This window comes from Ptychodera flava, chromosome 17 (genome assembly GCF_041260155.1).
Source record: "Ptychodera flava strain L36383 chromosome 17, AS_Pfla_20210202, whole genome shotgun sequence".
Taxonomy (NCBI): domain Eukaryota; kingdom Metazoa; phylum Hemichordata; class Enteropneusta; family Ptychoderidae; genus Ptychodera; species Ptychodera flava.
In genome coordinates this window covers 20,658,456-20,730,544 of record NC_091944.1, presented here as the reverse complement: position 1 = coordinate 20,730,544, position 72,089 = coordinate 20,658,456, and the positions used below count along the sequence as shown (strand labels likewise).

Here is a 72,089-nt window from a genome sequence, read left to right as displayed (position 1 = left end):
TTGGAAATGAAAGAAAAGAATTACAAATGGAAGAAAGACAAAGGGAGAAAGAAAGAGAGGAAAAAGAAAGGAAAGAGAATTAGCAGAACACCGACTGCAGTTAGAAATAAAACGTTTAGAGCTTGGACAGTCAGGAAATTCTTCCCTTCAGACAAGTTTGACATCACTAAGCATTTCAGGTTAGTTCCCCCTTTCCAAGAAAAGGATGTTGATAAATATTTCCTTCATTTTGAGAAAATTGCTCAGAGTCTGAATTGGCCTAAGGAGTCCTGGTCTATGCTTTTGCAGAGTGCTTTGGTGGGTAAAGCCAGAGAAATTTACATTCAGTTGTCAGTAGAGCAGGCTTCAGATTATGATTCTGTGAAGGAATTAATTCTCAAGGGCTATGAGTTGGTGCCTGAAGCTTACCGTCAGAAATTTAGGGATTGTGAGAAGGTGAAGGATCAAACTTATGTTGAATTTGCTCGAACAAAAGAACAACTGTTTGATCGCTGGTGTTCTTCTGAAAAGGTCAGTCAGAATTATGACAAATTACGACAACTTGTTTTGATTGAGGAATTTAAAAGGTGCATCCGGAGTGACATCAAGACGTTTATCAATGAACAAAAGGCAGATACATTAGAGGTTGCTGCACGTTTGGCCGATGATTATTCATTGACCCACAAATCTTCATTTCTCAGCAAACCATCCCAGTCCTTTTCCTACAGAAACAATGCAGGTAAATTTAACTCCTCCTTTTCATCCAAGAATTTTTCAAAGGAGAGTAGGAAATCAAATGACAACAGTTCACAGAGTTCAAGTAACACTCCCACATCATCAGATCCCAAGTCTCAATCTCCTTCTGACAAACAGTTCGGTACACTTTCTTGTAATTATTGCAAGAAAGACGGCCATTTAATGTCAGATTGTTTCAAATTGAAAAGAAAACGTGAAGGTCAAAGTGGTCAAAGTGGATCTAAGCCCACCGGCTTTATTTCTTCATCAACTCAATTAGAGTCTAATAATGTGTGCAACACATTTTCTGAGGTTAAATCCCTCTTATCCCCAATTAATGAGGTCAAGGTCAATTCTTCTCAAGATAGCATTATGGGTATTTTCGAACCATTTATTCATAATGGTTTTATATCACTTTCTAGTGATTTCTCTTCCGCTACCCCTGTCAAAATTTTAAGAGATACCGGGGCTTCCCAGTCTCTTTTGTTGGCAGATACCCTGCCGTTTTCTGAAAAGTCATTTTCAGGTTCTAAAGTTCTTATTAAGGGGGTAGATTGTAATGACTACATTCCTGTTCCTCTCCATAATGTCTATTTGTCTTCGGACTTTGTTTCTGGACCTGTGACTTTAGGTATTAGGCCTTTTTTGCCTTTTGAAGGGATTCACCTTCTTCTCGGAAACGACCTTGCTGGGGACAAGGTCATTACTAATCCACTTGTGACTGATAATCCTAGTTTAGATCAGGATCCAGAGCCAATTGAACAAGAGATTCCTGATTTATTTCCTTCATGTGCCATTACTCAAGCCATGTCAAAGAAAATTTCTGAGAATCAAAATACTCTCAAAAATAATGTCACAGATGTTGACTTAAATGACACCTTTCTCAGTCAGGTGTTTGACACGGATCATTCCGTTATCCCTCGTGGATTTGAAACTTCCAGTAAAACTTCTGCTGAACAAGGTCAGACATTTTCTAGATCAAATCTCATTGCAGAACAACACAAAGACCCAGATATTTTGTCTTTGTTTGACAGGGTAGATGATGAAGGTAAAACTTCAGATAGCTCTGTTTCCTATTATACAAAATCTGGTATTCTCATGCGTAAATGGAGACCTCCAGATGTTTTGGTTGATGACGATTGGGCTATAAAACATCAAATTGTGATTCCAAAGCCCTATCGTGCTGAAATATTGGGCCTGGCCCATGAAACGCCCTGGGCTGGTCATTTGGAGTAAGGAAAACTTATCACAAAATTCTCAGTCACTTTTATTGGCCTAATCTCAGGCAGGATGTAGCACATTTCTGTAAAACTTGTCACACATGTCAAATGGTAGGAAAGCCAAATCAGACCATTCCAAAGGCCCCTTTACAGCCAATTCCTGCATTTCAAGAACCATTTAGTAGGATACTAATAGACTGTGTGGGGCCCCTACCAAAAACAAGATCAGGAAATGAGTACATGCTGACAATAATGTGTACATCAACTCGGTCCCAGAAGCCATACCACTGAGAAATATAAAGACAAAGACTATAGTGAGAGCTTTAGTCAAATTTTCACTTTATTTGGCCTCCCTAAATGTGTCCAGTCCGATCAAGGCTCCAACTTTATGTCTGGAATTTTTCAACAAGTAATGGATCAGCTAGGCATTAAACAGTATAGGTCCTCCGCCTATCATCCAGAAAGTCAGGGTGCTCTTGAGCGATTTCATCAAACTTTGAAAAACATTATTAGGACCTACTGTTTTGACACTGAGAAGCAGTGGGATGAAGGAATTCATTTTTTGCTCTTTGCTGTTAGAGAGTCAATTCAGGAGTCTCTTGGTTTTAGCCCATTTGAGCTTGTATTTGGACATACAGTCCGTGGCCCACTTAAGCTCGTTAAAGAGAAATTCCTATCAGACAATGATGATTGTCTGAATATTTTGCAATATGTGTCAGATTTTCGTACAAAACTCTCTAAAGCATGTGAATTAGCCAGAGAAAATCTTGAGTCATCTCAGCAGTCAATGAAAACCAAATATGATAAAAGCACCTCAAAACGGAAGTTTGAACCAGGTCAAAAAGTTCTTTGTTCTACTTCCAATTCCTGGCAAACCACTCCATGCTCGTTACTTTGGGCCATACCTAATTGATAAGAAATTGAGTGATTTAAATTACATCATAATAACACCTGACAGGCGAAACAAAAACAGCTATGTCACATAAATATGCTTAAGCCATATTTTGATAGGGATAATCCTACTATAACTCAGCCTGTCAGTGCAGTCAGTTCAAACCATTATGAAGATAGTGATACTGAAACTGACTTGAGTGAAAATACTCTAAACTCAAAGCTGGGCTCGGTCAAGCTTCAGAACTCAGAAATCCTGGAGAAGCTGGAGTCTACAAAGTTGGCACACCTCCAGCCAGAACAACAACAACAGGTGAAAGAACTGCTCCACGAATATAAACACCTGTTTCAAGATGTTCCAACGAGGACGAACGTCATCTATCACAACGAAGATGTCTGCGACAGTAATCCAATGGAACAACATCCAGACAGACTGAATCCTGCGAAAGCGGAATATCTCCAGGAGGAAGCCAAGTATTTGCCGAACAATGACTTTATAGAACTCAATACAAATAACCGGACTTTGCCATGCATACTTTATGCCAAATTCAGTGCCATTTCAAGTTTTCCAATACCAAATTGCAAGAGGATAGTCATGGGACCGATCATCCTGTTTGCTATTTTTCACGCAAATTTAACAAATCCCAGAGAAACTACTCTACAATTGAAAAAGAGTGTTTATCTTTGATATTAGCTTTACAGCATTTTGAAGTTTATGTTACTTCTTAAAATCAGCCAATAGTGGTTTATATTGATCACAACCCTCTTGTTTTTCTGCAGAAATTTAAAGGCAAAAATCAGAGATTGCTAAGATGGAGTTTAATGTTACAGGAGTTTAATCTTGACATTAGACATATCAAAGGCAGAGACAATTTAATTGCAGACTGTCTCTCTCGTATTTAGAGTTATTGTTGTTCACTTTCAAGAAATTTTACTTCAGAGTACAACAAAATTTGAGTACTTAAATCCTTTTCAAGATTACATTTGTAAAAGAAAGATTTTTCTTTGAAAAATTTTCTTTTTTTTGAAGAGGGGGTGTGTTATGTAGGTCATTTCCCCCACACTCATCATGACCTGAGTTCAATTAGTCTAGAACATTCTCAGGTCACTGCCCTTGATGACCTCACAACCTTGAATTCAATTAGTCATGTTTGGAATGTTCTGGAAAGTTGATTAGTTGTGTAAGGGAGATAATTTTAGAACAGTAATTAGCATGTCAATAAAAGTTCTAGATTGTTCTTATATGCCTTTATAAAAGGGACGTGCACAGCTTCCAGTCAGACTTTTGGGATCGTGTCTCTTGTGTGTTACTAAACTCCAGCAGTAGTCATTCTCAAGACTTTTCAAGACCTTCACTGTCAACGCTGGATTTATACTGTGGACTTTGTGCAGCTTCAAGCCTGCAAGCCAAAGGACTGTTCATTCATCCGACTGACTGTTACAACTCTGAGACTGGAGCTTTGCCGTCCCAGCTGAGATAAGTAGTCTGTACACTTTTAAAGCTTGTACTCTGTCCCTGACTTAGCAATTAGTTTTGTTTTCGTAATAAATTTTGTTTAAACGTAAACTGCTGAGTTCACCCTTTTGTTCGTTTTCTCTGCACGTAACAGTATGCAGACGAGTGAATGCAGACGAGGATTTTGGAGCTCTTGTCAGCCTTTGAATTTGGATTGGGAATCTACGACTGAAGAAAAACCCCAACGCTGGAGTAATTATTCCACTACTGCCCGTCTAAGTGAAATATCATCGTGAAAGTCAGTTCAGCGACGCCAACGGACTGACTGGGTTCGACCACCCTACAGCACTTGCGCTAACAGGACACGTGAGTTACAATAGACAACCATTATCACCTGTTTTCCTGAGCGGAACCAACGAAAATTTCCCTAGTTTGTTAAATATTAATTTTATTGAACGAACTCTTGAAATATTTGTGAATACCTTTATTATTATTACTATGAATACACGGCTAGTTTTCAATCGGATTCGAACCCACAACATACGGCATCAGTCGCCTAGCTGAGAGGCCATAGACAGAACCGCTCGGCTAAATCTCCACTCCCAAAAAAGAGTGGTTCAATAGCGGCTAAGTTGTTACATTTTTCTGACTGAGACCACTCAACACGTTGTAGAGTTCGTGAAGCACTCACGCACGCATGCTCACTATCATACATCGCACATACACACTTTATCGAAGCGAAGAAACGAATTTCATCGCTTTAACTGGGCGAACAATAACCTCGGGGACAATTCTGTCCACCAGCAGTGTTACCAACCCAGGGTAGAAAATACGGTTAGTTTTCAATCGTTATTAAGAAAATGCTGTAATTTTAGCGACGTTTTGTATTGACTTTTGGGTAATCTTTATTTACTGGCGTGTTTCTATGTTGTTTAATTACTAATAGATCTACACGGTGAACCCTTTCGTTGACAATTTCTTTTGTTAGAATATCATAGTTGGAATTGTTTTTTTCTGAACTATTATAGTTGATCAAGTATCAAAAGGGAAGAATTGTAGAATTGATACACCATTGAAGTTTCCGTGAGCGTAATATTTGGTCGAATCTCTTATACAAAACAAGGGAAAATCGACGGCTGCTGGGTGTACTCATTTTATTTATATTTGTATATTTTTGCATTACTGTTATAACTTCGTATAGTCAAGTCTCTCGTGTTTCAATTAATGTAATTATAGATTATAATAAGGGTTATTTTGATATATTTAAACTTCCTCGTATATTGTAAAGTGAATTTGCTATCATATTATTACTATAACAATGGAGTCGGTTGAAGATAAAATTTTAGAATTACAGAATGAATTAGCTTCTCAGACTGAGAAACTTAAGGAATTATCCCATTTTGAAAAGTTGTACCTAAAGGAAAGGGAACGAGCTGATAGTGCCGAACATGAATTAGAATCGGCTAAATCTAAATTTGCCAAGTCTACTGCTGAAAACACATGTCTGGCCGCACTGTATATGTTACTAAAGAAACCAAGAAAATTTCAAAATTATCGGGTAGACCATCATCAGAAGGTGACCCTAATGTAGAGGAGTGGCTTGAAGATGTATATAATTATGTGAAATCACATTCCTTGACCAATTCTGAAGCCGTAGAATATATTATGGATCATCTTAAAGGTCCTGCTAAAGCTGAAATACGGTACAGGCCTGAATCACACCGCTCAGACTACAAGAAAATATTAGCAATTTTGCTTGAAGTATTTGGCGAACCTGATTTGTTAGCCCACCTGCAAGAGCTATATTTCTGCCGTAATCAAAGGAAATCTGAGACATTGCATGAATATTCATTGGCATTGATGTGTTTATTAGACAAGATAGAAAAGAAAGATAGCAGGGCGGTGCAAGATAGTAACAAGACTCTGAGGGATAAGTTTACTGAAGGCGTGTACGACGAACACCTGAAAAGAGAACTACGCCGTTTGAATATTGAGCAGCCCCATCTCCAATTCTGGGAGTTCCGGGATAGAGCCATCCAATGGACGGGAGGAGACTCCTCTAGCAAAGGTAAAGTGGAATCTAAAGTACTTGAAACTAGAAGTGGAGACTGAGATCACTTTCCCCCACACAAATTGCAATCTGAATTGAACACATTAATTGAAACTCATGGCATATGCCATGGATGAAAAGGATATACACAAAACAGCCTTCAGAGTAGGTGTTGGAGGATTATATGAATTCATCCGCATGCCGTTTGGACTGTGTAATGCCGTAGCAAGTTTTCAGAGATTAATGGAAGCGTGTTTAGGTGATCAAAGTTACGAGACCTTACTTCTATACCTGGATGACATTTTGGTTTTCTCCCACACTTTTGAAGAAATGGTTGGACGTCTAGATATGGTATTTACTAGATTGGAGCTCGAAGGCCTTCTAAGTGTTATCTGTTTCAGAAAGAAATTAGATACTTGGGTCATCTAGTCTCACAAGATGGAATATCACCCGATCCCGATAAGATAGCAGTCATACTGGATTGGCCAGTACCGAAGACCCAGACTGAGCTGCGGGCATTTTTGGGACTGGCAAGCTACTATCGAAGGTTTATACTAAACTTTGCTAAGATAACCTCACCCTTGCACCTACTACTGAATGGTCATAAGAAGTCTAAGAGACCTGGTAAGATCTCACAGATTGACCCACAAGTTCCTTTCACTGACCTCTGGAATGAAGCTTCTTTCAAGGCATTCCAAGCATTAAAGAGATGCCTCACTTCTCCCCCTGTCTTGAGTTACCCTGACTTTACTAAACCTTTTGTATTAGAGACAGACGCAAGTTTCAAAGGACTCGGAGCAGTACTCTCTCAAGATCAGGAAAAAGGTAGAGTTGTCATCGCTTTTGCATGTAGAGCTCTGAAGCCAACTGAACGCAACATGGAAAATTATAGCTCGATGAAACTGGAATTATTGGCCTTGAAATGGGCAGTTGCTGATAAATTTCGAGATTACCTCCTTGGTGCGAAATTTATGGTGTTTACAGACAATAATCCTCTGAGCTATGTGGAGACTTCCAAGTTAGGAGCTACAGACATCTGTCTCAATTGGATTTCGACATTAAGTATCGTTCTGGACGAAGCAACAAGAATGCAGATGCCTTAAGTCGTACTGCTTGACAGTGTGGAAATCAGGAGTGGTTAGCACAGGTGCTGCCAACTAAGCTGTTTGTGCAAAAAGGTGTTCGTGCGCAGTTTTTCAGCGGGCGGGCAAATTTTAAAACTAATCAGAGGGAGGGTAGAGAAAATCGATATTTACTGTGGGCGGGAAAGAAATTTCATTATTTTCAGTGGGCGGGGAGAAAATGTTTGACAGTGGGTACCCGAAAATACGTAGAGGGAGGGGAAAACCGTAGTTGATTGAAGTTGAGGAAGAGGGGAGCAATGTTCCAAGATATACTTCTAGCCGCTCGCACGGTTTTGTGTTGATTAGGGTTGTCTTGTGGTATCTAGTGGGCAACGGGGAATTTCAGTAGTGGGGAGAGGGCAGTGGGGAGCTTGAATTGTTGTGGGGTGTGGAGAACGGGCAGACCATAGATACTGGAGGGCAGCAGGCATCAAACGTAAGTGGGAGGGCACAAGTTCTGTGTAAGCCAGCTCTACTTTCCCCTCCGCATTTTAGGACAAGGTCAAAAATACGTAAAATTGGTATATTAGCCTTCAAAACATGTTTTTGTGATGATTTTGCGAAATTGATGAAATTTACCAGTTTGCGGCACCTGTTAGCAGTTGAAGATGCCGAAGTGCAGGCTGTGATGAATCTGACAACTCCTGGTACTTTAATACCACCTGACTTCAGGAACCAGATTGAAAGCTACCTTGTAGCTCTGCTGGTGGACAGATTTGTCCCCAAGATTATCATTTGCCTGGTTAAAGCCATGTATTCGTTGCTTCGCTTCGATAAAGTTTGTATGTGCGATGTGTGAAAGTGAGCATGCGTGAGTGCTTCACGAACTCTACAACGTGTGGAGCGGTCTCAGTCAGAAAAATGTAACAACTTAGCCGGCTATTGAACCACTCTTTTTGAGAATGGGGATTTAGCCGAGCGGTTCTCTCTGTTGCCTCTCCGCTAGGCGACTGATGCCGTATGTTGTGGGTTCGAACCCGATTGTAAACTAGCCATATTTTCTACTCTGGCTTTGTAGCTCTGCTGGTGGACAGAATTGTACCCGAGGTTACCGTTCGCCTGGTTAAAGCGATGTATTCGTTGCTTTGCTTCGATAAAGTTTGTATGTGCGATGTGTGAAAGTGAGCATGCGTGAGTGAGTGTGCATGAACTTTACAATATGTTAAGAAGTCACAGTCAGAAATATGTAACAACTTACCCGGCTATTGAACCACTCTGTTTTGAGAGTGGGGATTTAGCCGAGCGGTTCTCACTGTGACCTCTCCGCTCGGCGACTGATGCCGTTTGTTGTGTGTTCGAATCCGATTGTAAACTAGTAGTATTGTATCTGTTAGATTAGAGGAAGTACAGGTAACTGGAATTGATTTGTCATCTTCAACATTACCTTCAATCACTAACGACTAACTGATCAAGTTACAGAAGGAAGATCCAATTATAAGCCGTGTACGACTCCACCTTCATCATGGGAAACCACCTACTGGACGACTTTTTATGCGAGAAGTTAAACCTGTGAGGAAATTACTACGGGCTTGGAAACGTCTTCTGTTGAAGGATGGTATCCTGTATCGGAAAATTCAAGATGCTGGCGAAGAGATACTACAGCTAGTTCTTCCTGCAACCCTACAAAATCAGGTCATTGAATCTCTACACGACCAGATGGGACACCAAGGGATTGAAAAAACTCAAGCGCTGGTGAGAACACGTTGTTACTGGCCTGACCTGGCTAAAGATGTCACCAAGTACTGTAAAACATGCAATCGCTGTATGCTCGCCAAGGAACCTATGCCAAAAGTAAAACTCTGTATGGGTAACTTGCTTGCTTCAAACCCTTGGATATCCTGGCCATGGACTTCACAGTGTTAGATCCTTCGTCAGATGGAAAGGAGAATGTATTAATCCTGACTGATGTTTTCACCAAGTATACCCAAGCCATTGTCACACGTGATCAGCGAGCCCGAACAGTAGCTAAGGCTTTGGTAAATGAATGGTTTGTACGGTTTGGTATACCTAGGAGACTGCATAGCGATCAAGGTCGAAACTTCGAAAGTAACATCATCCGAGAACTGTGCCAAACATTTGATATCCAGAAGTCCAGAACCACACCATACCACCTATAAAGTAATGCGCAATGTGAACTGTTCAACCGTACACTACATGACCGTCTATGTACACTGTCCATTCAGAAAAAGAGAAGATGGCCTGAGCACCTACCAGAATTAGTGTATGCGTACAATACGACACCACATTTATCAACTGGCTACTCTCCTTACTACTTGATGTTTGGTAGGAGGCCTCGCTTACCTGTAGATCACATGTTGGGACTAGACTTACAAGATTACCAATCCTATGGTACAGATGATTGGATAGTTGGACAGCGAGCTAGACTGTCTGATGCGTTCGATAAGGCCAACACTAAACTACAAAGTGAAGCTCTGTCCAGAAGGGAGCGGAATGATAAAAAAGCTAAGGAGTCTGGAATCCCCTTAAGTGGAAAGGTCTTCCTTTGAAATCATCTACCAGGTAGACACAAAATAAAGGATACTTGGAACCCTGTCCCCTACAGAGTTATTGCGAGACCTGATCCATTAGGAAATGTTTATACTGTTCAGCCTATGGATGGAATAGGTCAACCACGTAATGTTCATCGCAGTGAAATCTTGGACAGTCGAGAAATGGCTGATGAAATAACTACAAAGGAATTACCTCTTGGAACTTCCCTTGAAGTTGAGAGAAGCTCAGCTGACAGTGACTCGGACAGTGACTATGATGAGGAAATGTATATTTTGCATGCTACTCCAAGGGAAACTGTAACTGACCGACCACATTCTGAACTGATTGAAAAACTGGCAGTGAAACCTTGTGCAGCTCCAGCTCCAGCTACTGCTTTGGACAATCAGCCAAACAGTGACAACGTTAATGCAGAGCCAACCCTGCGACAGGCTACTCAACCTGCAGCCACTACTGATGCTGATAAACCACCTCTGAGACGTACAACTCGTGTCACCGCTGGAAAACACAGTAATCCACACCATCTCCCACGTTCAACTCTTAATAATCAAGTTACAGTCCAATATACAGAAGTGACTAACCCTGCCATCGCAGATTTGGGAAGGGCAATTTCGGAATTAGGAACTTCTTTAGGTCAAGTAATACTTGATGGTTGGTTAAAAACTACTGCTTCTACTGATAAATAGTGTATAGTTAATTAGTTAAGTAAATAGATAACGTTTTGTTATTATTATAGTCAACCCTGATGGTTGACATTAAGTGGGGAGGTATGTGAGAAAAAAACTTTCATGCCCTATACTTACCTCTTGAGGGCGCTCTTTTGGTGAAACGTGTCGTGATTGCAAAATGCTATTACACATTAATTTAATGCTCAGAAATACCGTTATAATTCTAGGAGAAATACCTTAGATAACTTCTAGTTGTAACTTTCTGATATTGTTATTACTTTTGATATCATCACGTCTTTTCACGTGTTATGTCTCATTTGATGCTCCGCCCACAATGCAACAGCTTTCACTATAAATACCTTGCCACGTCAGCGTTACGGCAGTACACCTTTGCTGCCGTCGTGGAGTCGCATCACCTATCCCTGGTCTTTGCGGGCCTGGATTTGTTGAATTGGTATGACAGACTGGAATACGTCTATTACTCTACTGTTGTCGACACTGTCATGGTGTACAGCATGAATTATTAGTTCGGGAAAGACGCTAATTTGGTCATGAAATAATTCCACCTGTATATTTTCCACAGTCGGTAAATTTGTGAAAAACGAAGGTGATGTGTTACTTGGACTTGACATCATGGCGTCCATATTTTGACATCGTGGCGTCCGTATTTGTTCACACCCTCAAATTCTATTTGCAATATATTGTTCGTATACGTTTGAACTTTCAAGAAACTTTTCAAGAAACTGTATTTTCTTTTGTAAGCTTTCTGATAGTGGTAAATATTTGTTCTATGTACGAGAGATTTTTTTATTTCAATTGTATTTTCAGTTTTTTTTTGTTACGTCATGTTCACCGAATAAAGGTTGGCGTTCACCTTTAGTGATGTCTGCTGCACTATTATTTACCCTTTCACACAAATACTGAGGTTCATTTCTAAATTACATTCATATTCGACGAAAACACTGACTATATGGCGAAAAAGTCCAAAGATATATCGTCTCAGGAAACTCAAATCGTTTAATGTTAGTCAAAATATCTTATAAATGGTGTTCAGATCCCTCATTGAGAGTGGTAATTAGACTGTCTAAAACAGAAGTAAGCTTTCTCGTATTGTGAGGACGGCAGAAAAAATGGCTGTTGTCAAAATTCCCTTGTGTACCTTTACCACCTGGCAGTGAAAAGGAAAGCACACAACATTGTCCATGATTCTGATTACCCTCTTTATGGTTACTTCCAGGAGCTCCCGTCTGGGAGACATTATCGGGTCCCTCGTGCAAAGAAAATATCCTCAAAATGTCATTTCTTCCATCAGCAGCTTCAATTTTAAATTCAAATCGATGTAGTTGTTTTAAACTTCCAGCCGGTTTTTAGCTCACGTGTGTAAACACGTGGGCTAATGTCATAGCGATGTCTGTCTGTCTGTCCGTGTATGTGTGTGTGTGTGTGTGAGTGTCTGTCTGTTTACACGATAACTCAAAAACGCCTGAACGGATTCAGGTCAGATTTGGAAACAGGTACCATATGCTACTTGGAAGAACTGTTTACATTTTGGTTAGTGTGTCTTGCATATTAATGAAGTTATGCGATATTGTTTTTTTCCGCACAATGGTTTCCCTATGGAGACGGTAATGACAGTGCTGGCATATATCAAGAAATACTGCACAAAATTTCATGAAACTTTTCACAGATGACAATCTCAGAACATTATGATGATACTGTGAGTGTCATGTCAATTATCTTCTTATTTGCATATTTAATGAACTTTTGTTATTAGTGAGATAACTCTGTAATTCCCTCACAAAACTTGATGATACTTGACACAAATATTGATCTGATATATATCTAATTATACTTAGAAGCATTGGGCAGTGTCAAGTTAATAAATAGCTCATTTGCATATTTTATGAAGTTTTGTAATTAGTCATATAACTCCGAAATAACTGCACCAAATTTGATGAAATCTGCTGAAGATACTGATCCGACTGATATCTAACTGTGGTGTAAAGCATTTAGTAGTGTGAAATTAATTAAGGGTTCATTTGCATATTTAATGGACTTTGTAATTAGGTATATAACTCTGAAATTACGGCACCCAGGTCAGTTAAATTGGGTACAGATATCGTTTTGATAAATATCTAATTGTACTGGGAAGCATTTGGCAGTGTCAAGTTAACAAATAGGTCATTTGCATATTTTATGAAGTTTTGTAATTAGTGATATAACTCCAAAATTGCTGCACCAAATGTGATGAAATCTGCTGCAGATACTGATCCGACAGATATTTAATTGTGGTGTAGAGCATTTAGTTGTGTGAAGTTAATTAAGGGTTCATTTGCATATTTAATGAACTTTATAATTATGTATATGTAACTCTGAAATAACGGTACCAAATTCTGTGAAACGTGCTACAGATATTGAGTTGATAAATATTTTATTATGCTTTGAATCATTGAACAGTGTCAAGTTAATTTAGGGTTTATTTGCATATTTAATGAACTTTGTAATTAGTGACATTACTCTAAATTACAGCATTAAATTAAATAAAACGTGCTACAAATGTTAATGTGATGATATCTAATTGTCCCATGAAGCACTGAGCAGTGTCAAGTTAATTAACAGCCCATTTGCATATTTAATAAAGTTTTGGAATTAGTTCCAGAGACCAGCTCTGGAACTGTTAGTTTTTGCTCACTTTCCTTCTTTCTTTCTTCTTTCTTTCTTTCTTTCTTCTTTCTTTCTCTATTTCCGGTATTACTACCATAGAACATGCTATACACAAATTTTACTGAATTACCCAGAATGCATTGCGACACGCTTATGACGTCATCGCTCAGCTCAGACGGGTTTTACGGGCATTTCTAGTGTGTTTATTTATTTATTTTTTATTTGGCATTGCTCAACTATCATATTGCGTTCAGTTATAATAATTCTAGCTTTCTTTCGCTTTGTTTTTTGTTGCTTTTTGATTTTATTTTTCTCTAAATACTCGCCGTGCGTGGTGCTATACTGTTTCGCCCGAATGCTCATGGGTTGAATGACATTAACCATGGCGGCGTATTTCGCTTCGCCCGCACAGAGACAGAAAATTAGGGTTTCCGTACGTTTACAAGCGCGGCTGGGCACATCGTGTACCTAGGCGAGGTGGGTGTGCTCGAAAACGATGATCAATGCAAAATTTGGACTCAAAATCGGCTGTTTTGGCGGAGAAACTGCCCGCCGTATTTCTGAGGAGTCACCAGCGGTTTTTCCTATATCAGTCTGCGGGGCTGTGGTGGGAGGCCGTTTAACGCCGGTAACACACAGCCCTGCCATGCAGAGCCAGGCATTCATAGTGAACGTACTGTCTGTCACGCTCCGGCATGCGTTGGCTGCACGTAAAAGCAACTCAACTTTCCAAGATCAAACGGTCAGTATCTTGTGAAAACAGCGACATAGCAATGAAAATTGTTTTAGTCTGTGCTTTTAATCAAATGAAAATGCATGTGGCTCAATTTCAACGACCTAGGTCCGATGTTTCCTCTCGTCTGATCATCGTCGTAAATCATACGCCTCTTTACGGCAACAACTCAGCGCTACCCGTCAAGCGATTGATTTTTGCGTTGGTCAGCGGAGCGAAAATTATTGCTCTGGCTCGCGAGAATGTCGTCTGATAAACATTTCCGTGCGTTGTCGCCCCCGTATGTATCTGTTGCGTTTTTACCGTATATGTAGGCCTTTGTAATCTGTGTACTATAATTCCCCGGCCTGCCTTGCTTTTAGTTGTATTGGTGTTTACTGCTATCAGCCCTGAATATTAAAATCCAAAGCACTCTTTCATTCTGCACCTATCTTTGTCACACATTCTCTTGTTCTTCCGCTGCTCTGGTCTCTGGAACTTCGCTTTTGCTTGCAAATGCTTTCTAGTTAGTGATTAAACTCTAAGAGTACTGTGCGAAGTTGAAAACACCTGCTACATATAGTGATAACATATATCTTATTGTTCTGTGAAGCGTTCTACTATTAATGAACCTGTTGTAAAACACGTGAGCATATTCAGTTCATATCTGGTTAGTTGTTTCCTTTTGTAAGTGTTTCAATTCTTGTATCTATGTCGCTGTTTTGAGTGTATTTTAAACCCTTTTACTGTATGATAGCGTCCCGTTTTATAACAAGCTCTTCTCATTTGCACTATTTTAATCTGTATATGATGAGCCTGAAGGCAAATTTCTACATGTATTTGTTGACAATAAAAGTAATTGAATTGAATTAATTTGAATCTAGGGTTTAAGAAATCCAATGGAAAGTCAACTGCTATGCCACTTGTTTCCATAGAAACCACTGTGAACTTCTAAATAGTTGCCATGGAAACATTTTTTTCAACACTAGATGCGCTTACTGTTAAATATTTTTAGCTCTCCGTTAAATTTCATCCATTGGTAAAGATCATGATGAAATATTCAAATATGTGTAAGTTGATGTGGACATGCCAAATGGCTGAAATGGCATTCAGAAATCGCATGTACGATATCATTCTATACTGTGCTATAAGGCTGCATTAAAAAACACCTCTTGAGGGGAGGTGGAGAATTCAAAAAAAGTTCTCAGATTTTTTTCCAATGCCCCCTTAAAAAATCTAATTGCAGATGGGTCACAAATGTTTTGCTTAAGTATTTTGAAGGGTCACGAAATTTAATGAATTCTTTTAAGAAAGGCCGCGATTTTTGCGCACGTATTAATGTGGCCAATATAGTGCTTGACCAAAAATATTGAATCATAATACAAGGGAGTCTCTTGGGCTAACTATTAACATTTTTTCATATGCAACAAGCTATATATGTACATTTATATAGGTTTGATGATGCATTTTAATGTTTTTACTTTTAAGTTGCAGGTAAAAGTGCATGTATGTAAAAGGAATTTGATTTTTTTCTATTCTGATTCACTATACATGGTAGTCTATGGAAAAAAATATAAACAATATTTTTTCCAATACAAAGCTAGCAATATCTTTGCATTTACAAAAGTTTGTTTATTGATATAAATGTAATTGATTAGTATAGGATGAGTACATATGTGCTCAAGAAATTTGATTTTGGAATTACACTGTATATGTTATTTCACTACATATGGTAATCTATTAAAAAATGGGGATAGTTTTTTCCAACATCAAACTAGCAATATCTGTGCATTTACAGACTTTTGGTAATTGATATCGATGTATTTGACTAGAATAGGGTGGTTACAAGTACATATGTGTACAAGAAATTTGATTTTGGAATTTCACTGAAAATTTTGATGCACTATACATGGGAGTCTATTACAAAACTGTGAATAATTTTTCCAATATAAAACTTGCAATATTTGTGCATATATAGACCTTGGATAATTGGCATAATTGTACTTAGTAAATTGGGTAGTTACAAGTACATATGTGTACAAGAAAATTTGATTTTGGAATTTCATCGAAAATATTGATTCACTTTACATGGAAGACTATGACAAAACTGTTAATAGTTTTTTGTCAATATATAACTTGCAATATACTTGTGCATATATAGACCTTGGATTATTGAAATAATTATTCTTGATTCGAATATGATGGTTACAAGTGCATATGTGTACAAGAAATTTGATTTTGGAATTTTGCTAAAATTGTGATTCACTAAGCGCAAAGAGGATTTCTTACATACATATCAGCTTATTTCGAAATTGTAACCTATAGCAGGAATAACGAGGTATTTCATTATAGAGTTAAGGTGTAATTATCACATGAACTAAATCGCGTTTCGTTGTACATTTAACATTTTGCGAGTGTGTGCTTTAACGGGCTGTTCATTTCAAGGGTCGTAGCATAGGTGCACTTTATGTGCAGAGAAAAATATCGGATTTCCTTATATAATTAGTTTTCTTTATTTGGTCTCAAGAATTTTTCGTTGGCGTTTATGGTAGCTTGTCAACCACTTATAGATGATTGCACTACCTTAACGAATCGTTGACTATCGCACAGCATCACTCCGGGCTGATCTCGAGAAATTGCAACCATTGATATTTCGAAAATTACATATGATATACTTAAATTCTTAAGAACAAATTAAAAAATTGATGGGGAGAATAACAGCTGCGATTCGATAACGCTCCATCAATTATTTTCCATCTGTGCAAATACAACTTCCCACTGCCATCTTCCTGCTACGGAAGGTCTCGTGGTCATCCTTTATCAACATGTCTTTTTCGCAGACTTCAGGAAATACTCGAATCAAACTCTCTACTTTTTACTTTTAAAGTTGCCTCCGGAAAATGATTTGAATCAATGGACGCGTCTGGATATCGCTCATTCCCTGTCCGCTTATGCAGATAATAATCAGCCACGTGGCAAGAAATCACGAGTTTTTCGCAAGAATAGCTGTGTTTGATACGTACCAGGTGTTGTATGTCTCGGTACCAGGCTTTTGTCGGAGAAGCCCAAATTTAAAATTTGTTGAAGATGGTACGAGATATAAGTCTACGCACGTATGTCTATTTGTTTCATTATACGATTCAGTGTGGCCTCCAGGAGGCTATTTCTTTCCATTTTTGATACCTAGATATATAAATTGACACATGCTTGGTCCAGGTTGTCTTAAAGTTAGTAAAAGACATAAACGTATGCAAAACATATACACACTGTTTTGTTTTACAATACGAACCAATATGACTGAAGGAGGTAACATTTTCTAATTCTGGAGCTGTACCATCGCTGAACTCTTTGTTTGAACTGATTATTTTGAAATACAAGGAACATCACCCTGTTATACATGTACATTATTTTGTTTTTCAGTATGATCAATTTACCCTGAGCGACCATTTTTCTAGCAATATTCCCTCTCTTCGGTAAAGTTGATACGAGGACATTGACCATCTGTACTTTTTTATTTATTTCCAAAACATATTAATTTCAGATCGTAACTGCACTAGATGTTGTATTTTACATTGACTGAAGAACGCCTCCCCTTTCCCGTATGTATCTTGGGTTATGAATCAATATAGTTGGCCAATGACGGCTTACACATCATTTGTTGCCCATCAGCCAGAATGTGAACACATGGTGTACCCAAGTAGTGTTTCCTCCTATAAAGGATAAGCTCTGTCAACGAATAGTGTAATCTTAAATTTTAGGTTAGGCTAATAATTGTTCTCACTTTGCATACATTTTCATGAATTTGCATGATCTTCACAGGATTAACATGATGATGGTAGGAAGGCCTGTGACATAAAATACTGCCACATATAGTATCAGTTTCACAATATATTCATGCATTTAGACCCTAGAGATCTAGCATCTTATTGTAAATCATGGGAGTTTACTGTGGTAAATCTCTCTACCCGGGCCACTCAACTCGACTTGCGGTAGCATGTGTGGGTACACACTTGGGGGTAGGTTCGGGTTAGAGAGAGACAGAATAGGCCGGAGACAGCTTTGTATTGTGTCTTAGTGTGACCAAGTTTGAATCTTGACAGGTCCATATATACAGTGTAGTATGAATAATCATTAGAATCAATGAATGACACGACTAACTAATGACACGCCCAATGCATAATCTACATAATTAGTAAAGGAGTTGGTGGGCGGAGCTACACCATACACGTGATTCCCAACATCCTCCCGCCAGCAAGATAAAGAGTTTCAAAATCTTACACAACTGAATTCACAAATGCAAAAACAACACGAAATAAATCTCAAGAGTAAAGTGTCAATGATAAGCGTAAGACTTGAAAAGAATAATCTGAAAGATCAATGGCGGTTGGTGTCTAATCATGCTTGATAAGAAAATACGCCTGGTACGGATTAAATCACAATCTGCTTCTGTTTGTGGCGCGTGATACAAACTTCAAAGAAAACTCTAATGCAAATCCTTATATAAACCATACCTAATTAAATCCTTCTTACAGTACTGGTTCGTTATAAGCTTTAACAGAAAGAAACTACAAATAAGATGACGGAAATACTTTGTGTAAACGTGTCATCAATCTCTAATTCAAAAAATAACTGTAAGTTACAATCTAACGGATGTTCATAGCGAACGTCATGAAATCACAACTGAAATTAGTTCAAAGTTACAAATATCACAAACTAAAGGTAAAACTCTAAAACTACAAAGCAGTCACTGAAGATAGTGAATGCGTGTCTGAAACAAAACTTACTAATACAGAATTGATGACATTTCCTTCAGTCGTTGATTGGCTTTCATAGCCGCTTCACGAACTGGTCGTGAACTGTTCACGCTACTATTTGTAGTATGGGCACCTTTGTCAGTGTCGGCGCATGTTTCATTATTTTAAACTTCTGAATTAACTTCTAATGGATACAATTTAGTGATAGGTCTATTAGTTTTGCCGGTACGCGTTCTGATGCAAGCGGAACGCACCAACCATCATTTCCTATGTTAAGTTTTTCAACAATGGCAAGAGACCACCTTATCCGTGGGACAGATTTGTCTTCCACTAGAACAACATCACCCACCCTTATCTGATTCTGAGTGGTTCCCTTCAATGAAATTCGATCTCTTTCACGCAATGTGTTGAGGTAATCTTGAGACCACCTTTTCCAGAAATGAGTGTGAATTTTGCCTAAATACTCTGATCTCTTCTGGAGACGTTCTTGGCTACCAAATGTTGGGTCATTTAGCTCCTCTTCATCGATTGAGTAATATGGCAAAGTTTTGATAAGACGACCATGCAACAAGTGTGAAGGGGTCAAGGATGAAAGATCGTTGGAATCGGTGGAAAGATAAGTCAGTGGACGATCGTTCAACGTAGCTTCAATTTCAGCAAGAACTGTTTGTAACTCATCGACTGATACGAACGATCGACCGAGAACTTTTTTTGAGGGCAGTTTTAGTCAAGCCGATAAGTCGTTCCAAAAGCCACCAAACCACGGAGCACGTTTTGGAATGAAAGTCCATTCCATGCGACAGTTTGCAAAGTTGTTCCGTACTGGTACTGATGTCATCATGTTTTCTATTTCCGTCGCGGCTGATAAATATGTGGATCCGTTATCCGACATAATTTTTTCGCGGTAGGGATCGTCTGGCGGCGAACCTCCTGAAGGCTCGTAAAAATGTCTCGCTACTGAGGTTTGTGACCAATTCTAAATGTATGGCTCGAGTAACGGCACAAGTGAATAAACAAATGTACGCTTTTTGCTCAGACTTTGCTACTGAGACATACACTGCACCAGTAAAATCCACGCCAGTAACAGTAAAGGGTGGAGCATCGCTCAATCTACAACTCTGTAGGGGTGCGGGGATTGGTTTTCTGTAGGTTTTGCCACACACTACTCGACAAACAACGCATCTTCTCAATATTGATTTTACAAAGGGTCGAATTTGTGGAATCCAAAATCTCTGCTGAACGTGTGTGATTGTTGTCTGTGATCCGGAGTGTTTTATTTGCCAATGGGCGGCGATCACTATCAATTTTGTGAAGTGATTTTCTCGGGGAAGGAGAAGCGGAAATTTAGTTTCCCAACTTAACGGTGCATTGTGAAGCCTACCACCAACACGAACGAAGCCTTCTTTGTCAATAAACAAGCAAAGATGGTGGGCTAATGAGCCAGCTGATTTCTGTTTATCGTTAAGCGCCTTAATTTCTGTGGAATAAGCGCGCTTTTGAGTGTCACGGATCCATAAACTTTCAGCGGTGTTGATTTCTTGTGCGGTCAAGGGATCAAGTTTACGGTCCTTTTCCTCGCTCTTCAGATTGTTCACAAATCGTAGAACATAAGCACTTACACATAATAGTCTAGTCAAGGAGCTATAGTCGGTAGAATCTATGATTTCGGAGATACCGAAATGAGTAGTAACAGGTTGTTCACGCGTACTTTTGCAAGCTTCTGTTGCGTTAATTTCATCAGTGACGTGTAACACTTGACTATCAAATACTTCGCAAACTGGCCAATCTCCCAATTTTAGCCATTGTGGTCCATGCCACCATAGCGTGCTTTCAGCCAGTTGTGACGTCAGAATGCCGCGAGACAATAGATCGGCTGGATTATCAGCTGTAGGACAGTATTTGTACTCGCCAATGAGTTCATTGGACTTGATTTCAGTAATTCGATTGCTAACAAAACATGGCAACTTCTTATCATTTTGCAACCAGTATAGGACGGCCTGACTATCAGACCACAAATAACACCTTTCAATACTAATTTGTTCGTTGAGACCGGAGTGAATAAATTTCAGAAGACAAGATCCTAACAAAACTCCGATGAGTTCTGCGTGTGGGATTGTCAAAGGTTTGACTGGAGTCACTCTGCTTTTGGAAAGTACAAGGGCAGTTTCGCGCGTCTGCGGATTGCGTAAATAAACTGCTGCGCCGTAGGCCTTCTTGGTAGCGTCGGAAAACGCATGTAATTCGAATTTGCTGTCATTGATGTCAGAATTGAATGGGTAACGTTGGATTTGATCTTCGGAAACTGTTTGTAATTCATGGCATATCTTAATCCATTCGTTTCGGAGATCGCTCTGTAGCAGTTCGTCCCACTGAAGTTGTGCTTTCCACAATTTCTGGACGAAAATCTTAGTGTTGATATGTACGGGAGTAATGAAACCGAGAGGATCATACAAACTTGCAGTTGCTCTAACAATTTCTCGTTTCGTAACAAGTGGTTTGCTTTCTGATGCTTTGTCTAATTCTTTATCTGGGTAGCAAAGTGAATCTGAATCTGTGTCCCAGCGTAAACCAAGTACATTTGCTATGCTATCTGAACACGAAATATTCGCTTTTGCAACAATTCCTTTCAACTCAGAGCAGTTAGTAGCCCACTCGTGAAGATTAAAGCCGCTATATTTCTTGAGATTAATTGCCTCGGTATGATAATCTATGAGTTTCTGTTCAGAGTCGCATCCACTCAAAACATTATCAACATAGATATTTTTGCTTAGATCTACTGCAGTTTCAGATCCATCATTTCTAAGTGAAACTTGACGGTTGCGTTCAAAATGAACGGCGAACATGCAGCACCAAACAACACGACTTTAAAGCGGTAAATACGAAATGGACTGTTTGGATTGTCAGGCTCCGATAACCACATGAATTTTGTGAAATCACGATCGGACTCCTCTAGGCCTACTTGTAAGAATGCCTTCTCGATATATGCGGAAACGCCAAATTTGTGCATGCAGAAACGGAGCATAATCGAAGCAAGATCATTTAGTAGCGATGGCCCTGCGTCTAAGCAGTCGTTTAACTGGGGTTGTTTCCGACCTTGCAGCTACAATCGTAGACTATTCTGATAGGCGTTGTATCGGAATTTTTCTTTATGGGATGATGTGGTAAATAATGGCCTGAACTTAAATCATCATTAGTAACTATCTCTATGAAACTGCGTTCCAACTGATTTGTGATTACTTTTGTACACTTGTCTAATCTCTGGTGTTAATCTTTGTACCATAGTGCGGGTTCGTTTTTCGCAAACATTTCTATTTGTCGGCAATGCGGGGTGGTCTTGGCGCCAGGGAAGTTTAGCGACGTATCGGTTGTTTTCAGAGCGAAGTTTGTTTTTGGTGTAACTGTCATAAGTAACTTCCTGTTGACTAACATGGTCGTCAGTAATGCCAATACTCTCAACATTCCAGAAGTTTTGAAGCAAGCTATTTTCCCCGGAAGTATGTGTGGCAACATGCATTACAGTAGAGGTGGGGAGGGAACTGGAATTTGGATGTGACAAGGGCCCAGACAACAAATAACCCAATTTAGAAGACACAGCAGTGGGTCCCTGTCCACGGATAACGTGATCACCAACAAATGAATAATAGAAATCTGCTCCTACCAAAATTGAAACTTCGAAATCATACACATCAGATACAGGGTGTGCTAATTCCAACTCTCGCAAATAAGGTAATCTGGCAATACTAGCACTAGACTTCAAATGATTTCTAAGTGGTGTAGTTATCTGAGGTACAATTAAAGCACGTATATTAACATTACAACCATTAGGTATAATTACCGTAATTTCTGCAATCTTCATTGATCGTAAACCAGTGGATTTCGCTCCAAGTGTGGAGACGTTTATGAGTTCAGAGTCACAGTTATTAAAGTCTATACCGATTGCTCTGTCGGTACGTTCAGTGATGAAACTTCTCTGCGAGCCGTCGTCAAAGAGCAGCGTTGCCGATTCAGACATCGTTGATCCTCTAGCCTTGATGTCTGCGATGGCGGTCTTCAGTAGCACCGATGAATTTCTGCTGAAATCGGACGATACCAAGGTACGAACGTCATCCCTCGTTGCGGCTGGATGTTTCTCTCCGGTGCATATTGCTGTGTGGTGTTTGCGCTTGCAGACGTGGCACTTGAATTTGGATTTGCAGTCTGAAACACGATGAGCACCACTAAGGCAGTTGAAGCACAGTTTGTCTTGTTTGACGATTTCTAGTCGTTTTGTCTTGTCGGTGACAACCATGCAATCTGTAGATTTATGCCCTGTCTTCTTACAAAACGCACAGTGCTGTGGTTTTGATGCTTTCTGACGAGTCGTTGTCAGAAAGGCGGCGGTAGCAGGTGGTTGATCGGTAAGATCGAGTTCAAAGTCAATAGTAGTCTCACCTGCTCTGTCGGCTTCTATTTCTCGTTGAATTGATTCTCTTAGACTCGTTAATGTCCAAGCTTCATCTCCCTTGTCTCTGGAGATCTGTTTTCGAACGTTCGCAGGTAATTTCTCTAGGATTATCGGAATCAGCAGTCTCATCTCCGAAAGTGTCATCTGATTTGCCGAGTGCGTTCAGTCCGCAAAGTAGCCTTCCATATTGTCGTGAAATGTTACTAAACTGTTCAGAGTTCCGGTTTGTTTCTTCAGTTGCCATAACGCCTTCATGTAAGCATTGATTATAGACTGAGGTTTACCATACCTTTTCGTGAGTACGTCGACTGCTTGTAGGTAGTGGTCGTTGGTCAGTGGTAACATTTGGATGGCTCGTTCTGCTTCGTCACGGAGATGTGCCCGCAAATATTGGAATTTTTGGACACCACTTAAACTTGTATCGTTGTGGACGGCAGCATCAAATCCATCTTTGAAACTTTGCCAGGTGAGAATGTCACCACTGAAAGGAGTCAGCGTCAGCTTCGGCAAGTTGACTTTCCTTGTCGTTTGTTGACTGGAATCTGGGGGTTGACTTACGTGAGTGCTCTCTGGTGTGGGACTGCTGGTGTCGGCTGGGTTGAAGGATTTGCTAGGCATTGTAGAAATCCCTCGAATCTCACCACGTCCTCGTTGACTTAGCTACACCATACACGTGATTCCCAACAGCATGACTGGAATATAAACCATTACCTATGTCACCAATAAGACGAATGACCGTATATTCCTGAAGTAGAGTGCCTCTGTGTCATCTTTGGTTCTTGAAAGATTCCTATGAATTATTGATGCTTATGTAACGCCTTAAAATGATGACATTTTGACCTTTTACCGATATTTAGGATTTTATTACTTTAACCTTTTACCAACTTTCATAACTTGTATAACTACTCTTTCACGTTGTAAGTACACGAGTGACATTACGTGCAATGAACGTATGTCACATGAAGTCAAAACGTGATATAATTTTGGATGAAATGTATAAAAGCTGATGATTTTGATTGATAATTGTATCCTGAGTACGGACTTGGTGCCGCTCTGCCTTAGTAATAAAGATCTGAAGTGGTGAGTTAAACTGATTACTTGGTGTACGTTCCAGTTACTGAAAGTATTACGATTCCCCGTAGTACCTCTCGATTGCGTGACTTTGAGTGAGTGACGATCCATCGACGATCACAAGTTACGAAAAGTCAGTCGTAACAAATTGGTGGGAGAATCCGGCGTAATTCGAAAAACACTATATCATTTTGAGATCCGGACGAATAAATCAACGACAACGCATCAACATGGCAGAACAAGCCGAGGCACCGTTGGATCAGCAATACGACCAGATTGGCGGCCTTCAACGACGCATGGAGTCTGCATTCCAACGCATGGAAGACATGCATGACAGGGACCGCAGAGAACGGGCCGAAGAGATGGACAATCTAGGTAGGCGAATTTATACTGATAATGGAGGGGTCCATATATTGCCAACGAAGTTTACCGGGAGAGAAAGTGACTGTCCTCATAAATGGTTTAAGAAGTTCAAGATGTTCTCTAACTTGAAACGTTAGCGATTGGTAACCAGATTGATGTATTCGGTCTCCTTATGGCCGATGAGGCTGAGCGTTGGTTTACGTCTCAGCCTGACAACGTCATACAGAACTGGGACGTCCTGAGGGCTACTTTCGTAGAGCGATTTGCGAAGCAGGGACCGAGATGGAGGAACGACCGAGAAATCCGTAGTATTCAACAGGGGATCGGCGAGACGGTAGAAACCTACGCTGGACGCTTGAAAGATAAGTGTGACAGGTATGGTCGGACTGACGCTGAACTTTTAAGCTTTTTTCTGCAAGGGTTACGCCCTAAGCTAATGAAGTTCGTCGCGGGAAGAGATCCCGAAGATTTCAGGCAGCGTTTGTGTTCGCCAGAACTGGGGAGCTGATGGTCAATTTGCCGGATGAGGATCGACGATCAACAGCATCGCACGAATCAGAGTTAACCAAGGTCATGATGATGCTAGTCGAACAGAATCGAAGACTGATGGAAGAAAAGAACGGAAGTGGCAACGGGGCTTCAACCAGCGGCAACGCCCAGGGAAGATACGGTACGTGACCATTTTCAAATGGTTTTGATAATTTTAGTCAAGGACAGAGGGAAATAGATATGACACTAATTTTAAGGGTGGTCCACGAAGTTTTCGCCAGGGGAATGGGAGTGGAAATGGTAATTTTATATGCTATACGTGTGGGATTGCGGGTCATATAAGTTCAAATTGTCCCCGCCGAGTTGCTAAGGTTTGTTACAATTGTAATCGGCCTGGCCATATTGCACGCAATTGTTCGCTGGAGGCAGAAATTTTCAGTGAAAAAACGAATAAGGCCGGCAGGTTTTAGAAATGGATCTGGAAATTTTAATACCTGTGAACGGCGAGGGACGGGGAGTAATAATGTTGTAAAGAGTATATGTAATTTGAATATTAATGATCAATGTATGCAAGGAATTAATGTAATTAATGTAAATGTAATGAATCAATGTATATCGGCGATTGTAGATACTGGGGCCGCCATTACTGTTGCCCCTATGCGATTATTATCAGAAGTACCGAAGTTACGCCACATTAAAATTCTTAAGTCTAATTATAAAGCTGTAAAATTAGCCGATGGTCGACAAATACCTGTGAAGGGTGTTATAAATGTGCGTGTTATTATTGGCGGTAAGAAAGCATTGATGTCGATTCATTTAGTTGAAAATTTGAAACAGAAATTAATTATTGGTGTTGATTTTTTGGCGAGATACAGAGCAATTATAGACGTGGCACAAAGAAAGTTGAAACTTCGCTCCTCCCTCGTTGTCAAGGCTGCCCAGGGGTTTGTTATTTCACCTCGGTCTGAACGTAAAGTTCCTGGCCAGTTAAATTGTAGTATGCCCGACGGAATTGTGGGACATACTGAAACAACTAAAGCTTTAATACACCTGGGAGTTGCGACAGCGCGGGTTGTAACTGTCACCGAGAAAAACAAGATCCCAATAAGGTTGGTGAATTCGACCGACAGAGACGTATATGTCAGAAAGGGGACCAATTGGAGATTTTCTGCCCGCTTCCTGAGGGAGCTACTATTCACAATTTGGATGTTGAAAATGACACCCTGCCTAATGATTTAACAAATGACGCCCTCAAACGACATTTCTTGAGTAAATTTGACTTTAGTGGTTCAGCCCTGGATGAAGATCAAACAAAGAGTTTACACAATGTTTTATGGAAGAACCGTTTGGCGTTTGTTGATGATGATAAGAGATTAGGTTACTGTGATGTGATCAAACATCGTATTGAGTTAGTCCCAGGGGCCCAACTTGTAAAGATGCCACCGTTCCGAGTCGACCCGGAGAAACGGAAAGCCATTGAGAGGGAAGTTGATAATTTGTTAGCGCAAGGTATAATTTCACCGAGTACGTCCCAATTCTCCAGCCCTGTCGTACTTTTGAAGAAACCATCAATAACGAGTATCGTTTCTGTGTTGATTACAGAAAGGTTAATTCTTTGACTAAACCCGACGTTTTCCCCATACCAAATGTGATAGAATCACTGGAAATGATAGGTGATCAAAATCCCAAGTATTTCTCTACTTTGGATATGATGTCCGGTTTTTGGCAAATTGCAATTGACGAGAGGGATGCACATAAGACTACTTTTGTTTGTCATGATGGATTGTATGAATTTAATAGACTTCCCCAGGGTATGAAGAATTCAGCAAATTCTTTCCAGCATACTATGCAATTCATTTTTCAGAATATGTTATGGCGGTATGTGTTGGTGTATATCGATGATTTGATTATTTTTTCACAATCATTTGAGGAGCATTTGCAACATCTTGATGCAGTATTAACTCGCCTTTGTGAGGTGGGGTTGAAACTTCGTCCACAGAAATGCTTTTTCGGTAGAAAGCAAGTGAAATTCCTAGGGCACCGTCTTGATAAGGAGGGAATATCAGTAGACCCGAAAAAGGTAAGTGCTGTGCAAGATTTCCCTGTCCCTAAGAATGTTTCTGAAGTACGAGCATTTTTAGGTTGTGTTGGTTTCTATTGTCGGTTTATTAGGGATTTTGCTAAGATCGCAGGCCCTTTGTATAAATTATTGAGAAAAGATGTAAAGTTCTCTTGGCGCAAGGAATGCCGCGAGGCTTTTGATTGCCTTAAGCTAGCCTTAATCACCGCTCCCGTCCTTGGATATCCACGTTTCGGCGAACCTTTCAAATTGTATACGGATGCGTCAACATATAGTGTTGGTTTCGTGCTTGTGCAAGAACAAGACGGTGTGGAAAGGCCCATCGTATACGGGGGGCGTTCCCTCACAGCTGCCCAGCACTGAACGCGAAGCAATCGCAGTAATTAACGGTCTTTCTCAATGCGACCCCTATTTGCGTTCGACAAAGTTCCAGATTATAACGGACCACGCAAATCTCCCTTATTTGTTTAAAATAAAGAAACCGTCAGGTAGAATCGCGCATTGGATTCTTAAGATACAGGGTTACGATTATGAGATTGTCCACAAACCGGGAAAGTCTATTGCTCATGCTGATAGATTATCGCGACGGAAATATGCTGAAGTGTGCGATGATAGTTCTGATTTCAGTTGTAAAGATGGTTTAGATAATACACAGGCGGAAACGAGTGCTGATACGGATGCCGAAAGACAGGTAGCTACTTCACACGATAGTAATGATACGCTTGCAGGAGATCAAGATAAGTCGGTTGCCCCAGTTAATGAGATAGAGGTCGTTTCAGATAATGATGTCGTAACGGACATACGACAATTGTATGAAGGAGACCAGGCTTTGACGCATGAGCAACAAGCGCCCAACACAGATAACCTAGACCCCCAACAAAATAATGACACTAGTACCGATGAAAGTCAGGTAGGAGAACCAGATGCCGCGGAACAAAGAATAGTGAGTGTACAGAGAGAGGATCAAGAGTTAAAACCGTGGTTTGATTTCCTTGAAAATGGTGTATTGCCGACAGACGACAAATTAGCGAGACACATTGCTTGTGATAGTGATAATTATGTAATTATAAATGGTGTACTCTATCACTATTGGAATGCGACCGGAAAGGCAGCGAAAAAGGAGAAATGTATTAGGCAGTTAGTTGTTCCGAAAGCATTACAATTATATGTTCTCCGTAGGATGCATGATGACGCGACCGCTGGTCATCAGGGCGTTAGTCGTACATTGGAAACGATCAGGTTGCGATATTACTGGAAAAATATGATCAAAGACGTTACTGAATATGTTAACTCGTGTGTTCCTTGCCATTCGCGCAAGCGTGGTCTTAGGGGAAACGCCCCTCTGCTCCCAATCCCAGTAGTGTCAGTTATGCAACGTATAGGCGTTGATTTCTTAGGTCCCTTGAAACCGACCGCTCAAGGCAATAAATATGTTTTATTGTTCACTGAGTATTTGACTAAGTTTAGCTTGACCTTTGCAACGTACGATATGAAGGCTGAGACGGTTGCTAAGATATTGTTTGAACAAGTCCTGTGCATATTTGGTTTCCCTAGTATTATTCTCTCAGATCAAGGATCGGCTTTCGTGTCTCAAATAGTAAAAGAAGTTTGTCGATATTTCGATATTACGAAAAAGGTGACCTCGCCGTACAATCCTAAGTGTAACGGGGCAGTTGAAAGACTGAATTCTAGCCTTTTAAGCATGTTATCCATGTATGTATCTGAAAAAGAAGATGATTGGGATGTATATTTGGCTTCGGTCATGTTTGCTTATCGAGCCGCCCCGCACGAGACTACCGGCATTAGTCCTTTTAGAGCCATGTTCGGATACGAAGCACGACTTCCGGTAGACGTAGAAATTTTACCCCAGCCAGGTAAAACTCGAAATATTAGTTTGCATTTAAAGGATTTGGCAGAAAGGGTAGGGTCCATTATTTCATCAACTGTATTTAATGAGTTCCTTCACCCTTTGACGTAAAGAGGAAAGGTCCATGCCCTTTGAAATAGTATGAAGTCAATCGAAGGCTATAAACGAGACCCTGGATGACAAAGTTTGTATATTTACTCTGGAGGAATGACGTTCAGAATATAAGATAGGTTTAGGCGCAGATCGGTCACTCGCTTTTGACATCTACCTAGCTGTCATACAATCACCGCATCATGGTTTCTCACTGTGACACCGTGTTGGCACTATTAGTCATCGGCATGCTCATTTTACCTTCGGTAAGAGCTGACGAAGATCCGATACCAACGATGAGAGCTCGGCTCGAGTACGGTACGATATTTCAACCGGTCGGGGTGATCAAAGTGGCTGCGACAAAGTGGTCACTCACGTTCGCCGTCCCCTGGATTGACGCCGAATTACTAACAACGGCGCTGAAAGATTTTCTTCAACCGCCTGTTTGCACCGGCAACGAATCGGATTCCGTGTGTCAGATGTTCCGTACTATTATGGCATCGTTGGATTCACGCGTTACGAGCCGACTACACGATCTTCGCAGGTACCTAACCGACCTCCAAACGTTAGTGTCATACAATACCGGCCACATTCGGAACACCGATTCTGATTCCATGCCTTGTATGAAACGGGACGCTTTGCTGCCATTCGTAGGCAAAATATGGAAATCATTATTCGGCACAGCGACTACGAAAGATGTAATCATGTTGGCCACCCTTACCAAACCTTCAGATCTGTATTGATCTGCCCCAGCTCTGATTTCAGTCTGCCACAGCTCTGTTCAGCTCAACTGCAGATCTGTTTTGGTTGTCTTGAGCTGTAGTTTGTTGGCAGCAGACAAAACTGATAATTGAGCTGTCTACTAAGTCAATGCAGACAACTGTCAGCTCTGTGCAGACCAAATTCAGCTCTCCCTAATGTACTTCGTTTACATTTGTATAAATGGATCATTCTGAAGACTGCTTGCAGCTCAAAGAAGGATGTCATGTCAAATTGTAATGTATATCACTGTTGGCCAACAAACATTGTTGATGACCACAGTTAAATCAAAACTTACAATATAAATACGATGGTATCAACCGGGACTCGAACCCACAACGCACGGCACCCAATCACCTAGCGCAGAGGACAACAGACAAACCGCTCGACTAAATCCCCAATCTCAAAAAGATTGGTTCAATAGCCGAGCTAATGATGTTAGAATTCTGACTGCGCCCTCTCCACTCGCCATAAGCATTATCTTTGATTATCTTTGTGACGAATTTGATAAACACTCTACTTGATCATTTTTAATCTGCACCAAGTTTGTTCTAGTTTGGTAAACACTAATGGGATTATCGCAATGATAATGGTGAAATTTGCACCCTGAACATGTAGATATATGTGAAATATATATCTTGTTTGGTACTAACCAGATTTTTTACTGTCCTAAGTGTATAATGTACAGTATATTACAATGAAAGAAAGCTTAGAAACCCCAGTATGTTCGTACAAAATGATACATGATTTTTTTTAGTTTTAAATTTTTATTTTGGTTAAATTGTAATATTGCAAAATTCTCTTCAACAAGTCATAAAGAATATTTTCAGGCAGAATTTAACACAGTCGTCCAATGATGAAAACAACAGGATACCAAATATCATAATCACTCAATACATAAACAAAAATCTACATGGTAAGTTATATGTGGTATATACTGTAAATACATAATCCTTAAGAAAAAAGAAAAGTCAAAGGAAAAATGATTTGAGAAATACTATTTTTTGAAGAAAAAAATTAGATAGGTCAAATAGTGTGTGGAATGCGCAAATTTATCAAACCATGCAACATTACCTTATGAAATAGATGTACTGAAAAACATCAATTCATGAAGGTTATTTCTCTGGACATTGTTTTGAAATGATAAGTTTCAAAAAAGCCATGACGAATTTCTGGAAAAGAAACTACAATTTTTTTTGTTTGGTTTACAAGTCATACCACCGAATAGCTGCAAGGTAGCGCATGGGCCCTGTTCAAGGTTTTTCTGTGTTGCCGTGTAGCACTGTGCACTAAATAAGGCCATTGCCCTCAGTCATGTGGCGATCAGAAAGTGAGTCCTACGTTGAATCTACATACAAACACATTTAGAAGAGTAATTGGGTTAAAATCTGACTACTCACGATCGTTACTTGCATAATCATACATGTCGGAAGGCCATAGAGGTACACTGACTGATTTATAGTGTATAAAAGTTCGCGTAAAAGCAATATACTTCCCATTCTCGCAAAACTAACGTTTGAAAGGCTATGGCAGCAGCCAGGAGGTCACAGGTCAAACAGATCATCATGTATTCGAACTTTGACCTTACAACATCACATGTTGTAAAACAAGACTTTTGATTGGCCAATTTTGTCAAGGCTGCCATTTTGAATTCCAGTGTTGATTGAACAGTTGAATGTGTGGGTCTGCAGGTATCATTCACTCCATTAAGCCACGGTTTCGGGAGAAATCGTCAATTACCTCTCTCAGTGGACGATGAAGGGAATACAGACGAGGTTTAGGAGAACAACTGTAATGTTTGAAGAACGTTGCCTGTGTTAGACACTTTGAGTTTATGTAAGTTTAAACTTCGATCAGTGGATGTCCGTTATTTGAGTTAGGTGCGGCATTGTGTCTTTTCCTGAAAGCCTTTTCTAAACTACGTGTATTCCCTATTGGGGCTAAACTAGCTAAAAACGATAAACACGGCAAAAAAAACGATAATTATCACTTTCAAAATAGCGTTCTAAGTTTAGAAATTAGCTGTAAATTAGAAAGTTTAGAAAGTCGGGCCTTTGGTTGAAAAAATTTTTCCAAGGATATATCGGACAAAACGATAATTATCACTTTCTAAATAGCGTTCTAAGTTTAGAAATTAGCTGAAGTTTTAGAAAGTTTAGAAAGTCGGGCCTTAGGTTGAAATTTTTTTCCAAGGGTATATCGGATAAAAACGATAATTATCACTTTCTAAATAGCGTTCTAGTTTAGAAATTAGCAGTAGTTTAGAAAGTCGGACCTTAGGTTGAATTTTTCCCAAGGATATATCGGATAAAAACGATAATTAACACTTTCTAAATATCGTTCTAAGTTTAGAAATTAGCTGAAGTTTACCTGAAGTTTAGAAAGTCGGGCCTAAGGTTGAAATTTTTTCCAAGGATATATCGGATAAAAACGATCATAATTATCACTTTCTAAATAGCGTTCTAAGTTAGAAAATAGCTTGAAGTTTAGAAAGTTTAGAAAGACGGGACTTAGGTTGAAAATTTTTTCCAAGGATATATCGGATAAAAACGATAATTATCACTTTCTAAATAGCGTTCTAAGTTTAGAAATTAGCTGTAGTTTAGAAAGTCAGGCCTTAGGTTGAAATTTTTTCCCAAGGATATATCGGATAAAAACGATAATTATCACTTTCTAACTAGCGTTCTAAGTTTAGAAATTAGCTGTAGTTTAGAAAGTCGGGCTTGGAGTGAAAAAAGTTTCCCAAGGATATATCGGATAAAAACGATAATTATCACTTTCTAAATATCGTTCTAAGTTTAGAAAATAGCTGAAGTTTAGCTGAAGTTTAGAAAGTCGGGACTTAGGTTGAAAATTTTTTCCAAGGATATATCGGATAAAAACGATAATTATCACTTTCTAAATAGCGTTCTAAGTTTAGAAATTAGCTGTAGTTTAGAAAGTCGGCCTTAGGTTGAAAATTTTTTGCCAGGATATATCGGATAAAAACGATAATTATCACTTTCTAAATAGCGTTCTAAGTTTAGAAATTAGCTGTAGTTTAGAAAGTCGGGCCTTAGGTTGAATTTTTTCCCAAGGATATATCGGATAAAAACGATAATTATCATTTTCTAAATATCGTTCTAAGTTTAGAAATTAGCTGAAGTTTAGCTGAAGTTTAGAAAGTCGGGCCTTAGGTTGAAATTTTTTTTCCAAGGATATATCGGATAAAAACGATAATTATCACTTTCTAAATAGCGTTCTAAGTTTAGAAATTAGCTGTAGTTTAGAAAGCCGGGCTTGGAGTGGAAAAAGTTTTCCAAGGATGTATCGGATAAAAACGATAATTATAACTTTCTAAATAGCGTTCTAAGTTTAGAAAATAGCTGTAGTTTAGAAAGTCGGGCTTGGAGTGGAAAAAATTTTCCAAGGATATATCGGATAAAAACGATAATTATCACTTTCTAAATAGCGTTCTAAGTTTAGAAAATAGCTGTAGTTTAGAAAGTCGGGCTTGGAGTGGAAAAAGTTTTTTCCAAGGATATATCGGATAAAAACGATAATTATCACTTTCTAAATAGCGTTCTAAGTTTAGAAATTAGCTGTAGTTTAGAAAGTCGGCTTGGAGTGGAAAAAGTTTTCCAAGGATATATCGGATAAAAACGATAATTATCACTTTCTAAATAGCGTTCTAAGTTTAGAAAATAGCTGTAGTTTAGAAAGTCGGGCTTGGAGTGGAAAAAGTTTTTTCCAAGGATATATCGGATAAAAACGATAATTATCACTTTCTAAATAGCGTTCTTAGTTTAGAAATTAGCTGTAGTTTAGAAAGTTGGCTTGGAGTGGAAAAAGTTTTCCAAGGATATATCGGATAAAAACGATAATTATCACTTTCTAAATAGCGTTCTAAGTTTAGAAATTAGCTGTAGTTTAGAAAGTTGAGCTTTACGTTGAGAAACAACTCACCGGCCTATATATGTCGGATAAAAACGTTGGTACAGCATTTCTATTGTAATGTTTTCGCAGTGTTTCAAGGGAAAATGTGTGAGTTTGTAGGAGTAGTCTTGTAGAACCAGGAAAATACTATTAGTTTCCCCAAGAAGTAAGTTTTAAAATCCAAAGCTCAAATATGAATTTTTCAATAGACCCGAGAGAGCATACTTCCTATTAAATTGACCATTGCGTTTGGCAAGAAGTTGAATGTTACGAAGTAGAGAAATGTGACAGTGAGTCAGCATAAACACAATTTTTGAAGAGAATTGTAAATATTTGTTTTGTCCGTCAAAAACAAAGTCTGTCAAATAACCACCCGGCTAGACTACGTGTTATGAAAAATAAACCAGATATTTGACGTGGAGACGAATTTACATAAAAGTAACCTTACTGCTACAGTTCAAATGACAAAGGTGTGTTGAGATTATCTTGATCGCGTCCATTTGTGCAGATTAAGCAATGGTGCAAATTAATGCTAAGGGCCTTATAAATGTGTTGCCCCTGTGGTTGCCAAGGTGTGTTTGAGATTTGTCCACAACGATCGCGTCCATTTGTGCTGATTAATGCAAATTTATGCTAATGGTCTTATCAGATGTGTTGCCGGCCAGGCCGCCATCTTCCAGCTGCGTACTCACAGTAAAAGATTGAATCATTCAGAAAATGGGACCTGAAGTGACAACAATTGTTCCTTGATATATCGGATAAAAACGATAATTATCGCTTTCTAAATAGCGTTCTAAGTTTAGAAATTAGCTGTAGTTTAGAAAGTCGGAGTCAGTGGAAAAAAATTTCCTGGGATATATCGGATAAAAACGTTGGTATACCATTTCTGTTGTCATCTGTATATTCCCTAGTGTTTCAAGGGGAAAAGTGTGAGCTTGTAGGAGCAGTCTTGTAGAACCTGGAAAATACTATCAGTTTTCCCCAGAAGCAAGTTCTAAAAGCCAAAGCTGAAATGTGACTTGTCCAATAGACCGACGAGATAGTACCTCCAAATTAATGCATTGGCCCTATCAAAAGTGTTGCCGGCCAGGCTGCCATCTCCAGGCTGCGTGCTCACAGTGAAATGTGGAGTGCGTGAGATGAAGTCCCGCAAACTTTTCCAAGAACATGTCGGAAAAAAGGCTGATACAACGTTTCTGTTGTCATCTGTATATTCCCAAGTGTTTTTATTAAAGTAAAAAGTGTGAGTATGTAGGAGTTTTCTTGTAGAACCCGGAAAATACTATCAGTTTCCCCCAGAAGTGAGTTTTAAAATCCAAAGCTCAAATGAGCTTGTCCAATAAACCAAAAATGGAACAATACTACCACAGTTCTAATGACCAAGGTGTGTTCAATTACGATCGTGCGCGTCCATTTGTGCTTCAAGTTAATGCTAATGAGGCATTGATAAGGCTATTAGCATTAATTTGCACCACAATGGACACGATTGTCGTGGAACTATCTGACCCTCTTCTTGTCTGTGTCTGAACACACCTTGGTCATGCGAATTGTGGCAGTATGGTTATTTACATTCGTCTTCACGTCACACATCTGGTTTATTTGTCATTAACACTAGCGGTGGCTATTTGACAGTCTTTGTTTTTGACGATCAAAGAATAAACATTCACAAGTTTTCGTCATCGCTCACCCAGAGCCACATTTCTCTACTTCATGACATTCAATTCTTGCCCGTTGCAATGATCAATTCAATAAGAGGTGCTTTTCTCGCGGGTTTATGGAAAAAATCTAACTTGAGCTTTGGATTTGCCGCTTGGCAAAACTGATACAGTATTTTCCTGATTCTATCCGACATATCCTCGAACAAATTTTTTTCATTCAAGGCCCGACTTTCTAAACTTCAGCTAATTTCTAAACTTAGAACGCTATTTAGAAAGTGATAATTATCGTTTTTATCCGATATATCCTAGAACAAATTTTTTCAGCCAAGGTCCGACTTTCTAAACTTTAGCTAATTTCCAAACTTAGAACGCTATTTAGAAAGTGATAATTATCGTTTTTATCCGATATATCCTTGGAAGAAATTTTTCACCCAAGGCCCGACTTTCTAAACTTCAGCTAATTTCTAAACTTAGAACGCTATTTAGAAAGTGATAATTATCGTTTTTATCCGATATATCCTAGAACAAATTTTTCACCCAAGGCCCGATTTCTAAACTTCAGCTAATTTCTACACTTAGAACGCTATTTAGAAAGTGATAATTATCGTTTTTTTCCGATAAGCTTATATCCTTTGAAAAATGTTTTCACCCGAGGCCCGACTTTCTAAACTTCAGCTAATTTCTAAATTTAGAACGCTATTTAGAAAGCGATAATTATCGTTTCTGGCTAAACTTTCTAAGTTTAGATTTAGATTTAGACAATTCTAATTTAGCTTTCTAAACTTCAGCTAAACTTTCTAAAAACAATAAAAACACAATTCCGCACCTTAATGTTGCGAGCGCAGGCTTTATTTACAGTGTATGGCCGTGGACATTTGAATTTTTCAGCCTTTGAGTGAGGTTTGAATTGAGAGTTTGCTACTTCGACACTTTCCACATCGTAGGGGACTATTTCAAACCAACCACTGTTCTTTGAGAAGTTGAGAACATATGGCGACAAGAAGTGATCTATGTTCATTTCGATCGTTCTGGATTAGTACTTATGATAGCAACTCTACTGCATGCAGTGCATAGAATATAACATAGTATAAATCGGACATGATACAGTTTTATTCTCGTCTCAGTTGCCGACCATTCGATGTCTAATGATGGAAGAGATGTTTTCGGACTTGATACAACTACTCTCGCCAAGCAGTGCCGGTGGTGGCTTGGTTTGTACTGTGATTCATTTCTTTTGCATGTTTTATTGTTCATTATCGCTCTTATCATGAAGGACACATACCACAGACTCAGCCTTAATCCTGATTTTTACATGTAGCAATTGAACATTGTTTACCATGATGTTTATTTTGGCTGAAACTCAACATCTAATGATAAAACATAAATTAAAGTTCTCATGTTTTCCATGTACACTTCACTTTAAGGAAAGGCATTTTGAAATATATAAAGTGAATTTTATTTGTCAACAAAGTACATGTAACAAAAATTTCAAAGTTTTTGAATAAGTTTTTCATGGTTAAATTTCTTTATATATATGTGAATTTAACATAATATTTTTTAACTGATCAGTTTCTATTTGATACACATTTTAAATATTGTGATCTGTTGATCTTACCGTGGGTCTTTCAAAGGACAGATTTTACAATTTTTTTGTGTATTCCATTATCAGATTGTTCAGAAACCAAGTCATTCAAAAACAAAGCTTCAGAACAATAATTGCTATGGCCAATTTCATATCATTCAGCAATTCAAAAAAAAAGAAATCTTTTTGCATGTACATCTGCATGAATATGATAGATGCTTCCTTACTTCACAGGGGTGAGCAAATCCTTTCTGAGTCCAGTGGTCCCCGGACCAGTAGCAAAATGAATTCAGTGGTCCTGCAACCTGGTCTGGTGGTCCCGCTTTTTTCCCAATAAATTTTTTGTAAATTGTAATAAATAAAATCATGAGTATAGTAATCACTTTCAATGCATTAATTTTAATAAAAATAAAAAAATGATGATTCATCCACTGGTGTGTACAGAATTGAAAAAAAAAGATGGTCATTTGCTGTCCTCACGAGTATTGAAAAGTTCACCAGTTCAAGTAACTGGAGACAGTCAAGTCTGACATAGTCTAACCATTCAGGTAAGTTTGTTTAGGGCAATTTATTATTGATATTGTTTTTTTATGCCATTCATTTCAGGTAAGTTTGTTTGTTTAGGGCAATTGTTATTGTTATTTTTTTATGCCGTCAATGATGATGTCAGGAGCATCCTGATCATTTTCAACATTTTTTTGTGGTTTAGCATGTCCATGTACATGTCTGGAACCTGAGGTGGATGTCAGCCAATGTTTGATAGTTGTATCTGCATTAAAGTCCTCCAGGGTTGGCCCTTCACACACAACATGCAACTGGTCACTCAGAGACTCTTGTGTCAGCTGTGTTCTTAAGTGGTTCTTTATGTTGTTCATACTGCTGAATCCTCTTTCACAGCTTGCAGTAGATGGAGAAATGGCCAGAATTAACTCCACTAGTTTAAGCACATGGGACAGGGCTGGATTTTTCATTCTCAAAAGTCCACTGTATACATCAAGTAGATCATTTGATCTTAATGGCCTGATGAACATCTTCAACAAGATCCACTCTCTATTTACACACTCTCTGTCTGCATCAGTGAAGCATGACTTCATCTTTTCATGCACCAAGTCATGTACTTCTTGATTTCCAAAAGTGCCTAATTCTTCATTATAAATTGGCCACTTATGAAAATCCATGACCTGCAGTAGACTCAGTGGTTCTTCCTTCAGATTTTTGAAACGTTCTCCAATGTAAGTTATTGTATTGTCAATTATTTTCAATGTATCATTGTCTTTAGTGTAGTCAATTGGCCCAGGTTTCCTCCCACTGAGAGCAACATCACCAAATTTCATAGTGTTGGGGTTGTATAATTCACAGAACATGTTCATGTGTTTGCCTGGGGTTGTCTTCAATGCAGACAGTGCTACAGTTGTACACTCAATGTGATCAGGCAGCTCCATGATCAGTAAATTCTCCTGTTGAAATGCTCTAGACAGGGTTGCAAGCAGGGGCAAGTAATCAAGCATGAAATACAAATGCTTCAGAAACATTACTGATGTAATTTCTTTGTAGTAACCATGTGCTCTGGCATCACTACTATGTTGCAAATGCATAGCAACTGCAGGTAAGTTTTGTTTGATGGCCTTTATAGCCCTCTCTTTACTTGCAAGCCATCTGACCTGTTTTACATTTGAGAAATGAGCACCAAACTCTTCTAGTACTGCACATATTTCATACAGTTCCCTTCTTCTCTTGGGGGAATAATGGTAGAAACCAAAAATACCTTTGATTGTGTCCTCAAATTTCACCATATATTTGGCAGATTTATTAGCATCTAATGCTGCTAATTCAAGTTTATGTGCCACACAATGCAAAACCACTGCCTCTGGTACAATGTCAGTTATTTTTTTCGCTACTCCCGATTTTTGGCCCATCATCACTGAAGCCCCGTCAAAATTTACACCAACAAGTTTTGGGGTAGACTTCTCACTCTCAGCTTGGTGTTTGAGATCTTCAAAGTTTATATCAACAGTTTTCAGCCCAGTTTGCAAAGCATTAAATATGCCAGTAGAATCTGCAGTAGATAGTGGCACAATGTCAATTTGTCTTGTTTTCGGAGTGCATTCTGTTGGATCAACATAGCGGAGATACACAATTTCCTGCTCCAAAATTCCTGCATCAGTGCTTCCATCGCCCAAAATACTCACAAAATTTGCAGAGTTTATATCATCTTTGATGCGGTTTCTGATAACATGAGCTATCGATGACAGGAATCTGCGACATGCAAATCTATTCAGGTAGTTTTCACCAAGTTCGGCATTGTTTTTCAACTGAATACTGCATACAAATTCATAGTCTGTAAAGGGGCGTCCGCTCTTCAGTACGCCATACGCAGTGTTGAATAACATCGTTAGCGACTTGTGTTGTTTAGCTGTAACATTTGCCAACACTTGTTCAAGCGGTCCAGTTTTCTCCCTAGCTCTGGTAGGCCCCCGAGTCATGCAACTGATGTGTTCTTTGGTTTTTTCATGAGTTTTGAGGGGATCCACTTTAAAATGATTAGTTCCCTTGTACAGTTGAGAAGTTTTACATGCAACGTCTGGGTGATCACGACAGGGTTTGCAAAACATTGCCTCCGTTTCAGCATCGTACTCCAACCAGTGTTCTAGAAATTTCCTCTGTCGTTTAAGTCTGTCATACTTTTGATCTTTAGTTAGACTCCCAGAGCACAATGAATCATCAGACTTTTTACGTTTTGTAGATGGCTCGTTGTTATTACTTACATCGCCGCCACTTGCACTTGATGATGGTGTTGCACACTGGCCGTCTGTCACTGTCTCACGGACTGGTGATCGAGTGTTCTCCGCATGATCGCTGGACTGTTTTGACAGCTGTTTTCTTACAAACCCGTATCTCAAAAGATTAGCCATTCATTCAAAGAACCCGCTGGTTCGCTCAGCCAGGCAGAACAATGTTGACTCAGCTCAAAGCAGCAGACGATAACTGTGTCCCAACGTACGGTGGCCCTACACGCCACGGAACTCTATTACTTTTGAATATAAACTCTAATTTTTCTTGACAATATCTTTAATATTTGTAAGAGATTTTATTTCTCCACCGCAAACTTTTAATTTTGTACGGGCAACATTATCTTAACATTATCTTAACTTTAACTTCTCGAAAGTATTTTTAGTTTTAACCATAAACAAAATATGTTTCACAAAAGTATTTTTTATTTTGTAAAACAAAAGTAAAATTTTTCAAGATAACAAACTCCCCTACACGTCATGGAAATTTATTACTTTTGAACATAAACTCATATTTCTTAACAATATATTTAATATTTGTAAGAAACTTTTATATCTGAACGGGGAAACTTTATTTTTGGGGTAAACTGTTTTTATAAAAACTTTTAACAAAAACACTTTAACCTTTAGAAAATAACTTTAACTTTGAACAAAATATCTGTTTCTCAAAAGCGCTTTTTATTCGAAAGAAGTAAAAATTGTTCACAGCAAGAGTTGAAGATTTTTGCTAAGCGCGAACTGAGTTACTTAAATGACATAACCTTATGTCTTTAGAGCAGAGAACTTAAATTCTTAAAGAAAATTTTATTTTTCAAGAGTAAAATTAATTTCTTTATGGAAAAAAGATTTCTCAGAGCAGCAAATTGAAATACAGAGAATAAAACTTTTTCTCAATGGCGAGAAACTATTTTCTGAAGACAACAAAACTAATTCTTTCAAGATATATTTTCTACATATGAGTGTGGTTTAAGAATTTGGTAAAACTGAACTGAGAAAAACGAAAAAGGAAGGATGAAAAAGTCAAACTTACTTTTTTTCAGAGGGAAATTTATTTCTGAGAGGAGAAATATTCCATGTGAGGGCGCAATTACCTGTAATGCATCAAACTCTTTCTAGCGAGAGTAGGCTAAACATATTTTGGGGAAGAGTAAAACATATTTTCCGACGAGCAAAACTTTATTCTAATTAAAGTATCCCACCATACAACACCCAAGTTCGATGACCCAGAGTCTCCGAGACAACCATGACTGACTTCATCGGCGATACAGGCACGCTAGCCCGGCCCTAGCTGCAGTACAGTACCTCTAGGTTTTACCTGGGTATTTTGGTCGGACGGTTTGCCGTACTGTACTGCAGCTAGCCCGGCCCTACCCTGCCTGCGTACGATGCTGTGTGTTGGGGCCGTATAATGCCGGGAACATACAGCATCGTACGCAGTGCTATGGGCACGGGCACGCAAACGAGTCAGTTCAACAGTTGCCACTTGTCCGAGTCCCCGAAGAACGGTTTTGTGTTTGAGTGATTCGTCCTGACTGCAGACGTTGTGCGACGGGATGGACCGCATTGGGTTCCTTCATTAGCTCTGCATGGGCTGTGTGTTACCGGCGTTATACGGCCTCCCACCACATAACGCCGGTAACACACAGCCCTGCCATGCAGAGCTATTCCTTCATCAGTTGCTGTGTTGTTAATGTTATGTTGTGTGATAGTCATCTTTTCTATAAGCCAGATTCGTAATTGATAGTCTTCGACTGAAACTGAACCTGGCCGGCCAGATTTGACCACAGTCGAGCGTGGTTCAATACAGTAGTTGTGGGTCCACAGCTGTGGTGTTTTCGGACGGGATATGCCTTTTACGGGCTGGTTGACTTTCATGTTTTTGACCCCGCAAACCACACGTGAAAGTCAAAACCAGTCCACGACTGTGGTCAAATCTGGCGGGCTCGGTTCAGTTTCAGTTTCTATAAATTACGAATCTGGCTTCTCCTCTTAGAAAAGATGAATATCACACACATTGGCTGTGTGTTACCGGTGTTATGTGGTGGGAGACTGTATAACGCCGGTAACACACAGCCCTGCCATGCATAGCCCTGCATACAGGTCTGTGTGTTCCCGGCGTATGTTCCCGGCGTATAACGCCGGGAACACACAGACCTGTACGCAGGGCTATGCCATGCAGAGCTAATGAAGAACCCCAATGCGGTCCCGTCGCACACCGTCTGCCGTCAGGACGAATCACTCAAACATAAAACCATTCTTCGGGACTCAGACAAGTGGCAACTGACCCGCGTGCCCGAGGCGCTAGCCCTGTGTACGTGTACGATGTTGTGAGTTCCCGGCGTTATACGGCCCCAACACACAGCATCGTACGCATGCAGGGTAGGGCCGGGCTGGTGTGCCCGTATCGCTGATGAAGTCAGTCATGGTTGTCTCGGAGAGCAGATCGTCCATGTAGCCGGCACGAACACGAACTGATACCGGCTACCAACTCGGAGACTCTGGGTCATCAAACTTGGGTGTTGTATGGTGGGATACTTTAACTTCCGCCGCCATTAAAATAGTTTTGCTCGTCGGAAAAATGTTTTACTCTTCCCAAGAATATGTTTACTCTCGCTAGAAAGAGTTTGCCATGCATTATAGGTAATTGCGCCCTCACATGAAATATTTCTCCTCTCAGGAATAAATTTCGCTCTGAAGAAAAGTAAGTTTGACTTTTTCATCCCTTTTTCGTTCTTTCTCAGTTCAGTTTTACCAAATTCTTAAACCACACTCATATGTAGAAAATATCTTGAAGGAATTAGTTTTGTTGTCTTCAGAAAATAATTTCTCTCCGTTGAGAAAAAAGTTTATTGCACTATATTTCAATTTGGTGCTCTGAGAAAATCTTTTTTCCATAAAGAAATTAATTTTACTCTTGAAAATAAAACTTTTCTTAAAGAATTTAAGTTTTCTGCTCTAAAGACATAAGGTTATGTCATTTAAGTAACTCAGTCCGTGCTCAGCAAAAATCTTCAACTCTTGCTGTGAACAATTTTTACTTCTTTTCGAAATAACAACGATTTTGAGAAACAAATATTTTGTTCAAAGTTAAATTTATTTTTTAAAAGTTAAAGTGTTTTTGTTAAAAGTTTTTAAAAACAGTTTACCCCAAAAATAAAGTTTCCCCGTTCAGAAATAAAAGTTTGCTGTGGAGAAATAAAATTTCTTGCAAATATTAAATATATTGTCAAGAAATATGAGTTTATGTTCAAAAGTAATAAATTTCCATGACGTGTAGGGGAGTCTGTTATCTTGAAAAAATTTTACGTTTGTTTTACAAAATAAAAAATACTTTTGAGAAACATATTTTCTTTATTGTTAAAACTAAAATTACTTTCGAGAAGTTAAAGTTAAGATAATGTTCAGATAATGTTGCCCGTACAAAATTAAAAGTTTGCGGTGGAGAAATAAAATCTCTTACAAATATTAAAGATATTGTCAAGAAAAATTAGAGTTTATATTCAAAAGTAATAGAATTCCGTGACGTGTAGGGGCCACCGTACCAACGTGACCTCAAATTCCATTCAATTACACTGAATGCGTGATCAAATCAATTGACTGAATTGAGCAATACTGGCTACCCCTATAGGCCCAATTGCTTGAATGGTGACGTCAGCGGCAGTGATGACCCGATGACCTGAGAATAATGGCTGTGCATGCTTGACAACGCGAGCAGGTATCGGATTGCGGCACTTCGTTATCTTTTTGTTTTTGTTATTTTTTTGATTATCTACTGGTCCGTCGGACCAGACAAAGTATAAAACTAATAGTCCGCGGCAAAAAATCGATGGTCCCGGACCTCGGACCACTGGATTTGCTCACCCCTGCTTCACTATAATAATTTTTGTCAAAAATTGTCCAGCAGTATAGCACCTCATGTAATTTTTCAATAGAAATTTTAATTCAGAGACGATGATTAAGTATACTGATAATTATTAACTAAACTTTAGATTTTGCTCAGAACTATTGCAGTGGACTTTATTGTCCTTTAGGGAACATGTTTTGATGTTTTGATATTAAATATAGTTTGTGTTCAAATGTGTTTAATCCCGTTGTAGCTTGTTGCTGAAAATATGCTAATTTTCTATAGATGAAATTTATACTGATTTTTCTACTTTTCAGTGATTTTCATACATGATAGGATTCATTTAGTGAAAGGCATAGAATTCAGTTCTCACCTTTGTGAGATTTATAGTTACGATGCAACTGATTGGCATGCACCTACTTTGATATCGTTTAAAGGGGAAGGTTACCCAGTGATTATGTATTCAGCAATAAGAAATCTATAACAAACTGGTGTGAAATCTGTTTTTGTTATTAATTTTCACTTACTGATAGCACGATGGCATCCATTTGAAAACCTTTAGTTATAGGTGGAAGTGACGTAAGAGCCTACGACTGCACTGACACTTGTGGGGCTTCCTCGGCTGAAGACTACGGGGACCCCTATAAGTGCCAGTGCAGTCCTAGGCTCTTACGTCACTTCTACCTATACCTATAGTTTTCAAATGGGTGCCATCACGCCATGGTAAGTGAAAGTTGATAACAAGACAGGTGTCGCACCATTTTTTTCATAGATTTTTTATTGCTGAACATACAATCTCTGGGTAACCTTCCCCTTTAAGATAATAATAGTAAAGATGGTTACTGTGAGGATAATTAGTGTAACATGTTATATAGACTTCAAAGTTACAAAGTTGCTTAGTACAAAGAGTAATCGGATAAATTTTCAGCATAAGATAACCAGGTATGTTCGATAAAAAAGGTCCACAGATTGTGTCTATTGCAAAGCCATTGGATGTTCTGATCACACCATAATTACACCCCTGTCGAAATTTGGTACTTCAATTGTAATATTTTTGAGGACATGGTCATGTTAAGAAAGAAGAAATGGTAATATTGAGTACACTCTAATGGATTACCACATCTTTCTGTCATAAAGTCTAAGTTACAAACCACATTACATTTTTTGCAATATTTAAATTTTTCACCAGAGGAATTTCAACTACTGTCATTCATTCATGTCAACAAAATCAAGAGATACATTGCATTATTTATGACATTTTCAACATTTTACCCAACTGTACCGTTTTCCTATTTATTATGCCAACTTGTTCTTTCAATTTTGCCATTCATATTGTCCACAGTACAGCCTCATTAAATATTCATTGCTTTTAGGTACATTAAAGAAGGACTTCTCAGTTGAAAAATATATTTTTAAAATTATTTTATTCTTTAATCATAATGTAGTACTTGCATTTAATAATTTTGTACTGTAAAAGTTAATAGTAGTAACATATTTTTGTATTGCAATATTTGAAATGACAGTAATATTGTCCTTTCATGACTTTGCTACTATTGTTGTTCAGTTTGTCAACTGCACTTTCTTGCTCAGCTCCCTGAATTTTGTTGAAATATCCACTTGTCAGCCTATCAGCATGATCTGTATATTTACATATAGATCCAGACTTCATACAATGCATCGGTCAACTAGTACAATTTTGACTATAAAGGTAATAGATTTAACATGATAATAGTAGACATTTCAACTTGCTTTTGGCAATAACACAAGAAAATGTAGTTAATACAAAGAACAGAAATAGGGCAGAAACCAGTTGTTACAGCTACTTTTAAAGTACATATCAGTATTGTACTAGAAGTAATTGGCCTTTAATGCAATATTTTCATAAGTCAACTCGGCTCAGTTATCTCAGAAAGATACATTTTATGTAAACACTTTTTTAAAAAATATATGTTATTTTATTAATACAAACTTTGTTTAAAAATTATATAGCTCTCAACTTGTTTTATTTGTGTATAAAGGTGTTGCCTGCTGATTTTACCACACTTGTATTGCTTCTTTCTCCTCTGTAGAGGTCCAACTGTACCAGAGAGAATATGGACTTTGATCAAATCACTGGATAAAAAAGTAAAGGTACATTTTATCAAAGGCTGAATGCACTGGATTATTTTTTGTATGCTGAATCCTAAAAGTACAAATATGAAATCCATTGCATCAGCTTTATCAGTAAAGAAAATGGCCCAATAAAATTGCATTTCCCCATGCACCATTTTTGGAGCCTCTTTGTAGGGCATTATACATATGCCACCACACAAAGCCAACAAATTGTTGTTGGCTGCAGTGGGTGTACACTGATTTGCCGTAGAGCCATGTTTAATCCCATCTAGCTAACTACTTGTGACCTCATTGTCATGAGCTCGGCCTGTTAGCTTCCTTGACCTTTGATGTCTACCCCCTTCCCCCAAGCTGCAGGTTGTCTGTGAGAGGTCTGTCTCAGAGCTGCAAGATGTCTGCAAGGTCTGTCCCAGAGCTGTGGGTTGTCTGCAAGAGGTTTGTCCCAGAGCTGTGGTGGTCTGCAAGTGGTCTGTCTCAGAGCTGCAATAACTAATTATATATTCACAGAATCAGCTTACTGCAGCTCTGTCCAGAAAGCTGCAGTGAGTCTGTTTGTGCAGCTCTGCCAAGCTCTTAATCAGCTCTTTGCAGATCTGCAGGTTTCGTAAGGGCACGCACCTACAGGCACTCGAAAATACGATGCAGCGACAAGCTGAGGGAATCCAACACTTTGTAGATGATATGAGTTCCATCATGAAATTGCGGGACTTGCGTATCGATGAGTTATGGAACGCGTACAACGATTCCCAGCGTAACATCAACATGCTGCTCTTAGCGGTCGGCGAAATTGAGAAACGCATTGAGGAAACGGACATACAAGAAAGAAACTTCAAGCTACGCATCGACCATTTCCACCAATATCTCTTCTTGGTACTCTTTATTCAGGACCGATCAGAAAACGTAGAAACTCTGTGTAATCAGGCAAAAAACCGCTAATTGAGTTTGCAATCGTTACTCCGCGGATACATCACTGAGGAATTGATTCCGCCCAGTGACATTCGATCGGCCCTGAAGAAATTGACATTGGTATTGCAAGATAAGTACCCAGATTATCGTATAGCACATGTTCACCCCAGTTATTATTATCGACAACCTGGGGCGGTGTCGTTTAAATCAGGCGACACACTTTTAATTAAGATCTTTGTGCCTATTACTCGGTTACCGTCATTGTATGATGTATATCGTATTTTTCCGTTACCTGTGCCAACACCGCATATATAATAACGATTCATCGCATGCACGATTTTCCCATTCTATGACTGTTCTGAATAACGTTCCCGCTATGGTGGCTATTCAACGAAATGGTGATTTGTATTTTCATATGAATGAGATTGAATTTTCTACCTGTTCAGGATTATCCATTTTAACATGCCAAATACCGATCACGCTACTGCAACCAAATTACCCTTCTTGCGCTTATGCCTCATATCACAACCAACACGACCGTATTTTGACGACTTGTAATCCCCAATTGATATTGCGATCTAGCCATTTCCCTATTGCTCATAAAGTGGAGGGTTCAAAGGTTCTCATTCAGGGACTTACAGAGCGTTGGGTTTTATATTGTCCGCATTCTGAGGTTCGTAATATCACTGGCTGTTTGTTTTGTGTCATAAACATTCCTTGTGGCTGCTATTTGAGCTCCGACTATTTTTATGTTGATGCTTTGACTGTAGATTGTCAACCGCACGATATTGAGTATGTACATAAGTTAAATTTACCGTTTCTGCTTACGTTGTACAATGAAACGTTCCCCTTCCACCATTATAATTACTCTACGCACGTGCCATGGTCGGTCACATTACCTAATGTTGACTTTGTCGAAGGACGTTGGTCTAAGGCGTTGAACCGTGATAAAGATATAAGGTTCGACCTCGACACCATGTCTCAGACATTACGCGACCACGCACAGGTGTTTCTTGACCCATTAGATCAGTAAGCATACGAGGCGTCCCGGTTTGAAAATGCTCCATGGATAGTACTGAGTAGTGTTTGTGTTGTTCCGGTTGTTATGTTTTTTGTTTCTTTGGTGTTTTTGATGGCCATGTATAGTTTAATGCGTATACGCAGTTTAGGGTTGTCCGTCACTGCGCTCCAATTGGCTGGACGTGCCAGAGGAGATGACTCAAATGTTATTCCTTGGGTGCAGACGACTGTTGCTCCGAGCAGAGCTACAATGACGTTGATAGAGAAATTGTCCGCTTATAACGAGGAAATGTTTTGGACAAATATATTGTCATTTTTAGTGGTGATATTGTTGTTTGTTATGGTGTACAAGTTGTGTAAATGCTGTGTTCGACGATGTTGTTGTTCATATCTTCATTTGATTAAGGGACGGCCTCGTAAAGCTAAAGATTATGAGCGGTATACTGACGGTCAAGATAAGGAACGATGTGTCGTGTCGGTAGCCACACAAATTGAGAATGTTATAACACGAGATATAGGTGTCAATACTAACCAAACGATGGTTGCCCCACTTGCGATCAATGCCCAAATCCCGGCCCAACAAAACCGAACCCCGGCTCGAGTTGATGTGCATCGCCCTGCGCCCTCTCCTCCTCAACAAGGCGGAGCATCCTTACCAAATTTAAATATAAATCCCGAAGTTGATTTTGGTCATATTCTCCAACATACGGCCCAAGATTTCAACGACATTATTGAAATGGTTAATACGGATATGGCTCAACGACAAGCCCCCATTTCTAATCAACAGGTCGATTCCCCTCCCCAAAGACCCGAAAATGTCCGATCGCTAGATGCTGCGCGGACACGATCACCACCTTATTGGCAACTTTGATTTTGCTCGGTGTTTAATTCCCTTGATATTGAAATACAATGACGTTATTGATTCTGTCTTTATAAGTTTAATTTCAAGTATTGTATCGTTTTCATTTAATTCTACTACCGATTGTATTATTACTGGTTTCTCAATTTATGCTTCTGATCATTATTTTAATTTTCCGATCGTTGACTGTATACCCTTATTTTATTCATTTGATTTATTATTTTGTTATTATTGAGTATATTATTACTATTATTATTGCTGTATTATTATTATTATTAGCATTATTTTATTATATTATTACCACCACTTCATTGATTTTTCTGATTACAATTTTATGATCACTTTAATTTTCAATCTTTTATTCTAATTCTTGTATGTTTATTTTATCTTTAATCGCTCGTTTATTCAACAGTTTTATCGATTTATGTATCTGATATTTTATAAATTTTAGTGTTCCTTCCTTGTATTTTATCAATTTTATTTCGAATTCCTTGTACTTACTTTCTCATTTTATTATTTTCTAGACATGATTGATTGATTCTGCTCTTTGATTTGTCCAGCGAGGACGCTGGTTATTAAAAAGGTGGGAGAGTGTAACGCCTTAAAATGATGACATTTTGACCTTTTACCGATATTTAGGATTTTATTACTTTAACCTTTTACCGACTTTCATAACTTGTATAACTACTCTTTCACGTTGTAAGTACACGAGTGACATTACGTGCAATGAACGTATGTCACATGAAGTCAAAACGTGATATAATTTTGGATGAAATGTATAAAAGCTGATGATTTTGATAGTTGGAGGAGGATCTGAGAACTTTAGGGAGAGTCTTTGCTGATCGATAATTGTATCCTGAGTACGGACTTGGTGCCGCTCTGCCTTAGTAATAAAGATCGGAAGTTGTGAGTTAAACTGATTACTTGGTGTACGTTCCAGTTACTGAAAGTATTACGATTCCCCGTAGTACCTCTCGATTGCGTGACTTTGAGTGAGTGACGATCCATCGACGATCACAAGTTACGAAAAGTCAGTCGTAACACTTACAGAAGTTAGTGTTTTGATATTCCTTGATGAAAGCTAAAATGGTATGATATAGGTTATCATCTTTTAGCCTCTGACCGGGATTTCCCCGAAGGATATGACGATTCACTTGTCGGAATTTACACCATTCCAATTCGACACAGAAGTTAAAGAGGTCTTTGTTTTTAGAAATAAATTTTGCAATATTCTTATCACCAAACTTGATGCTGCCCGCATATATTAATGATGCATAGTGTTATGAAGTATGGCCAAAGTTAAGGTAGTCAGAAATGTCCATAGTTGTTCACAAAAAAACAGACCACTGATCCTGCCGTTTTAATAGAAAATCCCTGTATTGTGGCAGCTCATTTTGCAGTGAGGCCTTTTACAATTCACCAAACTGCCTGATAACTTCTTTAACTTTCATTTATAGTGTGGGTTGGCTATCGCCTGAGCCATCAGGCTGATTGTGTGATCTACCGCCAAGTGTGCTTCCTTTAGTTACAACCAGGGCGACTGTCGATATTGTCAATCTACTGGCAGTAAGGAGTGCAGGGATAGCTATTTAGCATGCTGTTTCAATAAATCTGTAAATTTCAGTTTCAGTGACAAATCATAAATTACATCATGAAGATACCTAATTTGCAAAAGTCTTTCACGTGACCCACTGATAAGGTTATGTTGCTCTTCAATTCAATTATTAATTTTTGCTAGTGTTGTTCTATTAGTTCAGGCGTAAGCTCAGCTTCTGACTGAATTTTATCACTTTGATTGTAAAGCTCATTAAGACGCATATTCAGCATCTCTTATTCATCAACAAAATCTCTATATTCGGGGTTAGATTATTCAACTCATCAGTCTTGTTTTTGAAAAATTCATTTTATCTGCATTTCCACTAGCTTCATGCAATAAGTGTGTCAGTTCATTTCGGAGTTGGCCATGTCAAAAGGTGTCAGCTCCTTAGCCGGCACTCTAAATCGTATCACATTTCCACAACACAATAAAGAACTCAAATATTCGGGTTCTATGACAAAACCCCATGACCTGTGAGTGCAAGCGCAGCCGAATACACCGCAGCACTCGTGCAAATACCGCTAGTACGGCGCGTTTGCACTCACTGGCCATGGGGTTCTGTTATTATTACATATGTTCTATCTTTTATTTGCATCATTTATCGAGAGAATCGACGATTGGTGGTGCGTACTACTTCTCTGTCAAAGCTTCAGGGCGACCCTGCAGAGTTATATAACATTGACATCACTGTAATGAGGCGTCCAATCAGCTTTCACTTTTCATTAGTCAACGCCGCCACACCCTCTATTTTTATTGGCTAAACTATTGTTTACTTGTTTATCAAGGATGACGTAAAAGGAACGTCGGAGGGCTCGAACTCTGCTTGCGATCGCGATGGCTCACACATACATGGCAACATGATAGATAGCCAACGAAGAGAACTTTGAGTATGGAACGCTTTTGATTTTTTCACATTTGAGTTTGAAATTCTTCTAAATGATCGATACAAACAACTGTTTGAAGATTTTTAAGGGAAATTTAAGAGTAAGGGACCAAGCACCATTAACGGCAGGGGGGGGGGGGGAAAGAGAAAATGGGGTCCACTAAAAAAATGAGTGTTCTTGGGGTGGGCCATGAAAATTCCAGGGAAGGTAAGGGGTTGGCCACCAAATGTTTACACCATAACAGACAGAGAATATTTTTCAGAATATCTCTCTTCGATAAATGATCACTGATGGCATTGGTGACACGGGGCCTTAGTGACCACTACCTATCTGACTTACATATTGATATATGGCGGGTGCCACATGTGGGGCAGAATACGCTTACTATTTTTGAAACACCTGACATCACTTCTTGGTCTTTTGGCCAGAGACTTTCTTTGTGTACCATCTATTTGCTGTCTGTTCTGTGCTGTTTTGTGCCTATGTTTACAACTATTGTCTCACAAATTTTGACCTAGTGTTATTGGATTATGGATTGGTATGATTGCGATTATTTTTTTCAGCATTTTTGTTCCTTGTTGAAGCTGGAGTTCCTTGTTTAACTTCTTGTAGCATGATGAAATACCAAGTCTTATACCTCACGATGCAGTTGTTATGTGTAAAATGAGCAATATTATTTTTGAAAATTGACTTCATTTGTCAATAATAATAATGGTTGGTAATGGTACAGAGGCTAGGTTGAAACTGGTTATTTCATCATGCTATAGGAAGAACTAGAATACGTAGTGGACAAATAGGAAAAAATATTGAAAAAAGGAGAAAAAATGGCATTAATGGGTCTTTTATAGTTAGCCCATGAAGGACTATTCCAATGGCAGACTGTCATTACGGTTGAGTAACATTGAATATCTTTGGTAGTCATAGAAAGGCAGACACTGGGTTGTGGAAAGTGCATTGAAGTCACAATGGTCATGTTATACATTTTTCCTAACATCTTTGTACTTGGTATCTGCTTTTATGCTGTGTACCTCTTCCAGACCATTCATGTTTATATTTGCTTTAGTGACAATTGTTGGTCTTTTTGTTCAAAGAGTGTTCTATTTTGATCTCCTGCCTTGGAGCATGCATCATTTGGAAAGGTATTGAGGGTCAGTAGCTGTACATAATTTGGCTATTTTTAAATAGTATTTTGTGTTCTGTGTGTTTCACTTGAAGTTCTTATTTTACTCAGAGTATGATGAAATGCACAATATTGAGCTTGTTAGACTAACTTGGAGATGTGCAGCGAAGACTGTTATCATTAAAATAATTCATGTCTAAATCAATGCTTCAACTATGACAACTATAACAGCACTGAATGAACTTTTAGATTGTTTATAAGGTATTTGGTAATTTCATCATTCTTTGAGATTTAAATAGCACAACACAATACTTAAAAGTAGCTGTAGTGTTACAAGTAGTAAAGCTTGAACATATGTTATTTTGTTTGTTTATTATTTATATATTTATTTGTTTATTATTTATTTCAAGAATGCAAGAATGTTGTTTTCACTAAAGCATATATTAAGTTATAAGGATTATATATATGTGTACAACTTTGTACCTATGTAATCCTTTTTTCGGGAGGGGGGCCACAAAAATTTTGTTGCCGGTGATGGGGGCCACTAAAATTTTTGCTGGTGTTAGGGGGGGGGGGGGCTGTAAAAAATATATGCACCACATATTTTCTCTTCCAGCCCCCCTGCCGTTAATTGTGCTCGTTCCCTTAGATACGGCACACGTAACTTGTCGAATGATCAAATTTCAGTGTTCACCGTGGCACACAAGAGCTCACTGTTATTAATAGCGTGTAGGACACACAAGCACAGAATGAACTGCATGCAAAAGTGACTTTCTATTGTAAACAGGGAATGTCCGGTGAAAAAACTACTACATGTACTGGCAAAAATGTCCTGAATATGTTAACTGTTTACTTGGCTCCGCTGCGCCCGCAGTAACGTGTGTTTTGATGTTGGCGGCCACCGTGTATCCATATCATATGGAGCTAGAAACGGACGTCGCCCATTGTAAATGTCTTTGCTTCGTTGATAAACAATCTGTTCTTCCCGATATTAACAATCATCCTTATACTACGATAAGTGCATGCAATTTTCTTGGTCGTAGTTGTTTTATCGGTAATGTCATCCATTTTACGATAACTAGCATCGAACCAAAGTGAAATGAAATCTTGTAGACGACTATTTTTGTATTTACAAACAAAATAGTTCCGGGTCAAAATTGGTAAATACTCATTAACATAAAGAAATGGCATAATGTTTTCGGTATTGCACTGCAGTGCAAATACCGGTAGTACGCGCGCACTTCGATGCAAGTAAACTGTGGTACATATGTAATAATGAACATTCGCTGGATCCTTAGCTGGTGCCAAATATTTTTCTGAATATGTTTTTTATTGAGTAGGATGCTAAATATCGCCTCCTTTCACTTCCGAGTCTAAAATCATCTTTATAATACAGCTTAACATCCTTGATATCACCATTCATATGCAACTAATTTTGCTGATGGATCAGTGACACTCATTTCCTTAATTTTCAACCCCTTGTTTTTTACACCTATGGCCACTTTACTGTTGATAAAACACTCTTGACGCAGTCAAAAAGTATGTTTGTACACAGGCATAACGACTCTATCTTGGGTAGTAGATGAAAGTTTGCGATTGGCACCCTGTGTTCAAGATTGAGATACATTGTAACATTACCATACGCTGGTCCATGTACAAGTCTTGTTTATTTAAATTTCTCAAGACACACTTTCTGCATTTAACAAACGAGTTTGTGTGATGCTATAGCAATAATGTCATGAAATACGATGGTTTCAACCGGAACTCGAACCCACAACGCACGGCACCCAATCACCTAGCGCAGAGGACAACAGACAAACCGCTCGACTAAATCCCCAATCTCAATAAAGATTGGTTCAATAACCGAGCTAAGGATGTTACAATTCTGACTGCGCCCTCTCCACTCGCCGTAGAGTTCGTGAAGCACTCACGCTAGCACACACGCTATCATACATCTCACACAAACTATATCGAAGCGAAGCAATGAATACAACGCTTTACACCGGGCGGAAGATAGCCTCAGGGACAATTCTGTCCACCAGCAGAGCTATCAAACCCGGGAAAGAGAAATACGATGGTTTCAACCGGGACTCGAACCCACAACGCACAGCACCCAATCACCTAGCGCAGAGGCCAACAGACAAACCGCTCGACTAAATCCCCAATCTCAAAAAAGATTGGTTCAATAGCCTTAGCTAATGATGTAACAATTCTGACTGCGCCCTCTCCACTCGCCGTAGAGTTCGTGAAGCACTCGTGTGTCTCAATAAACCTATTATCGAGTAGAGGCTTTAAGCGATTGAAGTGGTATCTTGTGTCTCAATTTATAACTAAGGGTGCCAATCATTGGCTCTCTTTACAACCCTTGGCAGAGTCTGTTTTTTCTTTATACAAGCAGAATTTCTTACCGCATCAATTAGGCTTAATCAACAATTAATTAGCCAAAGGTGTATGTTCTACTCGTTTAATTATCCAATTGCTGCCAGTGATCTTCGTGACAAAGCTATGAGCTGCCAATTTGGTAACAATGCAAGATGCTCAGAAGATGATTGTTCGAACAATACTATTTAAAAACAGACGGACCACTCAGCACCATTATTTATCCAGCTCAACATCCTAGACATTTTCAAGCTTCACAAATTGTCCCTTGGCACTTTTATTCATAGTCTTATTCATCAAAACTCACCACACACTATAGCAGACTATTTCAGTGATTATATTAAAGCATGAACATAATACTAGAATGAGCCTTCAGACGCACCTTCGACCATATCATGCTAAGTCAAATTCAGGTCAATTTGCCATTTCTTTTTCAGGTGCAAATGTATGGAATAATATTCCAGTTCATAGACAAATTGTCTCACTGTACATATTTAGGCAATATCTCAAACGCCATCTTTTGTATGGAATTTGATTGGTTCTGTGACAGCTATGTAGCTTTTGTTTGATAGGCACCTTATATGTTTTCCATAAGTTTTTGTTTTGGTTTGTTGTTTGTAAATTATTTTTTTTTATTTCTTACATATATTCATTCTGTGAGCCCTCGTTGTGTATTTTTTTTTCACCTCAATTTTCACATGTCGGGGATCAGGCTCGACTAGCTACCAGCTATATCTTGTTTCCCCTTTGCCCAGATCAGTTTTGACTTATTCAAACTTGTTGCTGTCTTTCATATTGTATGTAACTTTTCTGGGTAATAAATAATTCAAAAAAAATAATTCATAATTAATTTGTGATCGACTTGTCTGTGGGATAATTAATGACATTGTCAGAAAACCCTTGCTTCGTGAAAGTGAACTCATATAAGCAAAACCAGATGACCTTTGTCACATCAACAAGATCAGCGAACAATGTTCAAACACTCTTCGAGCTATTCCAAGTGTAGATGCAATTCATGACAGTTTAGACCACAGATAGTCACCAAATACAAACCTAAGCATGTCCCAAGTCAGAGGGAAATAAGGAGAAGTGGATATCCCAGTGTAAAAATTGTGTACGAACTCATCAACCTTGGACATGTCTAGCATTTGGGAAACAATGCCACGGTTGTCAAAAACGGAACCATTTCCAGAAATGTTGCCGATCTGGTGGTAAGGATCGTAACAAGGGTAAGATGGTAAACATGCTTGAGCCTGATTCAGATGATGAAATAGTCCAATAGAATCAATAGGCGCAAATAGTGAGAAAGATGAAATTCACAATACAGTATTCATCAATGACCACTGCATTGACCTTAAAGTTGACACTGGTGCCAAATGTAATGTTTTGCTTATGAATGTCTATCAAAAGGTGAAAACAAGTGAAAAGTTGAACAATTCTAAGAAAATTAAGCTTATTGCTAAGGGCGGCGATGTTATCACTAAAGATGGAACAGTTTCCCTAATATGCAAATGTGGCAGTCAGTCGCAAATTTTAGTTTCACATTGTAAACATTACTCTGATATCACTACCTGGCCTGAAAGACTCCTTACGCCTGCATTTGATAACTGTAGGTAAAGAAGTGCATCAACTCAATACATCAGAACCAACAGCAAACCTAACAGAGAAAGTGTCTACAGAATATTTTGATCTTTTTGATGAAACACTAGGTAAATTACCAGTTGTCTACAAAATGAATGTAGATCTAAATGTTACCCCTGTAGCCAAGCCGCCATGTAAAATTCCTAAGGCCATGAGAGATAAAGTAAAAGCTGAATTAGACAGGATGGTTGGATTAGGAGTAATCACGCCAGTATCAGAACCAACAGAAGAGGTATCGTCAATGGTAGCTGCAAAAAAGAAGAATGGCAAAGAAATTCGTGTCTGTATAGATTCACGAGACCTAAATAAAGCTATAAAGAGACCACACATAAGAAGTGACAAGTATTTCAGTTCTGGATGCGAAAAGCTCATTTTTGAAATTCCACTTGATGAAGAATCATTGATGCGTATAATATTTTACACACCATATTGTCGATACAGGGACCTTAGAATGCCATTTGGATCAATTCTACATCTGATGTTTTCAGCATACCATGGAACAACTGTTTGTCAATTGACCATGTGAAATCATCGTCGATGATATTATTATTGGAGGCAGTGGTGATGCGGAGCATGATGAAAACGTCTTCAAAGTGCTAGATCGTTCAAGAGAATTTTCAATTAAAGTCAATCCTGGTAAATGTAAATTTCGCATGAAAGAATGGCTATGCAGGGCATTTATTCACAATACATGGCCTGAAAATGGCATCGACAGACTTGAGAGACATTACGCTCAAATCGTAGTATTCTTCGCATGTGACAAGTTCTGTGACTATATATATGATAAGCCAGTAATGGTTGAAACAGACAATAAGCACCTGATAACAATAATAAACAAACCACTCAATAACATAACAGCTTTCTGCAATGCATGATGTTAAAACTACAGAAACTTAAAATCCAAAGAAAGCCAAAGAGCTATAATTGGCAGATACACTCTTCAGAGCACCATGTGAAACCACTAGTACATACAAGGAGATGATGAAGACTGCAGCAATGATGTCATGACAGTTTTACCAATTTCTGTTGCTAAGAGGGAAGAACTGAAGTTCGAAACTTGAAACAACTTACATCAATTAAGTATCATTGGTCAAAGTGAAACCTTTCGTAGCAATACGTAATGAGTTATCAGTCAAAAATTGAATCATCATAAAAGGGGCAAAAGTGGTTATACCAAAATCTTTGCAAGCAAAGTATGTGACCTTACAGCACAAAGATCATCTAGGAGCTGAAGCTACCAAACGCCGTGCTTGAGACATTGTGTATTAGCCCAGCATAATAGTAAAGACATTGACGGTAATATACTGAGCTATAGGTTTGTGTAATAGTATGAAAGAACACCGGCAGAAAGAACTGCTCAAATCACATCTGGTACCTAATATTTCATGGTCAATCATTGCAAATGACTTCTTCGAATGAAATGGATTAAATTATCTAGTGCTTGCGGATTCTTATTCAGGTTGGCTTGAAATAGTTACTCTATGTGATCTGACACCAAAAACTGTGATACGGAAACTAAAAAGATATTTAACAGTATACGGAATTTCCCACACAGTAATGTCTGATACTCGAAAACAGTATATGCACCGTGAATTCCAGAATGTCTCTAAAGATTGGCATTTCAATCATATGGGAGCCTTCAATAATTACAGAGGGGTGAGCCGGAGAGAATTCCATATGCACCTGTACTGTAAAATGTGACCTTCCCAAATGCTTGTGTCTAAAAAGTGACCATCCGCCTCAAACTTGACCCTCCCCCAATAACTGAAGTATTCTCACCTGAAATAACGGAAACAGTATTGGCTAATTTACATAACACTGAATTTAATTGTTATGTAAGATATAGACAAAAATTACAGGGGGCTGGTGTTTTGTCACAATTTATCATTATCATGCAAGCATTTTCAAAGGGTCCTGTATTCGCAGAAGGGTCACCATATTTTTCACAACTATAAGACAGCAAGATGTTGCTGATATAGTCCTTCAGCAAAATTACAAATCATAATTCATGGAGTCTATTAGGCAAGCAATTCACAATTTTCCCCCAGACAACAAGCTATATCCGTACATTTATTACTTTTGAAAATATATGTCAATGTACTTTGCTTGATGTGGGAAGTAAACCATGCGTGTGTGTAAGAAATTTGAGTTTTTGGATTTCATTGAAAATGTTGATTTACTATACATAATAATCTAAGACGAAACTGTGAATATTTCTTTTCCAATATAAAAATAGGTAAATCTCTGTATTTATGTATGCTTTGTTAGAACGATCGACAAATTCTCAAAAGACCGTATTTATTACTAACACAAACTCCGGTGACGTCAAATACAACGGCTCGTACATGTGATCAATGCAAAAAAAGTTTACCTTGCATCCTGCATGAAAGTTCTTGAAAGTCTGCCTCATTGAGAGTGTTCTTAACATCCTTTGAAACACTGACAATAACATGAACATAATGTCTACTCCATAACATACCAATAAACTCGATAAAAATCTACAACAACACAGAAAATTCGAGAAAACATGGCAAAAGTTCCCTCATCTTGCAAAAACACGTCTTATTGAAATCACAGATCTACTGTTCGCCAGAGAGGGCGCTGGATTTAAATTTCGTCGCTCCATCCTCCCTCCATGACTACCTGATTCGGTCACTCCCTGTTTAACTAAAGATTAAGCTTCCAAAGGGCACACTTTGGTGATAGGTCTGACAAGAATATGGCCTTGACTTAAAACCTTCACCATACGGACACACCCATCCCATCGAGGGTAAATCTCCTCATTCGTCCTAGAGGCCAATGTCCTAGTGGATTTGCTTGTCGACTAATGTAACAATGTCGTTGACCTTTAGATTTCTTTGTTGAGTCCACCACTTTCCTCGGTTCTGGAGTAGAGATAGGTATTCACGATTCCATCTCTTCCAAACTTGGTTTACCAGGTCTTGATGTTTCCGACAGCAAGCGTTTTCATCCACTACCCTTGGGGCCAACTGACCTCCTGCTTGACCATACAAAAAATCGTTAGGAGTCAGAACAGATTCATCTGTGGGGTCGTTAGTGCAATACGTTAGAGGTCTTGAGTTCATCAATCCCTCAACCTCTACTATGGCTGTATGTAGCTCCTCATCAGTCACTCGTGCATCCCCGAGAATTGTTTTTAGTGCAATCTTGGCTGACTTGATCAGGGCCTAAAACAATCCGCATGATGTGACCCTAATGACGGGTTGAACTTCCGGACGGTGCCTTTTAAGTTGATGCATGGCACGAATCAGCTAACTAGAAGCTCTCTGTTTGTACCAACAAAGTTCGTGACATTATCAGAAATAACTTCTTCTGGTTTCCTACTTCTTGCCACCATTTTTGAGAAGGCATTGAGAAAACTGTCCGTGTCCATGGAGTAGGCAAGTTCCAAATGGACTGCTCTTGATGTAGTACATGTGAAGAGACATAGATGTACTTTTGTAATGACTCTTGTGTAGAAAGGTCGGGCATAGAAACCCCGGACCTTGCGAATGCTCAAACTTGCATAGTGATCCTGTGAGATGGTAGTGGAGCATGATCTGTTCTGCTACCTTTTTACACTGCCTACAGCAAAGTCTGCAGTCATAGTGAAATTCTCTTGACCTCTCTACAATGAACTATCCAATATGTTTGTCTAGTCTCTGACAGGACAGCGATAACTCCTTTACAGTGCCTGCAAACTTTGATGTGATAGTGTCGCACTATCAGATCTACATGTGTAGCAATTTGATTGCAACATGGCACCAACAGTGGGTGTTTGGCATCATATGGTAGACTGGATCTTTGAAGGCGTCCACCAACTCTTAGAATTCTATCACAGTCCAAGAAGGGTGACAAGGATTTCAGCGGTCTTGTTCTTGTCAGACGTCCTACTTTCAAATCCCTGATGGTATCTGAAAATCTCTCCATCTGGATATACTTGAATATCTGCTTTTCATCCTCTTGAAGTTAACATACTTCCATAAAGGATTGCACATCTACTCACGTACCAGTGCGTATTGCTTTAATCAGTCTGATAAAGTGTAGCATCCAAGCTGTTGTCCTGACAAATCTAGTCCAGGTAGAAAATCTGTTGGTGTCAACAGGAAACTTAAGCTCTGATGTAGCGGGCCCATCTGGTGTGTTGACAGTCTGAGCACAGGCTTGAGACATATCCTTTAGAGCTTCCCCAGAATGACTAAATTCTGTAAACCATTTCTTGTTAAAAGTGACTCTCCCCAAGAAAGGATTATAACATGGGGCCGGGGGGCACCGACGTCCTTTGTACCTCCTTACTGTTTACTATAGCCATAAATGTGAAATTTGGCAAAAAGTCAAATTGTTTGGACATAATTTTGAAAGTTATTTGTTCTGGTTGCTTACTGCTCCAGAATAAGTTCAAGTGTGGAATCTGAGTATCAACAGCCTTAGTATATGTGTGAAACTGAATTAAGAATAAGAGATGGGACGCAAAAGGATCAACAATATCTATAACAGGAAACAGTGAACTTATATAATACAGAAGGGGAGAAAATTTAGCCACAAACTATTGTAATATAATGGACCATGGCTAATCTAAACCAAATAACTTAAACTCGATTGTTGGCATTGATTACGCGTGTATTTATTGTCCGTCAAACAGAAAATAAATTTGGGCCATTGACTAAAAAACATTTGCTTGTTACACTCACCACACTTGTACTTAGTATTTGGAATGTACACCTATCTACAATACAATGAAAAAAAGTTTGGACACTGTAGGTCAACAGTGCATCTTTACTGTATTAGACTGAATAAGCTTTCTCCTAAAGTATATGTACTATATACAGGCAAAAACAATATTTAATTTTGAATTACGCAGTACAGGGAAGGACATACATTTTTTGTACAATATGGTGAAAAGCAAACTAAATATAAAAACTGAATATACAATGACATTGAAATGTTGTTTTACAGTCATGAGTATCTGGTGTGTGCCAAGAGACAAATATTAAAATTGGACAGCATCATCCTGACCACAGTTTCTCTGATTGGTTGTTTCCTTCTGATTTTCTGACACAGTGATAGATACAAAATATCTATACAACATAGCTTGCACTTTGTTCACAGTAGAACTGAGTTTTACATGTAAGATAACTTTCTCGTAAACTGTAAATTCTGGCTTCTGGCAGCTCAAACGTCGCAATAACTACATTTTTTGATATGATATGGTAACGGAGTGCCTTGCACACATATGCAATATGCAGTGACAGTCGATATATTAATAGTAAGAGTCTACTACATTCAAGCATAGTGATGTTGACAGCGCACGATTTCAAGTAGCCACGAGGAAATTCTGATGGTCTTTTAGTGGAAATATATGTAACAACAGTGAAACAAACAACATTAGTTATCGTGACCATGCTAAAGTGCAATCTCGGATCACGTATAATCGAATGATCACGCCAAATTGCCATGTCGGATTTTGCCGTGATTCTGAAGTGCGCGTACTTCCTTAGTAAATCGGTCAGCACATCAGCACACACTGTTTTAAAACTAAAATTTTTTTGCCAAAATCTTGATTGCACCTGTTGAAAGTGTTGGTACAAAGTCCAAATCTGAAAAAATAATTTGGCTAATTAGCATGATCACAATTTGGCAGCCTCTGGAAAATCAAAGTTTCCAAATTCTTTCCCTAAGAATACTGTAATGAGGAATAATGAGACAATATGACCAAAAACTCGGATCAAATATTGTTAAAATGGCTCAAAGATGACTAACTGTACAATAATGAGTCTGGTGAAAGGTGCATTGATAGTTTCCAAATTATTTTTGTGAGAATATTGTATGGGTTGATAAGTCCCAGTGAAAGAAAATGGAAGATTGTCCTCACGCTGACCTTTGTATTTACAGTATCATGGATACAAGCCATTGTTGCTGGTCAGAGACAGGTTAGCCTAGATTCCCCGTCCGCTTGCCTCCGTACCTCCGTCCCACTACAGCGTATGGAAAAGGCTAGGCTAGTGACAGGTGCGCACAGGTGAAAAAGCACGTTGTTCAAGTACGGCACTATTGCGAACTTTACTTCCTGCTTTGGGAAAACCGTGGGCGCTAATTTGAGCTGCATAGCTGAGCTTGTTTAGAGCAAAAAAAGTAGAAAAATATCTAAGGCACAATTTGCCCACATGGCCATTCCTTCCCTCCTGGAAAATGATGCCAAAAGTCATAACCGTTTCAAAGTAAAATTTCGTCAGCAGTTTCTCGGAAGAAAAAAAGACCTTTTTAGGAATTTTTTGCACTCATCTTGACTTCCTAGTCTTCACAACATTCACTGTGAAATGCAAGTGTTTCCGTTCACGCGATCTCTCATAGTGACAGTTCGCGTGCCAGAGTAGACGACTTCCAAGATGGCGTCCCCTCTGACGTTTGTTGACAAAATTGGTTCATAAACTTCAAGATTTTCACGTCATTACCTTGTTCATAGACATAAATGTGCACAACTGTTGCATACTTAAGGTGAATTTGTACAATTTATCACTACCTGGGCCCCTCTTTATGCCTACGATTTCAAGCATTCACTCTCAGAAAACTTGTGTCAGTTCCATTGTAGGGAATAGGAGGGCCTCTCGTCCGGTCACCCTATTTTAGCAATCGAAGTCAACAATGATGTCAAAATCAACGAACAACTGATGGAAATTACCCAAAATAAGCAACAGAAAACTTAAAGTTATCGCTGTGTTGAAAGAACAGTACATCAACATAAAACGACGCTAGTTATGACATGGACGAAAAAGAAGAGAGCTTTCCCTCGCTCTCACCCAGCTATTAATACGGGCGCCGATGGGATTGCCTTGCTAAAGCAATGGATTCGCCGGTACGCGGTACGGGGTGAGTACTGAGTACGGACGCCATCATTCTTCAGTCTATCGAAGGAGCGTTTTGTGCCAAAAAATACACGACAGCAACAAAAGTACCATCGCTGTGAACCTAATATTAACAAAACATCATCAAATACATGCTAAAAACTTTAAAACGTCAAAATTCGCTCTGGACTGAGAAACAAGATGGCGTCAGTTTGATTCTTCTGAGTCCTTGAAGCTTGCTAACTTGTTATATGCGCATGCGCGTATTAAGGGGGGAACTATTTGATTTCTCGTGGGGGGGGGGGGTATGGAGGAAGTGGGTATGGGAGCATTTTTTTCCCAGTCAGAGTGACAGCAATTTTTTATTTCTACCGTCAGACTTGCATCAATTTTTTTCGAATGGAGTAGCAGTGCAATTTTTCAAATTTAAGGATGGTTTTATGTAATATTCATTTTAAATTCAAACAAAATAAACAAAAAAATGGAAATTCTAGTATATTTACAATTTTAAATTATAGAACACTCTTTTGGCAAACCAACTGTGATTAGTACTATACCTGCTCTTCTTTAAAACAGTCAATTTCTTGTAAGTTCTCTGGGGAGATGTTATCTTTTGTGGTCAGAGAAACAAGGCTCACACATTGTATTTCATTATATTGTTGTTCCTCAATTTTTCATTGTCAACCTGTCATCTTTCTAACATATTTATATTGAGAGAATAATGTATTGGTTTTAACACTAGTTTATTGACTCCTGTCTTGTGTTTTAAATTTTCACAATTTACAGAAGTCAAATAGTCCCATCTAGATATTGCCTATGCCATTGAGATATTGCAACAGAAATCCTGAAATATGATTTCTTGGGTCAGAAAAGGGAAGGAAAACATCGAGTGCACTGAGGTGTAAAGTAGTGAATGCTTATATCATAAGTGCTGGAAAAAAACACATAAGAATTACTTGTGGTAAAAACATTTGCGTGCCTTTGGCAGCATGCAAGCAAAGAATACATGAGAATGAAGTTTCCAAAATTTTGCTCATTTCAACAGCATTGTGACAATTCCTTTTTTATTTCTGTGAGTTATGAAAATTTTTTCTCAAGCCATTACAGGCTTAATTTTTTTTCTTTTATTCACCTGGTGACATTTTTTTTTCTCAAAATCCTCCATACCCCACCCCAGGAAATCAAGTGGTTCTCCCCTAAGTGAGCCCCAGACCTATACGGGCCAGTGGTTTACTTCCTCAGTAGAATTGATATGCCTGCCAGTACCGGTGTTTATCGCCTACGGAGGCCATCATTCTTCAGTCGATCAAAGGCGCCTTTCGTACCAAAAAATACACGACAGCCGCAAAAGTGCATCACTGTCAACTTCATAACTATAGAACATATTGAAGTACACAGTGAAACGTTCACAACGTAAAAATGTGCCCATACCGAGAAAACAAGATGGCGTCCGTTTCAATTCTTCAACTCAGATTTTGTCCTACAATTGTGCGCATGCGCAGACGGTAGCTTTAGCGAAAGTGAGTCAAAATAAGTAAATATAAAATACAAATGGATACAAATATTGTTTAAAAATAATGCAAGGCATATATCACCAAATTTTGAACATTTCTGACGGCATTTTAACTATACGAACACCCATGCCAAACATCACAATAATCAAATCAGTGGTTTTGAGGAAAAATTGAAAATAGTGGTTTTCAGAAAAAAGCTACAAAAGTGACTTTAAAATAATTCAATCAAAAAAAGAAAAAAAACCGTTTGAGATACATGCCCAAGTGACCACCAGACCAAATTTCAGAAAAAGTTACTGAAGCGTTTCTGAGATACCTGCGTCCACAGCATACGGCCCACTATGTTGGCCATATTGGGCCGCGCCATCACATTAGTACCTTGTGCCCGCAGGGCACAAAGTACTAAAAAGTGACCCTCCCCCTTGGACAGTTTTCTAAAAAGTGACCCTCCCCCAAGATTCCGGCCCACCCCTTGTCATTACTGAAGGCTCCCTTACATGCAGTCCAGGCTATCTACAGTCGAATGGACTAGCAGAGAGAGCTGTACAAAGTGCGAAGAAATTGCTTGACAAGACAAAACCACAAGGATTAAATTTGTATCTAAATCTGCTTCACTTACCGGAAATTACGTAGAAGGATAGAACTTTAAGGGGAGATTAAGCGCCTAATCGTATAGCAGAACAATGTGCTAAGTTATACTGCGAGCTACCCGCACGGTTTTGCATTTGTAAAGATATGCGTCGATATTCTGCATCGAAGGGCACACACCAATCAACTTGTAACTCAACGTCACAGGTTTATTACTTAAACTACAACGGAAGTAATACAACAAGGTTGGGGGCGCTCTCCAACTAGCACGTATCATTACATCCCCCTTCTCAAGAACAAAGAAAAAATGAACAGGAAAAACTGCTGAGTCGCAAATAATGAAACATCATGCAAACACGTAATACTCAAGAAACTTCAGAGTTCAGTAAGAGTCGTTCAGTGTTCTCAGTGGTGTCTTACAAATGTTTTATACATAGTCCTTTTTCCACACAGGTGGCTTAATCAATCTACCTGAGGATGTTCTTTTCACATCACTCTGTTTAATGTCATCAGTTTCACTATTATTATTGCTCTCTGTTACAGCCTTATTGTCTGTCACTGTATGACAATGATGGGTTGATCAGAGTTGTCACTTAATAGTTTATTCTCATTCTGCGTGTCAATGTCTCTTGTGCTCAGGTCTTTGAGAAACTTCTGGTTTCTTCTAAGTGTAGCTCCATTTGATGTTTTGACTATGTATGATCTTGGTTCAGGACATTTCTCTGTGATTTTGGCTGTTGTCCAACGTAGTGATTGTGGATTTTGTAGACCCACTGTTTGTCCGACTAGTAAATCTGGACGGTCTCGAGCTGATCTATCATAGTAGTACTTCTGCACTTCCTGTCGTCGACGGAGGGAAGTCATTACTTCTTCGTCTCCCTTTACTCTAGTAGGTATGTTTGTTCTGACTCTCCTGTTATACAACAACTCTGTAGGACTACCAACTCTTGCATCTGATGGGGTAGCTCTAACACACAGTAATGCAAGTTCTGGATCAGTTCCTGCATGCTTGGCTTTCTTCATTGTGGCTTTCACAGTCTTTACGGCTCTCTCAATGAATCCATTGGACTGTGGGTAATGAGGCGAAGACATGACGTGTCTGAATCCCCAATTTCCACTGAACTCCTTGAACTCTTTGCTTGAATAGCATGGTCCACCATCACTAAACATGCATTCAGGAATTCCATGCTCCCCAAATAAGGTCTTTAGCTTGCTGATAACTGCCTTGCTCGTTTCAGCATTTAGACGCCTTACAAATGTCATCTTGCCGTAGTAGTCTGCAACTACAAGGTATGTGACACCATCCAACATAAATAGATCAGATCCTATATTCTGCCATGGTGCGCTTGGCATGTCGTGTGGTATCATGCTTTGTTTCTGTTCTCTCCTTGCGAGTAGAAGACAAGCATCACATTTGTCGATCAAACGTTCAATGTCACTATCTATTCCTCTCCAGTTGACACATGTCCTGGCTCTGAGTCGTGTCTTCTCAATACCTTGGTGACTCACGTGCAGCTTTGATAGTATCTCATCCCGGAGGGATCTTGGAATTATGATGCGCTCACCTTTCATCAGAATTCCATCTTCGACAGATATGAAGTCTTTCATACTCCAATACTGTCTTATGACTTTAGGTAAATCTTGTACCTTCTCTGGCCATCCATTAGAAACAATATTCTTCAACATACAAAGTTCTGGATCATTGTCTGTGTGGTAGCGTAATTGATCCATTTTCATATCAGACCATCTTACACTGTGAATGGTTTTCTCAAACTTCAGCGTTGTGGCAGGTTTTGGATTTAGGCGAGATAATGCATCGGCCAATAGGAGTTCTCTGCCAGGTCTGTATTTAATCTCCATATCGTACTGCTGTATCCGTAGTAACATCCTTTGTAAGCGTGGTGGAGCTTGGCTCAGATTCTTGAGCTTGATAGCCTCAAGGGGTTTATGGTCCGATTCCACAACAAACTTGGACCCATAGACGTATGTGTGAAAGCGTTCAGCTCCAAACACTACTGCGAGCATTTCTCTCTCTATATTTGCATACCGTTCCTCTGTAGGTGTAAGGGCTTTCGATGCGAATGCAATCACATCTTCATGTCCATTGGGGTTGACTTGGATTAATACTGCACCCAGTCCCTTTTTACTGGCATCCACCTGTATTTTTGTCTCTCGCTGGGGGTCAAAGTAGTTGAGTGTAACAGCATTACATATCAGTTTCTTGATCTCTTGAAAGACATTCTCATGAGTTGTCGTCCAGATCCAAGTAGTATCTTTCTTGATCAATTCGCGTAACGATGAGGTTCTGCCTGATAGGTTTGGGATGAAAGGTGCCAAATACTGTACCATGCCAAGAAACTGTTGTAGCTCCCTGACATTAGTAGGGCTTAGCAAGTCGACAATCTCCTTCATCTTCTTCTCATCTGGGCGTACTCCCTCAGCGGTGTAGACCATACCATTGAATGCAACCTCATTAGTCTTGATTTTACACTTTCCCCGGTTGAATACTAGCCCGTGCTGACGGGCATGTATCATGAGCTGGTGTAGGTTGTCGTCATGGTCAGCGTCGTTTTCCCCGTAGACGATAATGTCATCTGTAATATTCAAAGTACCCTTGCAGCCAGCCAATATCAGATCCATTTTCTCTTGGAATACATCTTGTGAGACCTTGAGACCAAATGGTAAGCGACGGAATCTATATCGCTTGCTTGGCGTACTGAATGATGTCAGGGCTGCAGACTCATCATCCAGTTCAATGCTCCAGTACCCATGTCGGGCGTCCAATTTGCTGAAGACTTTGGCACCAGCGAGTTTATGAGTAATCTCCTCAACTGTTGGCGCTCTGTGGTATGTCCGCTTGATTGCAGTATTCAAGTTCCGTGGGTCAAGACATACACGTAACCCACCTGACTCCTTTCTACTGAAAGCAAGTGAGTTCAACCATTCAGTGCTCTCGTTTTCTGGTATAGGTCAATGACACCATTTTTGTCATTTTGTCAAGTTCAGCCTGAATTTCATCCTTCAGGTGTATAGGATATTTTCTAGGAGGGTTTACCATCGGTGTCGCGTCTGGCTTTACATCGATGTGATATTTCCCTGGGAATTTACCAATACCTTTAAATCGATCAGGGTACATGTCCACCAGCGTTGACGTGTTGTCAATCGGCTTTGGTGCATCTGAGTTTGCAACACGTAGTGTCATTGCTGCTACGGTGTTAACTGTGATTATATTCAACAGTTGACTTGCGTGTTTCCCCAGAATTATCGATCCTGGTGTATCAGCAACAAAGAATTCTACCTGATGCCACTGCTTTGTTCTGCTATCATATCGTAATCTCAGATTAACAGAACCATGTTGAGTAATTTCTGTTCCATTGTAGGCATACAACTTCACATGTTGGCGTTTTTGTAGAATGTTACCATGAATTAGTCCTGTAGGACTGACCAGTGATGGAAACATGTTCTTGAATGTTCTCACAGGTAACACATTTCCCTGTGCTCCAGTGTCCACTTTACATTTCATCTTGGCTATCTTGCTGTAGCCAGGAATCTGTGCGTCAACATCAACAATGATATCACCCTCGGCGCCGTTTTGTCTATTGATAGCGTCGAAAGATAACTGTTCATCGTCATCATCAGAATCAATCTCTAGTGCATGTACAGCTTTCCTGTTGCTGTCTTGATTACTATTTCCACCCTTCATGACTCTAGCTCTGCTTCTTGTCTGTCGTTTAGACACAAATTGCTTCTTGATGCGGCTTGTCGGCTTCGGTTGAGCATTCAGTGACTTACATCGGGCTTTCCAGTGTCCTGTTTTACCACAAGTACCACATTTGCTATGAAATGCTGGACATTGTCCATATGGGTGGTCCTTTGCACAAAACTTGCAATTAGTTACACCATTGGTTTTCTTCGTATCACGTTTCTTGTGGATAGCGTCTACCTTTGTAATCGATGTACCGGTACCTGCACTTGCGAATGCTTTCATGTGTGCATGCGTTGCCTCCTGGGCCCTACACTTTTTTAATGCGTCATCTATTTTCAGGTTTTCACCCTCACTTAGCAACTCTTTGCGGGAGTCATTCACCCGTGTACCCATAATTAACTGATCAATCAAACGATCATCCATATCTTTAAATTTACACTTCAGTGCCAGTGCTCTGCAACGTGTATAGAATTCATCAATACTTTCTCCATCTTTCTGTTTGTACGCAGTTAAGTTCAGTCTGTGTACTCTAAAATGATCAGCAAAACCAACTGACTGTTTAAATTTATCCCACACGTTGTCAGGCGTTTTCCGTTGTCGTCAGTTAATGTCCATGTTTTGGACAGTTGTTCGCCCTTTTCCCTGCTTGGAAGATAATGTAGTCGTGTTGGTCTTCTTTAGATACTTTCTTAATCTCAAACCAACGATTCAGCCTTGTGCGGTAATCTAGTAGAGCAGTTTGGTCGTCGCCACTCTCCCATTTCATTTGAGGACATTTTATTCCGTCACCCATGATCGCTGGTAATAATGAAATGACGTACGCATATGCCTACAATACAGCTCACAGAAACAGTATATGGTTCTTGAATATGCTATATTTACCACATATGATTGGTAGCCAGCTCACTCCGTCCGTTGTTGAAAATAGCGGTTGACAAAGTTTGTGTTCAGGCCAGTGTGACAGTGACACGTGCACGTATACAGAACTTTCTAGAGGCGCATTTGGGCTTGTTGACCACGTGCGACGTCGTGTCCCTTCCGGTGCAGAAATCACATCGTAAATTTGTATAACGCACGAATTATTCACACAAATGTGACTTACAGAGTTCAAGTGGTCTCAGCATACTTTCCGCTGCCACCATGTAATGCTATGCGTCGATATTCTACATCGAAGGGCACACACCAAGTTAACTAAGTCTTGTAACTCAACTTAAGGCTTTATTACTTGAACCATAACAGAAGTGATACAACGAGGTTGGGGGTGCTATAAAACTAGCACATATCATTACAGCATTGATCTTGTTTGTCTAGTGTGCATCTAGTGGGCATCTAGTGAGCAATGGAGAATTTCAGAAGTGGGAAAAGGGCAGTTGGGAGCTTGAAACATTGTGGGAGTGGGTGGCGGGCAGGGAAGTGGGCATCAAAACTCAGTGGGAGGGTATATTTTCCTTTTATGCCATTGGGAGGGCAGTTACAAACACCTCTACTGTCCCCTCAAAATTTTCGGTCAGGGTCAAAAGTATGTTAAATCGGTATACCAGACTTCAAAACATGCTGTGATGATTTTGCAAAATTGATGAAATCAACTAGTCGGCGACACCTGTCAAAACTATTCTGCGACACTCTTGATGTCTCCTCGTGAACGTCCTTGAATCTGTGGCCTCGAGAATTGTTTTAATGCGTTCTTTGGTTGATGATTGATGGAATAATGTATCCAAGTTTGAAGGCGGTAGTGACTAAACTATCTTGTGATTGTTTGGTAATTGATTGTGTTGGGTGAGAGGGTAAAAGTCCACGGCCCAAGGGAGCATGTGCAGTAGTAAGGTTCGAGCTGCGTACCCAAGGTTGAGGTGCAGGTATCTGAATCTTTTCTTGTTTTTAGTTTTCAGGTCGATAGATACCAAATCGATCATTTTTCTGTCGAATTTTCAAAATGCTCTGAGAACACGCCTTAAAGTTAGGCCTATTATTAGGCCTATTATTGAGATGTGTCGCTAGTTCAAAACATAGACAGTAACATCCCCCTACTGTCTATGTTCAAAATAAGTAACGGTTCCCGTGTAATTCAGGATTTTTGAAAATCAAAACAAATGCACGTGGTTATCCCATGTCAAATTGGGGAGCTTTTGTCAAAATTGTCGACACATTTGCATCGGTATTTGCACAATCTCTCTTGAGTGACACAACATTGCATAATTTACGTAGTGACGTTGTTGGGCTTCTCAAAAATCCAGGATTACTTGCGTCTGCCGACAATAAACCGTAACAATAATGTTTGTTGAAGCTTAGTCCAATAAGCCAGTTTTCGACATACAAAGATGTTTCTGCTTCAAACGCTATAAACAACAAGGTGGCTTTCATCCTGCCGCTCCAGACAAGGCCACGGTCAGTGATCGTTGTCTGGCTCAGAACACACTTACACAGCCAGAAAAATCGGAGAGTAATTACTAACTCGTTTTTTTAACGGCACCGTTAAGTTCAGACTGTTTGCTACAAAGTGGTTCGGAGATGTGACCCTTCAACAAAGTGGGTCACAAGCTTTCCTTTGATGCGAAGGTGCGTAGATTTACATGCATGAATAAATGACACCTCTAGTGAGACAAATTTTTGGCCAGTCTACAGCCTAGAAATTACATGGCTAAAAATTTAGGTTGTGTGGCTGGGACAGTTATCGCTACATGTTTTAAATATACATGTTAATGGGGATTTATAATTAGCTGTTTGTTGAGAGCACGATAAAGTTGCTGCGCTACTCGTCAAAATACGGAAATATCAGTCGGTACCCACCAAACTTCGTATGATAACCCTAATTATACATGTATATCTCGAAAATACCCATAATTATGATTTTGGTAGGAGGTTGAACTCCCGCTTTGTGGTACTATATGCTAGACGTCTTTTTCGTCATTTATTAGATTACTCCTCACAACTTGTGAACAATAAACAACTAGTCCGATAGTATGAAGTCTACGTCGCATTGCAGTGTTTATATAAGGAACACAGGCAAGCTTATTTACATATGAATTTAGGACATGCCCGATATCAGTAATGACTGCTGATGTCACAGTTTTTGCCTGCTGAAGCCATTCGCTGTGGCGACGTGCCAAAACGAAGGCTCCAAAAATCGGTAGTTTTCCGCGATTTATTTTATTTTCCTCAGACGTTTTCTTTGAACAACTGTCATTATAGGTAACAAAGTGCGCCTGTGT

The 72,089-nt window shown here is 39.2% G+C and overlaps 3 protein-coding genes across 3 annotated transcripts; all 3 read right to left on the bottom strand.

The window, feature by feature from the left end:
- Positions 1-21,951: 21,951 nt before the first annotated feature.
- Positions 21,952-23,334, bottom strand: LOC139116331 (uncharacterized). The gene has a single exon (XM_070678963.1). It carries the CDS (start codon positions 23,332-23,334, stop codon positions 21,952-21,954), a length of 1,383 nt encoding a protein of 460 aa, XP_070535064.1.
- Positions 23,335-23,367: 33 nt separating this feature from the next.
- On the bottom strand, positions 23,368-23,823 carry LOC139116330 (uncharacterized). Its single transcript, XM_070678962.1, has one exon. It carries the CDS (start codon positions 23,821-23,823, stop codon positions 23,368-23,370), a length of 456 nt encoding a protein of 151 aa, XP_070535063.1.
- Positions 23,824-37,717: 13,894 nt separating this feature from the next.
- LOC139116329 (zinc finger protein 862-like) lies at positions 37,718-39,991 on the bottom strand. Its single transcript, XM_070678961.1, has one exon. It carries the CDS (start codon positions 39,989-39,991, stop codon positions 37,718-37,720), a length of 2,274 nt encoding a protein of 757 aa, XP_070535062.1.
- Between the last annotated feature and the right edge of the window lie 32,098 nt (positions 39,992-72,089).

Bases quoted from the DNA above. Each gene is read 5' to 3' on its own strand.
- LOC139116331 (XM_070678963.1), bottom strand. From the start codon at position 23,334: ATGAGACTGCTGATTCCGATAATCCTAGAGAAATTACCTGCGAACGTT.
- LOC139116329 (XM_070678961.1), bottom strand. From the start codon at position 39,991: ATGGCTAATCTTTTGAGATACGGGTTTGTAAGAAAACAGCTGTCAAAA.
- LOC139116330 (XM_070678962.1), bottom strand. From the start codon at position 23,823: ATGCCTAGCAAATCCTTCAACCCAGCCGACACCAGCAGTCCCACACCA.